The following is a 72,089-nucleotide window of genomic DNA, read 5'->3' as shown; positions in this document are numbered from 1 at the left end:
CTTTTGACCAGCTGGAAGAAGAAATATTGAGAAAGTGGTTTGATGGTGGTTTTATGAAAATGATTCTGCAAGGGTATATAGCTCAGTTGTGACTACAGTTCTGTTTAATAAAGTAAACTTTTAACCGAACTGCAACCTAAATTCTGGAACTTTGATCAATCTTGACTCTTCAAGAATTCTATAAATTAGAACTTCAAATGACTCATGTCAAGATATCCATTAGGATAAGAGGACCCGCTCAGTTTGTATGTTTCCCTCTCTCTATGGGGCTCAATGCTTGGATTTAGAATAATCATAAATCAATAAAAAGTTATTTCCAAAAAAATCCTTAATGAACTGTTATCTCTTAAATATTTAGTAAATTAATACTATTTATTTTTTAAAAGATCTGTCTCTGTAGACATTAAAAGTGTTACACAAAATGTGGACTGAAGATGTCCTCTTTTAATATAAATTTAAATAACTTTTTACATATGTCATATAGTATATACTTTCCAAATTGCGCTAGTTTGTATTTTCCTAATTTTTCTTATTGGTTAAAGTGTGCCCTTTCAATAATTACATGCATGCATTATTTTCTAATTATTACATGGAGTACTATATATGCTTTTCAGACTGCCACAAAGATTTGCTATTCTGATCTTGTGGTAACCAGACAGCTGTATTCCTTCTGATGGGGGTGTAGGAAGAACCACTTGTTTACTTTCAAGTTAAGAATTTACTGCATTTAAGTCATTCTCAAAATGACTGTTGAAACTAAAATGAATTAATTGAATTTATTTTATATTCTTGGTTGTAATAAAATGTAATTCACTTTGAAAAAAAATATTTCCATAAACGTAGTATTAATTTTTTTTGATATCAAAGATATCATATTAGAATTAGAATGGCACAGTATAAAAACTGTGTGATTCTTAGCTTTCTTTGTCCCATTTCCATCTCCCTTTTTAATTGAAGAAGGTGAAGGAGGTATCAAAATATTTTGGAGAGACTGTTTCCCCGAGCCAAGATCCATCAAGCAGGCTGTGCTTTGAGCTTGGCAAAATAACAATCCTTTGCACTCTTGATTATCTCACTCTCTGGCAAAGTATATGACTTTGATCAGCACTACGTGTTCATTGAGAAAGCTGCCCTTATTTCCCAGGGACCTGAGAGCCAGAAGCAGGTGATCTACCACATCTCTTAACATGCCCACAATCCTTGTTTCTTGTAACTGTTAATTAAAGTGGACCAGATACTGCACTCATGTTCCTTACACTAACTCTGGTTCGGCATCCTGCTGTAATACCTTCACTTTGGACCCCGTAGCCAGGAAGGCCTGCATTGTCCAGCCTGAGCCTGCCATGAGAAGTGCTCTTCAAGACCTAAAAATGACTATGTCATGGTCTTGCCAGCTGATGCACAAAAAACCCTGCCTTTGACCCAGCATGGTAAGCCCTCCTCCTCAGAAAGACTTGAGCTTGCAAATGCTTTCCTTACTTTCAGATTAATTAAACTTTTATTGGATCTTTGATTCTCCTGTCTCTACCTGCTCTATTTGCTTCTGGCTACCCACAGGTTAGAGGCCGGTTCCAGTCCAGTTGACATTAATTGGTATCAGAATTGGGACTGAACACGGAACAGGGCCAAATTGACTTGCTGGTATCAATGGGAGTGAACTAGGTGACTCCCTGCCTTCTCATCTGTGAGTCCACTGGCCTTTCCTAATCAAATCCTCTGAGTTTACCATTGATTGAGCTTGCCTGTCTTTGTGAGGAAAACCTTAGGGCCCTTCCTTTAACCTAGTTCTGGTAAATACATCCTATGCACATCTCCATTCTCTCCTGTAATTTGCTGCTATGTGCCTTTTTTTTTTTTTTTCCCTTTTCCTGCACACCTCAGTGCTGTGTGCTTACCCTAACCAACTGTTCCTGCCTGTTCTGTTTGAGTTCTCACCTACTTCTGTTCCAGCTTGACCTAACCTTCACTCTAACCTCCTTTCAGGCTCAGAAAATGTTCGATTAGCTCTGCAAATGCACCACTTCTGTAATTTGGTCCCTCTGAATGCCTCTACTTTGTGTGTGCCTTTGATTTTTTTTTTTTGCACATCGTAGGCATTGCATGCTCTAAGTCTACTAGGTAAAAGTAGATTTGCATGCTTTATTATTTGTATTTTTTGTCATCTTTTTCTGTGTGTGCGTCTTTATAAAATGCAGTGTCTGTGTCATGTTTGAGTTGTGAGCTAAGTTCTGTGAACTTGAAAGTTTTAAAAAGGACTTAGTCAGAAAAACTTTTCAGGCCTGTAGCTAGATATTATGTTAGAACACTAGAAAAGATTGATAACTTTTATAGCTGGAACAGTTGTCCCAGTAATCAAGACTAGCTATACTTTAGGTTTTCTATGGGAGGATTAGGTCATAAGAAAAGAGGAAGAAACTAGAAGATACTATTTTCCCTCTTGTCATTTCAGCTTTGGCTATGTTGGAATTACAGGGGGAAAAAATCAGATAAACCAAGTTTGTGGAACTGCTAAAAACATCTTAGCATACTTGGAAAGTTTGGAGATTAATCATGAAGGAATTTGAAAATTAATCATTTTAAGATTGCAGGAAAGAACTCCTGAGACTTTGGGAGTAATTTTAGGAACTCATTTCCTTCTGAAACATCTTAGTAAGTTTTGGGGTACCACTCTGCAGAATTTGTTTCAAGGAAAAATAAGGATTTAATTTTATATGAGTTTTAGAAAGTTTTTAAAAAAGAAATTGGCAAGATTGATAGTTTCATTGTTCTAGGCAAGGAAGGCAGCTAACTTGGCAGTAACCTAAAAGTTAAGAGTTCAGGAAAAAATGAAAAAAAAAAAAACCAAGTCTTTTTTTGGCAGTGGCAAGGAACTGAAAATTGAGTGGATGCCCACCATTTGGGGAATGGATGAATAAATTATGGTATATGAAGGTAAGAAAATATTATTATTCTATAAGAAATGATAAGTAGACTGATTTCAGAAAAGCCTGGAAAGACCTACATGAACTGATGCTGAGTGAAATGAGCAGAGCCAGGAGAACATTGTACAGAGTAACAACAAGATTATGTGATGATCAATTGGGATGGACTTAGCTCTTAACAATATAGTGATTCAAGGCAATTCCAATAGACTTGGGATAGAAAGTGCTGTCTGCATCCAGGAAGAGAACTAAGGAGACTGAATGTGAATCAAATCATAGTATTTTCACTTTTTTGTTTGTTTGTTTTCCTCATGGTTTTTTCCCCCTTTTCGTCTAATTTTTCTTATACAACATGACAAACATGAAACTATATTTAAAAGAATTGTATATATTTAACCTATAACAGATTGCTTGCTGTCTTGGGGAGGGGGGAAGTAACAGAGGGAGGGAGAAAAATTTAGAACACAAAGTGTTACAAAAATGAATATTGAAAGCTATCTTTCCATGTATTTAGAAAAATAAAATACTACTTAAAATAGGTAAATGATTTATACTTTATAGTAACCTCTTGTTAACTCTTCCTTGCCTTATCAATGTTTACTCTGTTTTGTTAGTGATCCTCACTCACTGGTCTCTAAACAAATTAAGCTGATATTTGTAATTGTCAACATTTTGACAGTGGGTTCCTCCTTGAGACCATAACCAGTGTAAAAAGGTGAAACTAATCCCCAAATACCTTTTGCACCATTAGAAAAGTAAATCAACAAGAAATGCAACTAAAAGTTTTTTTTAATTTTAAGAAATCTAATCATTGGAAAACAAAATACAAAATAAAATGCATAATAAAAGCTAGAGTAGATGCTAAATAAGGGAAAACACTCCAGAAAATATGGAGGAATTCTCCTCACACCTTGATCACACAGTATGATGTGACTCCAGGGAGGGATGGCAGAAGAGGGAGACATTTAGTAAACCCTTCTGCCTTCTCTACTCCACTCCCCCTGAGTCATGAGTATATCTCAGTTGTGGATTTTGCTAACAAGATCATTATAGCCCTTTTCTCTCTGTGAACCACTCATTTTAGATCAGATTAAGGAAAAAAATGCTGGAGAATTGTAGGGAAACTTGAATTCTGTTCCACCCTGCTGGTAAAGGGGCATCCCTTTTGTGTCCCTGGGCATCCTTCAACTCATTACCTCCCAGGCAATCCTGGGAGCATCATCTAAGTGCAGTACATCCTGCTCACCCTGTCTCAGCAGCTGACAGTGGCCTCAGCCCCAGCAGTGCCTGAAACAGGTTTTTTTTTTTGGGGGGGGTAGTGGTGGTCAAACTCAATAGCCAGTATTCACTTTGCCCTGCCACCAGGAACTAACACCAACCGGAGGGTCCTGCACCAGTCACCTAGCCCCTAGACAATACCTTTTGCTGTATCTCCTAAAACTCAGTATCTCAAGAAGACCTAGGCTTTGGAAGGTTCAATCCAGCTGCTGTCTGAGAGGAACCAGGTGCTCCAGGCAGTGTCCTGCGTGGTAGTACAAGTTGCGAGAGCTAGCTAGCCTCTGCCTTTGGTAAGCCCAGCCTTCTCTGTTCCAGTTGCAGAAATGTATTAGCTGTGTACAATCTTAGGTACGCAATTTTATCTGTTTGACTCAGTTTCCCAATTTGTAAAAGAAAAATAATAATGGTACCCACAGCCCAGGGCTGTTATAGTGATATCAAAATGATAGAATGATTGTAAAGGGGTTAACACAGTGACTGGCATTTGCTGAGTGTTAAATTATTTCTTTAATTGAACTTGATTGTTCCATAACTGATTACTCTAAAGTGGTTTTAAAATGCCGAAGTTATTTTTATATGTGATAATTTAGAAATGCAATTGATGTCATCTGAAATTTATTGTTTGTTATTATTGTATTTCTAAATTGTATTGTATTTCTAAATCTATATTGTAGAGACCATTGTAAACCAGAAATGCTGTTAGACAAACAGTTCTCCTTTAATCCAGATGTTGTTACACATGAATTTGGCTTTTAGAAGGATGTGATTAAAAAAAACCCTGGATATTTGAACACCAAATATTTAATGAAGTATATTTGGTTGTAAAACAAGTACTATTACTGCTACAATTACTAGTGCTACTCCTACTGCTACTACTTTTTATAGTAAATTTTTTATAGCAAATTTTCATTTAAGAATCTTGGCTGTTATGAAAGTATAGAAGGTGGTTTAACGATATATACTTAAAGATGCAATATTAATACTGCATGTTTGAAGCTCCAATTGCAGTTTTAATTTATAAATAAAGGTTTAATACTGTGTGAATTGTTAGGGAAACATCAGGAAAGATATTCAAACCCTGAGTTGTGGGTAGTGAAATTTTGCTATTTAGGGCAAAAATTCCTGGGACTATAATTTACTATTGTTTTGAACTTTGCTTTCAGGGATATTTGTTGGAATTATCATGGAGCCAATAGTAGAAAATGGCATCTCTTGTAGTCTAGCAACTGTTAAATATGCATGTCTGTGCTGGGAAAAGTTTTATGGATAACCTTGGACACGGCCTATGTAGGATCTTCCTGACTCTATTTTCCCATTGTATTATTTTTTTTCTGAAAAAGAAAATTTTCCACCTGGCTAATCCTGAACCTTGCTCTGTGATTATATAATTGGCTGTCAGATATAAAACATGTCTGGAATGGAGCTAATGGAGTTTTCCCTTCTGTTATGATATATGACACTGTTATAACTATGTCTCTCCCTTTTTTCTTTTATAGCAAATTTCTATAATCAAGAAATTTTGTAAGTACAACACTAAATCTGTTAAATAATGGATTGATATTGGAACATCGCCAGGTTACTAAAATAGGATACAAGTATGAATATCTTATAATTTTAACTTGTATTTGTGGTCAATTTATAATATAGGGATGATATCTTTGTAAAAGGGGGTTGATTAGATGAGATAATAAGGCAAAGATGTATTATAAAAGTTTTTTAATTAAATGGGATAGTAAATTTTGAGAAAAGCAAGAAAATTAGACTATTTTCTTTAAGAACTATATATAGATGTACATGATTGGCTTCCAAAATTTATCTATCTCGAAAATTCAAATACTGAGTATGTTTTAGTAATAAATTCTCAAAATTGGGTTAAGATTAATTGGATCTTATTGATAATAGTAAAGAAAGTGAAATCATTTTCTCATTATTGAAGTATCTGACATAATTATAAAAGGTAGAAGAATTCATTTTATGGTTGGACCCTCATAAATTTTAAAACAGCAAATGGTATATAAATTGAAATTCTCTGAAGTTTAAAAATAGAAGAACCAAATTTAAGTGACTATATTAAATTAAATTAAGTAAAAGATATTTAGGGTCCAGATGATATATGAAACATCTGAGACTCAAAATGTGATCTTTAAATGGATCTTGAAAATGGATTACTAGGATACAAGGAGACTTGGTGTTAATTAATATTGGTGATAACTGTATTATTGCTTTGGTATTTTGTTCAAAGATATTTATGTTTGAGTTGTCTTGGTTACATGTCACCTTGGTGACAAGTAAATCTCTTCAGAACACTGTGCAGCTTCTATGTAGTTACCTGGCTTAATGTAATTATGTCGTATGTGGAAATTGTGTGAATAACTTTATTGCATTATATAAATCTAGTCCTGAATGTCTGGGAAACTGGACCATCTCCATGTATATAACCAAAAGCTGATGCACAGAGTTTTCTCACAATTTTACATTTCAAACAACTCGTATGTTTAGTCTAAAAACTGACCCTATACTGATCAATCATTTTTAATAGCCCCTACCAGGTCCTACTCCTACAAGTTGCCCTATATTCTTACCTCTCTCTCCACTCTTTTCTGCTTGCAAGCAAACAATAGCTACCAATGATACCTGGGATACATTTACCCGATAGGTCAATTCAATCCCTGTGGGTTTGATACCTTGGGCAACATCTCATTCTGGTCCAACTATTGTGGCAATTTGACTTATATCTGACTTGCCTTTATTGATTATAAAGGTAGGGATTCTTTCATACCCCTTTCTTTTGACTAAAAGGGAGAAATGTCAAAATATTTTGGAGACACCCTGTTTCTCAGATATAAGACCCAGTAAGCAGACTGTACCCTGAACTTGGCATAATAACAATCCTTTTCCCTTGGATGGTCTCATTCTCTGGCAGTGTATATGACTTTGACCAGCACTAGAAGTTCATTGGAAAGTTTCCCATATTTCCCAAGGACCTGAGAGCCAGAAGCAGGTGATCTACCATATCTCTTGACATGCTTTCAATCCTGGTTTCTTGTAGCTGTTAATTAAACTGGACTAGATAATGCACTCTTGTTCTTGTCATATTCACTCTGGTTGTGCATCCTACTGTGAGACAATCAACTTCTGTTCATATAGGACCCAGCATTGTCCATGCCTGAGCCTGCCATGAGAAGTGCTCTTCAAGACCTAAGAATGTTATGTCATGGACTAGCCCACTTATGGATATAAAGCACTGCCTTTGACCTTGTATAGCAATTATTTTTCTCACTTTGAAATTAATTAAACTTTTATTTGATCCCTTACTCTCATATCTCTAACCTGCTCTGTTTGGTTCCAGTCTAGAGGTCTGTTCTGGTATAGTTGACAGAGGCTACACAGGGCTGAGGGCTATTTTATACTTTTTCATTTTTTCATGGGGGTGCTGTGGCTAAATAATTCATTATATGTAGCCAATTTACTGGTGGTCAGGTCCTATAGATTTAGCTAAGCTTGTCCTCAGAAAGCAAATATAACATTTTCTTTTTTTTCTTGTTAATAATTTTTTTATTTTTAAAATATATGCAAAGATAGTTTTCAACATTTACTCTTGCAAAACCTTTGTGTTCCATATTTTTCTCTCTCTCTTTTCCCCACCTTCTCCTGTAGATGGCAAGCAATCCAATATAGATTAAACATGTGCAACTCTTCTATACCTATTTCCACATTTATTATGCTGCACAAGAAGAATCAGATCATAAAGGAAAAAAAAAGGAGAAAGAAAACAAAATGCAAGCAACTAACAACAAAAAAAGATGAAAATTCAGTCCCTATAATTCTCTCTCTGGATGCAGATGGTTTTCTCCATCACAAGACTATTGGAATTGATATGCTATAGCTTCTACCAAGATATAGCAGTGGTTTTGGGGATTCTCTGACCTGGGGGGGGGGTCTAACAATGTCAGTAGTCCTAAATCTTCTAGTTTTGGAATCTGTGTCAGTAAATCCTCACATCCATTCTCTTACTACTCTTTAGATAGCTTCTGGCCTCAGAAAACTCCCACAGATCAAACTCCTGAGACAATAGTGAATAAGACCACTCCTCAATTTATTGCTGACTGGTAATATTGTCAATAATAATCTGGTCAAGAGAACCAAATTCTGGAGACTACTCCCTAGCCCTACTTTTGAGCCATAGAATTAGCATATCTATGGTAGAAGCTGGATAAAAGTTTCTCCTTGCTTTTGTTTATCTGCTGAATTCTCTTACAATTCAGTCTACTTTGTAATGGTGTTACTATTACTATTGCAATAAAACTTTGCCCCTTGACTTTAACAACTCCCCACATCCCCTCCAACATTTGTCTTTGTCTTTTCCTGTCATTTTAGCCAATCTGAGAGGTGTAGTGGTACTTCAGAATTGTCTTAATTTGCATTTTTCTGATCAATAGTGGTTTAGAGCCAAATACAATATTTTCTCAGGATCAGATGTGTAGCCTTTTCACCATGGCAGAACTTTGCTCTGGTTGCATGGCCTTTAAGACTCCCTCACCACTTCTATACCTACAATAAAACATCATCTGTGTGGAAGACTGATATCTATTACTGTCAGCAATCTCATAAAAATAAGGCCAAAATGGAGTCAGGGCTTTATTGCTTGGACTTGCCATATACTGGGTGATAGTAAATAAACTAGTACTCTTCTTTGTGCTTTAGCATCTCTCCTCCCATACAATACTAGACATCCCTTAATGAGATGGTAAATCATGCTGATGAGTTAAGCTATCCTCCCACAGAGTAGGGTAGAGTAGAGAAAAGAGATCTAGACTTAGAAATTAGAGAATCCTCACTCTTCCAACTTCTAGCTGTGTAGCCTTGAGCAAGTCACTTGCCTCGATAGCTTTCAGCTTCATTGTGTTTAAAATTAGGGTGTTGTAATAAAGTTCTTTCCAGTTCTACATCTATGATCCTACTAACTGCAATTCCACCCAACCTTTTCACCAGTGGAAGTGTGCTTCATTATTCATTATTCTTAGTGGGCAAGGTTCCTTGGATAGACACCTATGTGGGCATAGTGGATAGCGAGCTGGGCCTGGAGGCAGGAAGACTCATCTTCCTGAGTTCAAATCTGGCCCCAGACACTTACTAGCTGTGTGGGTACCATCCGGACTAGCTCTCAGGAAGATCTTGGTGCCAGCCTGAGTCCTTGGTCTTAGAAGAGGAATGATGAGACAGGGACCCATGTAGATAGTCAAATATTGAGTCTGTTTATTTCAAGTTTTCTCAGCCTTAAAAACCTTAGTACAATTACATCACCACAGCACACTGACCATGTGCCAACTTTGGTACAATTGCATCACTTCAGCACACTGAACAAGTGCTAACTATAAGCATCTTGCTATTATTATGTAAATGCCTCTTTATTGCAAGTATCTCTGCTTCAAGTAGAACACAGGTTGTCATGCCCCCCAACTTCTCAGGAAGGCTGAGATACCCCCAAGGGGAAAAGAAAGTCGAACCAGATATTGTCACTGTCTGTGGCCCTCTACATGTGTGACTTTGGAAAAATCACTTAACCCTGTTTGCCTCAGTTTCTCATCTGTAAAATGAGCTGAAGAATGAAATATCAAAGTGCTCCATTATCTCTGCCCAGAAAAATAAGATCATGAAGAATTGGACACAATTGAACAACAAAACACAGAGACAGCTAGCTAGAAGCTACAAACTATCAATTTAGAATGCTCAAATTATATAGCTTTTCTCTGTTCTCCCAGGCTCATTGTTTCTATGTAGGGATAAAATATTCCAATATTGTTAATAATTCATAATTCCCTTGATTAATTCACAGAGGTTTATGGACCCTCTATCCCCTACAGGCACACATTTAATCCCACTTTCCTCATTGCAACATCAAGGAGTTTGGCCAATCTATTTGGGCTAGAATCGATTTCCTATAGTATAGCTTTATTATCTAAAAAGTGAAAGTAGCCCCAGTTGCTTTTGATTGAGTCTGAATTTTCAACTGTCTCTACTATTTGCTCTATTGTATCTCTTAGTTCTTTCAGAGCCGAGGGAAACAGTTTCATGCAAAGGCCTTTCTAAAGAATCATTATCAAGAAATTCATTTTGAAAGTCATAGGAGAAGGGGATCGTCTTGCTACCTTGCTCTGTCTTGCTGCTTATATAGAAATAGCACTGATCTAGTTGGCCATCAAGAAAATTTGTTGTTCAACAAGAGATAGTACCTAAGTCTGGCCTTGAAGGATAATAAATATTTCCACAAACAATACTGAAGGGTAGATTTCATTCTAGGAATCAGGAACTGAGCAAATAAAGAAACTGAGATTGGAAAGAGCAGGAAGAAATTGGGGAAAAGTGAGTAGTTCTTTTTGGTTATAAAATAAGTATAGAAAATAATGTAAAATAAGGCTGGAAAAGTAAACTAATTTGAAGTGTTAAATGCCAGTCTTTTATTTATACTTTACATTATAGGTAATGAAGAGCCACTGAAATTTTCTAAGTTGGGTAAAGAAAGGGATGACCAAAATGATACATTGGAAACTTATCTGAGGAGGATGAAAAATAAGATTGAAGCAGAGAGAGAAAGAACTAAGCTGTTTTTCAGACAAGAATTGCTGAGGTCCTGTACTAGACAATGGGAATGAGGATAGATGGGATAAGATATTAGGAAGAAGAATCAATAAGGTTTAGCAATTGATTGGATGATTGGGGTTAATGCTTTGTTGTGCTGGAAAATATGTGTGCCAAACTAAGTAAAGTAGTAATCAACAGCTTTCCTGGAGAATTGTCTTAACTTTCTGCTTTCAGGAAATTTGTGGATCTTTCCCAGACGTTTCTTCCCTGAATCTTTTGAAGAAGAGGAAATGCTTTATGCCAATTTTAACCATTTTGGACAAACCCAGGGGATCATCATACAAGCTAAATGGATGGGGAGACTGGTTCCCTATTTCCTCTCAAATTGAAGCCAAGATTAATTACGGTGTTCACCTGTTCTTAGAATGAGTTAGGTAATGGAGACTAACTGTGTGCTCTCTGAAGCAGCCCTAATCTCCCCATTCTCAGGGAGGACCCTTGATCAGTCTGGTTCACTCTCAGCAGGCCAAAGCAATAGATAGCCACAGGAAGCAAGTGCTTAGTTTACAATCGTGTTAATTTTGCTTTTTGTTTGTCTCAAACTGTTGGAGATTAATGAGCAAAAATGTTGTTTAAATTTTCGACCCATAGACTTCTAATCACCTGGCAGTATCCTTACTGACAGTTTTCTTACTTGTATTTCCTGTGTCACATATGCAAGCCTTGTTTCAGAGTGTGACTTGGGTAATGACCATGATTGTGCTATTAAGACCTTCTATTTGGAAGGCTCTGTTAATATGTGAGCATTTATCACATGTTTTATGAGAGGATTGAATTGTTGAATTCATGCTTGATATTTTTAATCAAGTACTACGTTTCTTGAGCATTTTCTGTTGCATGCAACATGCCCCCTGAGGAAAGGCTGCTAGGGACTGGGATGGGCAACTTCTGGCTGCCCCAAAGCAACTACTTTTATTTGTACCACAAGACACCTTCTATCTCTTGCAGCCAGCCCAATTTCCCAACTGATTTGTGAACCTCTGCAAAGAAGAGCAGCTTTCTCTTTAACTTCAGGCCTTCCATCTCCAGTTCTACCTGTACTTTGAGTAGAGAAATGATATCTTCCACTCAGAGATGATAGCCAATAACTCAGAACTTAAAACTCCATTTCATACTTCCTACTATCTAATTCTTTATTCCTGTCCCTCAATCCTCCTACTCTAAAGTTTCATCCCATCCCAATCTGGCTCTTCCATTGTGTGCTCTTGAATGCCTGTTCCATAAGTCAACAAACTTCGTTTTATGTTAAATCTTTTCCTTTCCCACTCTTTCTATCTACTAGCTCTTACTGAAACCTGGCTTCCCCATACAAAATGTTGTGCCACAGTTCTCTTTTAATTGTTTTGCCTCAGTTTCCCTAAATTGTCCTGCCTCAGTTTCCCTAGTTGTTTTGCCTAAATTGTTTTGCCTCAGTTTCCCTAATTGGTCCTGTCTCAGTTTCCCCAATTGTTCTGCCTCAATCCCCTTAGTTGCAAACCCCCGCTCTGGTTCATGACGACTGATAGAACTCAGGGCTATTTACTCTAAAGTTATAAATTGTCAATGTGTAAACGCAAAAAGGGAGAGTCAGATTTTCTGTCTCTAGTCAGACACTTTCTTACCTCCCTTTTAGTAAGAATTTATGATTCTATCCCCCAATCTGTCAGAACCAGATTAATGGTTCCTGCCTGGAGATTCTTGCTCATCAGAGTTTGGACTCCACTCCCCTGCCTTTGTTTAGCTACTGTGTATAAATATGCCATGGAGAACTCACATTCAATGCTGGATGCTGGATTCTTGGAGACCATAGTCTCATTCAGCCTTGGGACCAAACCATGGATCCATTTGGTCCCTGTAAATCTCTCCCTTTTAAATAAAATATTAAAAACTCTCTAATCTCTATCTTGCCTCAGTTTCTCCAGCATTACAAACACCCCTCTACCTTCTAACCAGCCCTTCCCAACGATATAGCCTCCTAGATAGCCTTTTTAGTACTAACTTCATCATCAATCATTCTCCTTGCTTCAACAGTTGAGGATGAGAACATCAAAATACTCCTTGCACCCCATTGCTGCTTCTTGCTTCTCCCCCTTCCTCTATCATTCAGTAACCTTTCTCCTTTTGAGGATTATGCTGTTCATATTTACCACAAAATCGAAATGCTGGGAACTATTATCTATAGTTTCCTAGGTCAATTTCCTTTCTTCGTCAATGAGTTTGATACCTGGTTTACAATTTTTCTCTCCTCAACTCTTATCCTCCTACTAGGGAACTTCAACATATATACTGATTCCCCCTCAAATGCCACAAAGTTCCTCAGCTTACCTCCTATGAGCTATTCCTTCACTCTACCTTAGTCACATACAAATACTCTTTTTTTTTTTTTACATTAAGAACAGAAATAACTTTAATTGTATTTTAATGCCAATATTAAAGCAGTGAGTGCTGTACAGGATTACTTATTTTATTTTTTTTTTAAGTTTAAATCCTTGATTGTCTCCTTCAAAATAGCCTGGTTAGTTTTCTTTTTTTCTTTCTTTCTTTTTTTTTTCATAATTATAACTTTTTATTGACAGAATCCATGCCTGGATACTTTTTTACAACATTATCCCTTGCACTCGCTTCTGTTCCGACTTTTCCCCTCCCTCCCTCCATCCCCTCCCTTAGATGGCAAGCAGTCCTATACATGTTAAATATGTCACAGTATAATTTAGATACAATATATGTGTGCAGAACTGAACAGTTCTCTTGTTGTACAGGAAGAACTGGATTCAGAAGATAGAAATAACCCGGGAAGAAAAACAAAAATGCAAACAGTTTACATTCATTTCCCTGTGTTCTTTCTTTGGGTGTAGCTGCTTCTGTCCATCATTGATCAATTGAAACTGAGTTAGATCTTCTCTTTGTCGAAGAAATCCACTTCCATCAGAATACATTCTTATACAATATTGTTGTTGAGGTATATAATGATCTCCTGGTTCTGCTCATTTCACTTAGCATCAGTTCATGTCTCTCCAAGCCTCTCTGTATTCATCCTGCTAGTCATTTCATACAAATACTCTTGATCTTGTTATCACCCCCAAATGTACCAGTTTTATGTTCAAGAATCCTAAAAATCTCTTATCTGATGATAATCTATTAGTTTTTAACCTTCCCCTGCCTTCCTTTACAAAACCCTACTTTATTCACACCATAATCTCCAATTCCTTGATCCCTCAATTCTCTCCCAAGCCATCTCTCCTGCACTAACCATTCTCTCCTCTTCCATATTGACTTCTTTGTAAAACAAATGAACTCTATACTATCCTACTCTCTTGAGTCCCTAACTCTCTTATTACATTAGTGATTACACCCAGCAAAACCTCAGCCTTGGATCACTCCTACTGTGCATTATTATCTTTGCTCCAATATCCATATTGCTGAACAAAGCTGGATAAAATCACAATACTGTTATGAATGGGTCTACTACAAATTCATGTTACATAAACTCAACTGGGCCCTCACTGCTTCTAGGCAATCTTTCTAAACTTCCTTCATCAACATAATATCTTACTTTCCACAGAGCCTTTTCCAAACTTTTTCTTTCAAATCTTTCTCAAACTTCCCATGTCTCCCATCTCTACTCTCTTAGCTGAGAACCTTTCTTAATATTTTAGAGAACAAGAAATGAAAATCATTCACTGTGAGCTCCCTCTTCATCTCCTATCACTCAGAGGCTCCCTGAGTGTAATTCTCCTCCCTCACCCTTATCTCACATGATGAAGTGCCTTACTTCTAATGGGACCAAGTGATCCCAATTCCATTCCATCTCCTTCAACAGATTAATCTCTCTGTAATCCCCATTCTTTCACTTATTTTTCAGCCTCTCCCTTCCTACTGGTTCATTTTCTACACTCTACAAACATGCCCATATCCCCTCTATCCTGAAAAAAATCTCCCCACATTTTTTCATTCCTGCTGTCATCTCATATCTCTTTTGTTCTTTGTAGCCAAACTTTATGTCTCTTCTTAACCCCTTACAATCTGACTTTTGACCTTAACATTCCACTGAAACTGCTCTTTCCAAAGTTACTAATAATCTCCTATGGCCAAATCCGATATTTTTGTTTTTGATTTTGTTTTTTTTCTCAGTCCTCATTCTTGGCTTTTCTGCAGGCTTTGACATTGTTGATCATTTTTTCCTCATTGATTTTCTTCTCTCTGGGTTGTCATAACACCACTTCTTTTTGGTCTTCATCCTACTTCTCTGGTCACTCCTTCCCTGGTTCCTTTGCTGGATCATTTTTCAGAACATGCTTCCTAACCATATATGTCCCTCAAGGTTCTGTCACAGGCCCTCTTATCTCCTTTCTTTACCATTACTTCACTGGGTAATCTCATCAGTTTCCATGTATTTAATTACCATCTTTATGCTGATAATTCTACTCTAATCTATCTTCCATTCAACCATTAAAGTGATTTTCTTAAAACTGATCTGTCTGATCATATAACATATTCTATAGATTTCAGGAGCTTCCTGTTGCCTTCAAGATCAAGTACAATATATTCTGTTTGACATTTGAAGACCTTCATAATGGACCTCTTTCCTATCTTTCCAGTCTCTTTACATTTTACTCCCCAATATGTACTCTTTTATCCAGTAACACTGGCCTCCTTACAACACATTACAGCTCTTGATTTGGACATTCTCTCTATCTGTCCCCCATACTTGGAATGCTCTTCTCCTCCAACTTCAGACCTTCCTGGTTTTCTTTAAGTCTCAACTAAAATCCTATCTTCTACGGGAAGCCTTTTCCAACCTCTCACTTCCAGTGCTTATCCTGTACATTGGCTTACTTTGTACATATATTAGATTATAAACTCCTTAAAGGCATCAATTGTCTTTTGCCTCATTTTGTATTCCCACTACTTAGCATAGTGACTGGCACATAGTAACTGCTTAATAAATGTTTATTGATTGATTGAAATCCAATCAATAAAGTTGTTTTTTATAAGTTTAACCTGCAAATTGTATGAATCATTCAAGGACTTTCCCTGCCTGGTTTCCAGCCAACAACACGCACTAGTTGGGTACTCAAGTGTTTTGAGGATGATGAATTTCCTGGCTATTTTTGGCCACATTGTATGACTCAGAACTGCAGGGAAATTTGGGGATGATGAAGCAATGTTCTTATTAAGCAGAAAAGACCAATGGGCCATTAACAGGGAGTAATCTACTTTGAAGGACCTCCTTCTATTCCACACTGCAGAATACAAAAAATACTCTTTAAGCTTCTTTGTGGGGTAATATGGTCAAAAGCTAGTAACCCATCCCTCACCTTGGTCATATAGTTATTATTCCTAATCAGCTAAGTGAACAGAAGCTTAGACCTTTAACTCTCTTTTTTGTTTTGTATTTCCTTCTTGAGTAACAGTGATTAAGCATCAACATATCCAGGTTTGGAGGCAACATTAAATAGTTCTAATTTAAGTCTGCTGTCCAGTCAGGTCAGGGATTGGGCTCTTCCTAAGCTGGTAGTCTTATTTAATAGTTCACAAACTTCCCCTGCAAATGGTCAGCTCCACCTGGGAGACCCAACAGATCTGGACTTCTAGAATTCACAAAGGTCCCCACAAATGCAAAGGGCTTAGTTATCTCCTAGATAAACCTCGATATGTAACAAGTACTCTGTGGGTTCATTATTTCAAACCAGGTGGGTAACATTTCCCTCTCAGTAGTACTTTTTGCATGTTTGTAAGGGCTGAACTCCGTGGCCAATCTCCTGTTACACAGGAAGAAATGATCAGATTCTCCAGAACTGGCCAGTCCTTTGGGATGATGTCCTTGAGTGAAGAGGAATAGGGAGCAACATCCCAAACCCTTTGGTCTAATTGCAGCTTTTATTCTTAGAACCACAGATTATTCTTGGCACTCAGGAATAATACAGCATAGTTATTATAATTGAGAAACTTCTTTGAAGCCATTAAATAAAAGTGATATTGCAGTATAAAAGCAATATAATTAAAAAGTATAACTAGACTGAAAAGGAAGTAGGGAGAGAGGAATAAGAGGTCTGGATAATCAATAAATGGGGCAATCAGATCTACTGGTAATTGGGTGTTGGCTATAAAGAACATCATTTGTGATGGCTGTTTATTGAAAGTGAAACTAGGTGATAATTGTTTTTGTCTATGTTTATGACTTTATGACTTATAGAGGTAGTATATTATAATGAACAGAGAAATACCTAGGAGGCAAATAATTATTTGGAATAGGACTTCCCTTTCTATTATTAGTTCTTGTATTTTGTTATTATTATATAGAAATACAGTTGGGTTTTTTTTGAGGATTTATTTTGTTAAAGCCATTGTTAAAGCTATTGTTTTAATTAGTATCTTTGCTGATCCCTTAGGATTTTCCTAAGAGACCATACCATTATCAAATAGGGATAGTTTTATCTCCTCTTTAATGATATTTATGCCTTTAATTTCTTTTTCTTGTTTTATTGCTGATGTTAGTATTTTCAGGATTATATCAAATAATGATAGGAAAAGTGGGTATTTTTGCTGTACTTCAAAAATTATTGGAAAAGATTCTAGTGTATTCCCATTGCATATGATGCTTGCTTTTGATTTTAGATAGATACTTTTCATGACATTAAAAAAGGTCCCTGATCAGAGGGATACTCATTAATTAGGGAATGGTTAAACAAGCTGTGGAAATATGTTAATGATGGAATATTATTGTGTTATAAGAAATGATAAATAGAGTGATTTCAGGAAAAAAAAAACATGGAAAGACTTAAATGAATTGATACAAAGTGAAATGTGCAGAACCAGAAGAATGTTGGACACAGTAACAGCAATAATGTCTGATTAAGAATTGTGAATGACTTAGCTATTTTCAGCAATATGACATCTAAGACAATCCTAAAGAACTAAAGAAGAAATATTCTATCTGCCTCCAGAAAAAGAATTGATACTGTTTGAATACAGAGTGAAGCATGTGATTTTTTTTTTACTTTCTTTTATTCAAGTCTTCTTGTACAAAATGATTAATATGGCAATGTTTTATATGATTGCACATATATAAGCTATATCTGAGTGTTTGTTGTCTCAGGCATGAGGGAGGGAAGTTGAGTGAGGGATAAAATTTAGTGTTCAAAGCTTTTAAAAATTTTATTTTAAAATTGTTTTAATATGTAACTGAGGAAAATAAACTGGATGAAAAGAATTTTTTAAATGTTCCTTATATGCCTATACTATTTTTTGTTTATTGTTGTTTTTAGTGTAAATTTTTTATCTTATTTTTATTTTATGAAATATTTTGTGAAAGGCATCCATGTGATATGGAGATCACATAGTTTTGGATATTTTGCTTTAATGTGATTAATTATATTTATTGTTTGACTAATGTTGAACCATCTTAGTATCTATGGTATACAACTTAGACATAATGAATAATTTCTTAGATAAATTTCTATAATTTGATAGAATTTTATTTAAAATTTTTAAATCAATATTCATTGTTATTGGTCTAAAGTACTCTGTTTTATCTTTTCCAGATTTAAATATTAGGACTATATTTGTTTTCTAAAAAGATTCTGGTAGAGTGCTTTCATTTTTTGAGAACAATTTATGTAATGTGAGTATTAATAATTCTCTAAAATTTTGATAGAATTCTCTAATACATCCATCTTGATAAGGTGTTTTCCTTCCTCTTTGGTAGTTACTTTACGGCTAGTTCTACTTCATTTTCTGAGACTGGGTTAAGATCTCTATTGATGTTCTAAACAAGTTTAGTATTTTACATTTTAAAAGTATACTTTTATTTCTTTAGTGTTTTCAGTTTTATTAGCATATAGCTTCATAAGAGGTTCTAATTGTTCTTTTGCTATTAGTTTGATTTTCTGCTCCCTTTTAATCAACTTGACAAAAGAGTTCATAATTTTGTTAGCCTTTTCAAAGAACTAGCTTTTAATTTTAGTTGTCATTTCTATAGTAGCTTTTGTTTCCAGTATATATCTATTTCTCCTTTAATTTTAATGTCTTTTGTACTTATTTTTCTTTTCATTTGTTTTTCTAATATTAAAAATACATGGTCAGTTCATTAATTCTTTCTTGATTTTCCTTCCTGTGGACTGCTTTAGCTGCATCCCAGAAATTTTGATATGTTGTTTTATCATTGAAATTTTTTTCTCACATAATTAGTAGTTGTTTTTATGAATTGTTTTTTTGACTCACTCATTATTTGGGATTTTATTGTTATGCTTCCATTTGAGTCTTTTGTCTCTGGTCCCTGACCTTATTACTCTTTTTATTGGTTTATGACTTGTAAAGGCTGCATTTACTTTGTAACTTTAAAAAAATTGCTTATAAGATATGCTTAACGCATGGTCAATTTTTGTAAAAATTGTATATGAAACTTAACTGAAAAATATATATATGTCCCCAGTTCCATTTAGAGGGTACCATACATCTTTTAGCTCTAGTTTGTCTAGCAATTTATTTAGTTTTATAATTTCCCTTTTGTTTCTCTTTCTGTTAGACTTGTCTATAACTGAATGATGGACCTTTAAGTCACCTGTTACTATTGTGCTATATTTTTTGTATTCTTGTGTTTCAATTAGTGTTTCTTTTATGAATTTAGATGTTATGGCATTTGGAGAATATAATTTTAATATTGATATTAATTTGTTTTCTATTGTTCCTTTTGGCATAATGTAATTTGCTTGTTTTTCCCTTTTTATATTTAGAATGGTTGCTTTTGTTTTAATAGCATGATTGCAAATTTTTTTCCTTTTTTAAAATCTACTTGGTCATAGTATTACTCAGTCCTTTATTTTTATTCTCTATTTTTGTGTTTTTTTAAATATGTTTCTTAAAAGCAACAGATTATTTTCTGCGGTATTATTTTCTCATTCATTCTGTCATTCTCTTTTTCCTGTTTTATTGGATTGTTTAAACAAAATGATGAGAGTTAGGTTTAAATTTTCCTTTATTTGTCTCAGATACCCTCCCAAAATTATTATTTTTCTTCTCTTCTGTTATGAATATAGTAGTATGTCTTTTCAGTTATTTTAGCTTAACCTTTTTTGGGGGCAACCCTATTCCTACTAGTTTTCTTCCCTTCACACACAACCACTCCTCGCTGTCCCATGTTCCTATTTGTTACTACTCCTTTTCATGGTTTTAGAATTTTACTTATTAGTTATTTTCCCTTGTTTTCATCTAATTATTTATTTCTCCTCTTTTTCTCATCTCAGTTAAATAGAATTATTCTTTTCCCCTTCCATTTTTGTTCATTAATTTTAAAATTTTCATTTTCTGTGCTTTTGTTGTGCCACAGCTCTCTTTTAATTGTCCTGACTCAGTTTCCCTAATTTTTCTGCCTCAGTTTCCCTAATTGGTCCTGCCTTGGTTATCTTAATTGTTCTGCCTCAATCCCTTTAATTGCAACCCACCCCCTCTGGTTCATGAAAACTGATATAACTCAGGGCTATTTGCTCTAAGGTTATAAATTGTCACTGTGTAAATTCAGAAAGGGGAACTCCAGACATTAAGTCCGACATTTTCTTAACTCCTAGTTTGTTAGAATTTATGGTTCTACCCTCCAACCTGTCAGAACTGGATTTATGGTTCCTGCCTGGAGATTCCTGATCACCAGAGTTTGGGCTCCACTCCACTGCCTTTGTTTAGCTATTGTATATAAATATGTCATTGAGAACTCACATTGGCTGCTGGATGCTTTGGATATCAACCCTGGGGGCATCATGCCCCCAGAACAATCTCTCCCTCTCAGAAATACAAATAAAATATTAAAAACTCTCTAATCTCTTTCTTGCCTCAGTTTCTCCTATAAATTTAGAAAATTTCTTAATGTTCTTTCTGTTGTTATTTTGTTATTTTTGTCTTTGGATGCTGGATTTATTTATTCTTCTTATACTTCTGCTATCTGGGGTATTTGAAAAAGAAATAATCCCTTCAGGTCTGTTTTTTTCTCTAAAAGTCTTTAAATGGTTCTTCATTATTTGTTTTATTGCTAGCACATTTTTAATAGATCTGAGAAGTTTTGAAGATCAGAAAAAATGTCTAGTTCTCTATTTTTTTGGTCATACTATCTAACATATTTTAAAGACCACTGTAATAGAGTAGACATACAATTTACAACAGCAAATAAACAAGACAGCCTTGTATTTGACAAATGTAAAGACTTAAGTTTTTGGGATAAGAATATATTATTTGATAGAAATTGTTGGGAAAACTGGAAAGCAGTATGGCAGAAAATGAAGAGAGATCAATATTTTATTACATTTACCAAGATAAAGTCAAAATGTATACATAACCTTGATATAAAGAGAGATTTTACAAGGAATATAGAAGAATATGGAACATAATACTAATTAGGCTTGTGTCTTATATACACTTAAAAGTGTATTTAAGAATGAACAAAAGAAAGAAAGCAAAATTAGGCATAAAATGGATAATTTTGATTATACTAAATGAAAAAGGTTTTGTACAAATAAAACAAATGTAGCAAGATCAGAAAGGAAATAGAAAATTGGGGGAACCCCTTATAGATAGTTTATCAGCTAAAGAGATTATATAAAAATATATATAAAGGACTTTGTCAAATCTATAAGAATGTGGTCATTCTCCAGTTGAATGATTAAAGGACACGAACAGGCAGTTTTCCAATGAGTAAATCGAAACAATTTATAGACACATGAAAAAATACTCTAAATCATTATTGATTAGATAAATGCACATTAAAACAATCTTGAAATATCATTCTACACCTACCAAATTGCTTAAAATGATTGAAGGGGAAAGGAATAAGTGAAAGATTGGGACGCTATTCTTTGTTAGTGGAATTATGAACTGATCTAACCATTTGGAAGAGCAGTCTGGAATTATCCTCAAAGAATTATTAAACTACCTCTATCCTCTGACCCAGAAATATCACTTAGCTCTATTTCCAAGATGATTAGGGAAAAAGGAAAAGAGTCTATGTGTTCTGAAATGTTGATAGCAGCTCTTTGTGAAGGCAAAGAACTGAAAAATTGCAGAGATGCTCATCAAATGGGAAAGGGATGAACAAGTTGTCATATTTGATAGTAATAGAATATTACTGTGCTATAAGAAATGATGAGTTCAATGATCTTAGAAAAACATGGAAATATTTGCATGAAATAATGAAGAGTGAAAAGAGCCAAACTAAGAAAAACATTGTACATAGTAACAGCAATATTATTTTAAGAATGACTTTGAGTGAATAAATTATTTTGACTATTATAAATACCCAAATTAACTATCAAAGAAATATGAAGAAAAACTATAGGCATCCAGTAAAAGAACTATAAAAAATGTATAGAATATACATATATACGTACAATAGCATATATACTTATTTGTGTTTAACGGTAGCCATCTCTAAGCCTGGATGGGGGGAAGCTAGGAAAAAAGAAGAAAGAAAAGAGATTTACATGATAATTTTGTTGTACATTTAAAAAGAATAGAAAGTTGTACTTGGTAGAGTAACAGTTGTATGTACAATCATCTTTTTCATTGTTCTGTGTTAAGAAAATGCTTGTTTTATTCCATAAACATTAATTAAATAAAAATTTAAAACTAAATAAAAAATTAAAAAATATTAATTACTAATGTAAAAAAAGACTACTGAGGGTGACATTCAGTGAAAGAATGACCAGTAGTCCTATACACCTAGCATTCTGATGAAGAAACATATTTATAGTTCTGAAAGGAATAAGTTTTACAATGGTAAAACTTCTTTACATTTCCTTTATAAAGTGTGAATAATATAAGGTTTTATATCCTAGACAAGGTACAAATTCTGTTATTTTAAAATTTGAAAAGCGCAAAACCTTCACACTTCTTTGTATATTATCCTTTCCTTACATCTGCAATCTTATCAAGTAGGTGGAGAGAGAGGGAGAAAAACTCAAAAGATCATGAAAACCATAATCATCTTCCTCTTCTCTACTCCCAAGTACAAGAGTAGACATCTTGGGCAAGCTTCTCCTTTAGAATTGTAAGTCAAGAGTTTCTCCCTGAACCTTCTCTGAACCTCTTGAAATCTGCTCTTCTAAAGTCTGGAGTAGGTGTAAGAGTATAAAGTATTTCCTCTATCACAAAGTCTGAGAAGGCATGGTTACTTCCTTGTAAATTTAGTGAAATTCTTGTCTTTTAAAATTATATTCTGTCATGCTCTTCCAGAAATATTGAAATTATATCCATAGGCATGTGCTTCTTGTATTTTTTAAAATTTATATTATTTTTTCTATTATTATAATATTTCTATTATTTTTTAAATTTATCAAGTATTTATTTTTTACTTTTCACCTCTCTCCTCTAACCATCACTGCAGGGTGGGGAAGGGAAATCCTTTAAAATATACATAATCAGGCAAAACATATTTTTATATCAGCTATTTCCAAAAATGTGTTTCTGAAAATTTAGACTATTGCTTCTTGTCAAGAGGTGGAATAGCAATCTTCATCATTGTCTTTATCATTAGTCCTCTGAAATCACGGTTGATAATCTATATTGATCAGAGCTCTTAAGCTTTCAAGATTGTTTATTTTTACAGTATTGAAGTTATAGTATAAATTGGTTCTGCTCACTTCACTTTGTATAAGTCTTCCCAGTTCTCTCTGAAACCATCATCTATTATGGATGGAAGATAAGTACAGGTACCTCCCGGACCACCTATCCTACCTCCAGCTCTTGTAGCCAGCATCTGAGGAAGCAACTCTAGCGAAGAAGGGGTATATCATCCCCATTAACTTTCAACCAACTGCTACACATAGGACAAACAAGGGAGAGATGAAGGAAAGATGTGTCAGGCAAGTCAGACCACTATCTCCCCTCAGATCCTAGTGGAGACAGCCCAGGACACTAAACTCAGGAGCTCTAGATATAATAGTGCTTCCAGTTCAGTGGGCTTAGCCATGATCCTGGGAAGCAGCCCCTATGCATATATAACCTGACAACTGCAGGTGCTGCAGCCACAGGAAAGGAAGTTCTTGACGCCAAAGTTCCTGGAATAGTCAAATGATTCAGCATTAGAAATTGTTATGTATATGTACTGTTTTCCCTGTTGAAATACGAGCTCCTTGAGAGCAGAGACTTCTGATTTTTCCATTTGTATCTCTTTTATTTAGCAGAATGCTTTGCACATAGTAAGTGCTTAATTATTTAATTTAATTTAATTATTTATATTTAAACATTAAATAAAATTATTTATTTCTTATAGGAATACTTCTTTTATACATATTCTAAGAGTCTGAAGAGTGTGTGAACTTCCAACTTTGGCAATAGGGGATTTTGGTACATTGTGCCCAAATTTAAAACTCTTATTAGAAAACAGGAATCTAAACTCATTAAAGGATTAACATTAGTATTGATCACATTGGGAAAATTTTTTTAGCAAAAGATAAATTCTCATTCATCAAAATTGGATGTAGCATGATCAGGTTATTTTCCATGAGGACTTTATCTCTAATGGCATCTAAGAAGAACTCAACAAACTGGCAGGGAAGTCAGATACAGAAGGCAGATCAACAAGGTTAAGGTTCATGGAAAGAAGAAGAAACATAATTGATATACCCATTGGATGGTGAGTTTCTCCTCTTGTTCTGGTGGTAAGATGGGCTGTTGTGGGCATCTTGTGTGTAATGTTCGGGCTAGTTTTCTGGAGGTCCTCTGGAAGGACCTTGGTCTCAGCAAGATAGTCACCATGAGGATGGACAAGAATAGAGTCCAAAGTCTTTATTTTCTCTTACACAGTTTGTGTCTGCCATAGTCTGACCCAGTCTCAGTCTGACCCAGTCTCCTCCAGCAGTCTCACAGTCTGCCAGTCTCAACTAGTCTTCCCCTTAGTCTGACTTTGTCCCCAGTTTAAATACCCTGTTACAATTACATCATTACAGTATACTGAATATGTGTGAACTAGAGAACCATCACATTAACACCTTGTTTCAAGGACACTTCTCCAGAGTTCTGGCTCTCTACAATTGCAGGAGTACATATCCTTAGTGTGTCTATTTTCTCTTGACTTGGGATGAATTGCTATAATTTTGTGGGATTCTCATAATTTCCATTTTGGCAATCAGCTTCTTGTTGATGGAACTCAGAACCAGGAAAATAATTCCTTATGTTATGTGCTTCACATTTTGAAGAATGAAGAACACAGGGATAATTTCTGTTTCTTTTGATGGTAACCAAGCACAAAATGTCTCTCCTCGTCTGTCCTTCCAACATCCAACGAGGTTCCAGGTCCTATTGATCTCACACAGCCATCACTTTCTTTCACCTCACCCTGTTTTACCTTAGTTTAGCCCTTTATCACTTTTCACCTGGATCACTGAAAGGACCATTGAAATTTCCTTTTCACTGGCCACTAGTCTCTAATGTTTGCCCCTTTCTAATCCATCCTTTACACAGAAGGTAGTCTTTCTAATCGATACTCTGACCATATCACTCTACTAATTAAAAAAACTTCTAGTATACCTTTATTGCCTTGATTACAAAATATAAACTCCCCTGCCTGTCATTTAAGATCCTATATCTTCCTGAGTTCATATCCAGCCTCAGACACTTACTAGTTGTGGGACCCTCAGTAAGTCACTTAATCCTGATTGTCACACTTTTTCATCTGTCCAATGACCTGGGAAAGGAAATGGCAAATCACTCCAGTGTCTTTGCCAAGAAAACCCCAAGAGGAGTCCCAACGAATCAGACATGACTAAAGTGACTGAAAAATAATAAAGACAACAAATACCACTGCCACCACCACCATCATTCTGCCTTCAAACTACCTTTTTTTTTTTTGTTTCCATCTCCATAACAAGATTTTTTATTTTTTATTTATTTATTTTAATTTTAATATCTTTTTATTGATAGAACGCATGCCAGGGTAATTTTTTACAGCATTATCCCTTGCATTCATTTCTGTTCTGATTTTTCCCCTCCCTCCCTCCACCCCTTCCTCCAAATGGCAAGAGTCCTTTACATGTTGAATAGGTTACAGTATATCCTGGATACAATATATTTGTGCAGAACCGAACAGTTTTCTTGTTGTACAGGGAGAATTGAATTCAGAAGGTATAAATAAGCCGGGAAGAAAAACAAAAATGCAAGCAGTTTATATTCATTTCCCAGTGTTCTTTCTCTGGGTGTAGCTGCTTCTGTCCATCTTTGATCAATTAAGGCTCTCTTTATCGAAGAGATCCACTTCCATCAGAATACATCCTCAAACAGTATCGTTGTTGAGGTATATAATGATCTCCTGGTTCTGCTCATTTCACTAAGCATCAGTTCATGTAAGTCTCGCCAGTCCTCTCTGTATTCATCCTGCTGGTCATTTCTTACAGAACAATAATATTCCATAACATTCATATACCACAATTTACTCAACCATTCTCCAATTGATGGACATCCTTTCATTTTCCAGCTTCTAGCCACTACAAACAGGGCTGCCACAAACATTTTGGCACATACAGGTCCCTTTCCTTTCTTTAGTATCTCTTTGGGGTATAAGCCCAGTAGAAACACTGCTGGATCAAAGGGTATGCACAGTCAAACTACCTTTTTACATTTCCTTTCTTTATATTCTCAATGTTCTAACCAAACTGGATTTCCTGATGCTGCCCAGACTCTACCACCTGTCCCACTTTCATATAGCCGCACAGACTATCTTCCATGATATTTTCTTTCAGAATCCTTTTCTTCCAAGGCTTCACTTGGGTGCTATTTTGTCCATGAAGCCTTTCCTGACTTCTCAGGTGAAAGTTTTCCCTTATTTCTTTAATTTTTGCTAGGGTACATTATTTGTATCTCTCCTTTGTCTGCATCATAGTCAATCTTGTATTATGTTTATTATAAAAAGGACTGTCATGTTTCTCCTTTGCTTTCTTAATTCCTAATACTGTGAATATGTCTTGAACTGAATAAATTTATTAGATGCCCACGTGCAAGGCTTTATGCTGGATAGTGGGCATGTTAAAAACAAAGATACAATTCTTGTCTTCAAGGACTTTATAATCTAATGGAAGAGAAGAAACAAGCACAAAAATAATTATAAGACAAGTTAGGAAGGTAATTGCTTGTTGTTGAGTCACTTTTTATTCATGTCTCCATTTGGAGCTTCTTGGCAAAGATAATGGAGTGTTTTGTCATTTTCTTCTCCAGGTCATTTTTATAGAGAAGAAAACTGAGGCAAACTGAGGCTTACACAGCTAGTAAGTGTCTGAGATGGGATTTGAACTCATGAAGATGAATCTTCCTGATCCTAAGTCCAGTGCTCCATTTGTTGTGTCATCCAGCTGTTTTGATAAATGCTTAGGATACAGTAAAAATACTAGTATGGAAGTATCTTTTCAAGGGAGAGAGTGTCATTTTCAGTTGAGGGACTCATGGAAGCTTCATGAAAGAATTAACAGTATAGGATGCTGTTATTGTTTGGCTCAAAGGGAGGCAGAATAGACATCTCTAGTCTCTTGTGCCTCCGTTGTTTTCCAAGAGAGATTTTGATTCAGGAAAGGAATCAGGAGGTTGGGGCAACCGCCTACCTCTCTGCTTTCCTGAGAGACAGGGTGTAGAGTAAAAGTATATTTATTTACTCCCTTAAATTTTTTTTTCTCTAGGAGTTGTGATCAGGTTTAAATTAACTTTTGATCACATTGACACTATTATTGGACAGTCAAGATTTATATCAAAACTTGACCCCTTTCTGACCAAGTTGCTGTTCCACAAGGAACATGTGTATTGAAAAGAGAAGAAATCCATTTACTCAAATTGCAGCAAAAAAGAAATCAGAGAAGGTGAACACAGAAGGACATATACCAGACAATTCAGAATGAAGTCTCTACTGTAGCTAGCTGGGAATAGGGACATAATAGATCACTGCTTGCTCCTCCAATAGCCTCTCAGCCTTCACTTTCAGAATCCTAAAATAAGATTGGTCTTTTTCATCCTTCCTCTCAAACCTGAAAACCAGAAGAAAACTTGAAGCTGGAGAAGATCCCAAAACAATTCCTAAATGCTTGAACTTTCCCAATTTCTTGCTAACTCCTATTTCACCTCTCACACAGGGCAGAGCATTCATCTCTGCCAATAAGGAGTCTCATTCACAGGGCTTTAGAATAGGGGTTATATTCCATTTTACCAGGAAAAAAAAAGTGTGGGAAGGAAAGTACTGTGAAATATGACTAAAAGATGGCCTGGAAAGAGGTTTTAAAAGGCCCAAAATGCCAGGCTAGAGTTAATTCTTTATGCAGTAAGCAAATAAGAACCATTAAAGAGTTTTAGGCACTCTAGTGCCTAGTAGTGACAGAAATGAATAAATGAATTCTGGCCTTAGGATAGTTTTATTGTGGTTCAAAAGTATCTCCAAAAGTTTGGGAGTCACAGACGAGTGTTGTGAGGTATCTGAAAGAATTTGCAGGCTTGGACCTATCTCCTAATCAAGGGCAAAGTTTATTGTAATTGTAACACCAATTGAAGCGTGTTAATTCCAAAAGAATTTAGCAAAGAACCAGGAGACAAACTTATCCAGTTCTTCCTGTTACTGATATGCTAATTTTATGGCTCAGGAGTAGAATTGAGCATTGATCTCAGGAATTTAATTATCACTGACCAACAGATTATGTATCTGACCATCACCTATGTTGTAGGACTATCTATCCTAAAGGCCAAAAGACCTTAGAATCATGGACAGACAGATTGTTAGAACAATAGCACTCTAAGGTAAGGGGATTTTAGGATTATTGCTGTATTTTCCCTAGAAGCTGTACCCTCTTGGGGAAAAAAAGTTAATTGTCTGAAAGTTTTTTTTTAAATGATAGCAAAAAGGGGAAAAATCTAGCTCACAAACCTCAAGATATCTTGTGAAGTTTCAGTCATCAAAATTTATATTCCTTTGGGCAGCCACAGGTAAGGGTATGATTTCTCCTATGGACAGAAGGAAGGGACAGTGAGGAAAACAAGGAGGGAGAAGAGGAAGAGAAAAGGAGAGGAAGGAGCAGCATGGCCAGTCAGGTCCCCAGTGGGAAGGCTACTATTCTGCAAAGACTGCTTGTCCTTCGTTCATGAAGAGGACAACTGACATCAGGAAGGTGAGGTCTTGACTTGCAAGTGCCTTAGATTTAAGTGAGGCAGGGCTGTGCAAAGTCACCAGCCTCACTGGCTCTTCCAGCGCTCTAAACCCAAATTACTCTAGCTCTCACAGAATGGCCAGAAATAGCTCCCAATCCAAGTTTGACTTGGTATTTGTGTTTAGATGACTCAGCAAATAGAAAATTGTTTTTATTCTGGCCTGAAACCCTGAGGGTCTTTCCCTTTCAGATTGTTTTTTTTTTCCCTAGACAAAAGAGGCCATTTTTGACCTCATTTCTTACCTAGCCTTAATCATTGAATGGGTGTTGCCTCAGTACAAATTGAGACCTGGGAAAGATCTTAAATTAAAAAGGTCAAGGTCTTCCAGTGCTTCTGGAGTTATCTCCAATTGTCCTGATCTATATTTTGTCACTGGACCCAGATGGCTCTGGAAGAAAGAACAAACTGGTGACTTTGCATAGCCCTCCCTCATCTAAATGCAATTCACTTGCAAGTCAAGATATCACCTTCCTGCAGTCATTTTTTTTTTTTTTGAGAACAAAGGACAAACAACAACAGCATAATAACATTCCATTATAATAGTATTCTATAATTTGTTTAGCTATCCCCAAATTGATGGTTACTCTCTCTTACAATCCAGTTTTTTATCATGACAAAAAAAAAAAATTACTTTAAGTATTTTTGTATATATAGCACCTTTTCTCTTTGGAGTATAAGCTTAGTAGAGATATTTTAGAGTCAAAGGATGTTTGCAAGCATAGTTTCAAATTGTTTTCCAGGATTGCTTTACCAATTCATAGTTGCATGAACAGTGTCTTTTTTGTCAACTTTTCCAATTGAAAGAGCAAAAATTAATTTTTTTAAAAACGAATTTTGCACCAAACATTCTTCTAAGTACTGTGGATAAAAATGGAAAAGTAATATACTCTCTGTTCTGAAGGAACTTACATTATCATTGAGAAAGACTACATGTTTTCTTTCATAACATGATTAATATAACAATATGATTTTCATGATTTTATATGGATAATCTATATCAAGTTGCTTATTGTCCCAGGGAGTGAGGAGAGAAGGGAGGAAAGAAGAGAATTTGAAATTCCAAATTTAAAAAAATGAATGTTTAAAATTGTTTTTAACATGTAATTGGGAAAATAAAATAATATTGAAAAAAGAAAAATTATGTGTATACGTGTGTGTGTGTGTGTGTGTGTTTAGATGTAGGACAAAAAAAGAATCCTTGGGGTGTGACAAAGCAGAAGATATGTCTCAGTAATCTGTATCTTGATGAGTAGATATTAGTTAATTACTCCATGTTCATTCAAGAGGTATGAGTGGCAATTCTCTTGGAATTTAGACTGCCTCAATGGTGTTACAATTACAATAAACTTTGCCCCTTGGCTATGTTTGGGGCAATTACACCTACCCAAACTGACTACTCAGGAGTCACTCCAAACGATTTACAGAAAGAATTTATTAGAATATCAAGAAGCGGGTGGTCCTGGCCTATGGGCCCGAAAGGACAGCAAAGATACCCACAGGAGGAGAGTCATTCACTTGAAGATCCTTACAACTTTTATACATTTCAGACAAAGAACCCCCAAAATCCCACCCTTTACAGGCTGTGATTGGTTACATAAACCTTTATCCCCTTATTTGGTCAGTGGAATGCAGTGAAAAAGGTGATATATAGCTTCGGCCACTTAATTCCTTCTTTGGACATGGAATGCAGTCCAGGTCTTATCTAAAGTCATGTGACTGGGGCCTATAGGTCTGATCTACTTTAGTTAACAGTCTCTGATCAATATGTGCTTAATCTGTAAGTTCTTCACCTTTCTACACAGCTAAGAAATGGGTTCAAGCCTGAAAATTCTTTTGAAACACTTCATGACACCAACCTTTTGGGGTCCTCTTCCCAACCTCAACATTTGGTGGCCTGATTCAGGGAGAGTTTGGCCTCCCTTGGCTTGATTCCCTCCTTATAAAGGTAAGCCCCCCCATTTTTTCCACAATTTTATGATAGGGTCACCCCAAACCACTGAAAGAAGGCTTGTCTGGGTCGTCCTGAGCTCCACACTCAGCAAGATTTCTTTGATGGGGGATGCCCAGATTGGGAAATTCTTACAATTTTTGGCAAAGTTCTTAGGCAATCTTTGCCACCTTTTCACCTTCTCTGGGATGCCAGAGGAGATGAAGTGTCATATGATAGCTTTTGGCAAAATTCTATGGCTTTTGGCAAAGATGGGGCAGTCCTCTTTCATGTCATTTTGTCTGTGACTGTGTCTCTGTATAGAATGTCTGTGTGGTGTTTGCTCTCTGAACTAGATTTTGTTACCTAGAAAGAATTAAAATGCAAACAGTAAGAAAAAAACCTCTATGCTGTAGTTAGAATGCTGGGAAAATTTCTTTAAAAGTTTAACTTTTTCCTGTGGACTTCAGTTCTGACTAGCAATCAATCCCATACAGGTTCAACATGTAATTCGTCTAAACATATTTTCACGTTTATTATGTATAGAGGGATGCAGATAGTGGGGGAACTCTGGGTAAGGTATAAGACCCTTTAGCCCAGAGGAAACCCGCTGGTTTAGCTCCCCATTTCTCTTAGTGTTCATACCTTTTCCTGAGAAGTCAGGGAAGGCATTACCACCTGTGTTCTACTTGAAACAAGGATACTTACAGCAAGGTGTTTACTCAGTATGATTGATGAGATAACGGTTCTCTAGTTCACATACTTAGTATCATGATGTAATGGTTCTACAGTTGGCACATGCTCAGTGTGCTATAGTGATGTAATTGTACTAAGGTATTTAAGGGCTGAGAGGACTGGAGACAGAGGGAGAGTGAGTGAGAGTGTATCCAAGCTCAACCTCAGACTACAAACTCCAGACTCTATCCCTGACCATCCTTGTGGTGACTCTCCTGCTAAGACCAAAACCTGTCCAGAGATCCTCCAGAAAGCTAGCCCAGACATTACAATCGTGCTACACAAGAAAAATCAGATCAAAAGGGGAAAAAATAAGAAAAACAAACAAACAACAAAAAAAGGTGAAAATACTGTTTTGTGACCCACATTCAGTCTTCATAGTCTTCTCTCTAAATACCTCTTTCTGGCACAAGTCTATTACAATTGACTTGAATCTCCTCATTATTAAAAAGAATCAAGTACATCAAAACTGATCATCACATAATCTTGTTGCTGTATACAATGTTTTCTTGGTTCTAGTCACCTCACTTAGCACATGAAAAAACATGTAAATTTTTTCAGGCTTTTCTGAAATCAGACTGCTCATCATTTCCTATAGAACAATACTTTGCCTGGAAAAATTCTGGTGTTATCAAGAGAAATATGAAAGTTTGGAAAAATGGGAGGTTTTAGGGAAACATAAGCTCCATTTTTGACATGTGGGATGAAGTGACAGTGAGACATCAAATGGAATCATCTAAGACTCAAGTGGAGATTTGTTATTAAAGTTCAAAACAGTGGCAAGGATGAAGACCTATTTTTGATAGTAATATGAAAAGGATTGGCAGTTGAAGCCAAGACTAGATTGCAGAAGAAAAGAGTAAAGGAAGAAGAGGAGAGAGTTAAAGCTAGCTTTTTGGAGGATATTCACAGCTTGGTTATGGTGAATATACTTCACTCAAAACCAGTGGTTTTTCCAACCTTGTCGGTTGAGAAGAAAGTGAGAACCCAACAGACTTTTAGGGTTAGCTCAGGTTAGTTCAGGTGCTTGTTCCTCAGTTCATTTCCATAAAGCAAAGTATATGGAAACAGCCCGAAGAATAACTCCTGTAGCAACTTCCTCACAGGACTGTCGTGTTGTTCAAATGAGAGAATATAAAGGACTTTACAAATTTCACAATGATATCAGTGCAAATTATCATCATCATTAGTTATAGTAAAATCACAACATACTGAAGGTAGGAGGGACTTCAGAGACCTTCTAGTCTGAATCTCATTTATAGAGGATGAAGTTGAAACCCAGGGAGGTGAGATATCTTATCCAGGGTCACATAAGTTAATTAAGACCTGAGCTGAGAGTAGAACTCCAAATCCAAAGCTCTTTCCTCTTTGCAATGCTCCATTTGCATATACTTTATTACTTCAAAGAGGAAAAATACTCTGGGACTTTGTCCTTGGATAATTAAGCTGAAAGCAGACATACTACAAGGTGTTGTGTTTGTCTTTTAGTATTTGGTCTGCATTGAAGTCTTGGAAATGATGAAACTTTCCACATAAACTTTTATGCTTTCAGTTTTAAACTTTAATGAATCATTATAAAGGATAAACTCTCTCAAGCCCCATACAGGGACTATGAGAATTTCATTCATGTTAAGTCTTCTTTCATTTCTATCTCTCCAGGTTTATTTTGGACTTTATGACTATTATTATTTTATGAGTTTGTCTATTCAAACTAAGAAATCACATTAAAATAAGAAGGGAGAGAAGATTTAAAAATCACTATATTATTATAGTTATTTTATGTTTCTCTATGGAGAGAGAAAAATATATGAACCTCCCAACCCCCTGCCTTTTGCCCCTTCATCCCCAGGTCCCTTGACACTTAAAAGGAAGGCAACAAAAAAAATACAATATTTTGAAGAGGTGGGAGAAAATATTTTAAAATGTTCAAACGAAAGGCATCTTGTTTGGTCCTAGATCTTACCTAGCAGCTCTACTCTTCTGACTGGCAGTTCTATTTCTATTCAGGCACAGTCGCACATCTGGTCTTCAGCATTCAAGTCTGACACTAATACCCCTGATGCAGCATCTTTTATCATGTCTAGTGGTTGTCTTTGTTAGAAATTCATTAGATTCGTGCTGAGATTGGATATAATTCTGTCCGCTGCTTTATGTGAAACCTTATGGGCAAGGATGTATACTGATGATTATTGAAATTTTGCAAGTTTTATGTAAAACTGTTTTTTTCCTCTCTATGCCAGCCACCAGCCTATTAAAGCTTTGTTGAATCAGAGCTGTTTTGGCAAATTTTAAATGATATCATCATTTCTAAAGTGAGCTCCAGTTTAATTCCTATGCCTTAAGGCTTCTTCATTAACTTAATAGCTTTTGTTCATCTATATACATATATAATTATGTATATATACAATATGTGTGTGTTTATGTAAATATATATGTACATATGCATATAAACACACATATAAAGATTACTTCATAGTATGTATGAAATGTAAATATGTATAAAGAAATCTTTAATATATTTCATATGTATGTATGTACATGTATATATGTATATGTATGTGTGAATGTTGCCTTTTTGACTATTGGGTAAATATCAACACTTTTTCACATTAAAAATTATAAGCAAATAATCGTACTCTCACAATAACTCTCCTGAAAAATATGCTTTCTTGTAATGGGCTGAGGCTTGAGTTGATGCACTGAGGTCCCAAGCACATGAGGCTAAATAGTAATTGGACTATACTCTATTAATATATAAGCTTGGAGAAAGAATGGCCCCCACCCACTCTTTGTGCAAGTCCTGATGTGTTGTATAGGAAATGACGATTTTGGTGGGTGGAGGCAGGGGAGTGGAAAAGGAAGGGGAGGAGAGGCTTTTGGGATTGCCATTGCCACGGTGGGCTCGGCTCGCGTCGCTCTCTCTTAGCTGGCTTCCTGTCGCAACTGCCTATATTTGCTATCGCAATCTTTCTTGCCTATATTTGCTATTGCAATCTTTATTCACCTCTTCACTTCAATAAATATTGAAGATTTTTCCCTTAACCTGAATTCCTGACTCCGGCTGATTTTAAATACGCGGTCATTACACTTTCTATCCTAAGATTACTGATCCCAATTCCCAAATGAAAGAGAGGGAAGAAGAAGTTGTGATGCAAATAAATTTAGGACCAGGAGAAGGACAAATGCTATCTGGTTCCTGCTCATGTATACTATTTTCCCAAGGGACAGCACCTAGGACATAGGCTTATGGGTAGGACTTTGTGAGTAACCTTCCCTACCAGAGATCTATTCATGTGTTGTAAGTTAATAAAAAGACCAGATTGTACAATTGGCAATGTCTTATACTAGCTTAGTTGATGTTTTGAACTGGACGTAGATGGAGTGGACAGTAGAGATACTAAGGAAGAAAGAAGTCAAGCTTTACTTACTCTATTAGTCATTATAGTATCTTGTGAATGGAAGATAGTCTAATATACCTGGGAATTGTTTACACGAAAGGGTAGGAGAAGAGATTTTTTGACTGGTCAAATTGAGAACAAAAATCGATGATTTTTTAATTGTTGTTGGGAGGTATGTATCAATCAATAAATACTTATTAAAACCTACAATGTTTTAGTCACTGTGTGCTAAGCCATATAGGTACAAAAAAGGCAAAAAATGGTCCTTTTGTTCATGTAGCTTACAGTCTAATGGGGATGTGACATGCAAATAGATATATACAAAGCAAGCTATATACAGGATTTTCCTATATAAATAGGAAATAATTAACAGAGGGAAGGAAGTAGAATTAGGAGGGGATGGAAATATTTCTGATATATGTCATTTTAGATTTTCCAATGAAAATTCTTGTGACTCAAAGGAAATTATGAGATATCCAGAGAAAATGCTCAGAGCTAAGAGATAGAGTGTTTTGTTTATTGAACAGCCAGGAGGCTAGTGTCTTTGGATTAAAAAAAAAATTTGTAGGGGAATAAAGTGTGGTTGTTGTTGTTGCAACTAATGATACCATAGGGCTGTATCTTGACTTACCCATGAATTGTATTTAAGTGAAGCAGAGCTGCTCAAAGTGATCAGCTTTACTCTTTGTTTGAGGGGCACCAAAATCCAGTAAAAAGACAAAGATCAAGATGACCAGTGATGGTCTGGGACAGTGGATGTCTTGTGTCTTTCATGTCTGACCAAGCTCTAAGACCTCAACAGTTCCTGTTTTTGCTGCCTTCTTGGCTATTGGAACAAATTGTCTCACCTAGCTAGTCTCCTGGGAGACATCTTTTTTTTTTTTTTTTAAATAACTTTTTATTGATAGAATCCATGCCAGGGTAATTTTTTACAGCATTATCCCTTGTATTCACTTCTGTTCTGATTTTTCCCCTCCCTCCCTCCACCCCCTCCCCCAGATGGCAAGCAGTCCTTTACATGTTGAATAGGTTACAGTATATCCTAGATACAACATATGTGTGCAGAACCAAACAGTTTTCTTGTTGCACAGAGCCTGGGAGACGTCTTTACATGCTTGAGACAGATATCCTCCTTACTCAGTGACTGGCTTGAGCCTTGTCAGTTAGCTTCATTTGTTGTGATATTTTTAGTGGGCTAAGGGGACTAGAAATATCGGAGGGGTCTGACTTGTAAAGGGCTTATGCCTAATGAAGCAAAGAATGTGGACCCTGGATAGAGGCTGATTGTTAGGCTGTTTTCGTCTAGTCTTTTTGTTCTTGCATGCTAATTAGAAAGCATCCTTGGAATGAGGGGGAGATTTGTTAACCAAAACTCATTCCATCCTTTCCCTACCTCCATCTCCTGTGGAGCTTTTTTTTGGAGAGAATGCATCACCACAAAAAAAGACTCAATATAAAACATTTAAGAGGAGTCCAGAAAGGAATGTGTAACTTCAAGTTGGATAGTTGTCTAGGATCAAGGACCTTGTGAGCTCTCTCTAGAAAAAAATTTGTCAATAAAAAAAGAGGCTTAATGTTGTTTGGGGGGAGGGGAGGGTTCCTAGCCATTGCAGGTTGCTTGGCTAAGGTAGCTCATAGCCATAAGAAAGCCACTAAAACAACATTGGTTTTCCCTTTTGAGAAAGAAACTTTCTAGCTCTAGAAACTATATTGCAAGTTTTTTGAGGGCAGGACCACTGTTCTTATATATTTTACCTTTTATTACAATGTGCTAGGCACATTGGAAGTACTTAATAAATGCTTATTGACTGACTAGCTACTCTACTCTAGTCTATGATAGCAAAGAAGAGCTTGGCAGATAAGAATTCTGTATTTTAGAAGATTGAAAACACTCAGTAAAGCTTTGTTAATCTGTTCCTGTGAGCATGAAGAAGCAGCAATAATCTGAGCTGATCTGGTTACTCAATTGACAGTTACTGTTGAGATTTGTGCTGTAGATTGAAGTTCAGAGTGCTTCTTCCCATCTCCTCCCCCTTTTTCTAACCTTCAAGGAGGATACCTAGGAAACAGAGATGACTCTAGAGAGCCAACATGAACATTGAGATTTCTGCTAATCCTCTTGAAGATGATAAAATGAAAGAAACTAATTCTTTGAACACCCAAAATGTGAAAGCAGTCTTCTGATATTTCTATTGCCACTGATAAAACAGAGACAGACCCATGAAAGGGTCAATCCTTAAGAATTGAAGGATTATGTTAGCTAAGGGAAAGGGATATTATCCATGTATGTCAAGGGAAACTGGGGCAAAGTAAGAGATTTTCATCCTTTTCACTTTCTGTAGTTAGTAAAGTTAATGACTCCTATGATAGAATTTTCCTGCAGTAGTTTTTATTTTCATTTGCTTATTTATTTCTCAATTTTACTTAATAGTATTTTATTTTTTCAATTACATATAAACATAGTTTCCAAGTTTTATTTTTGTAAGATTTTGGAGTTTCAAAATATTCTCGTTTACTTCTCTCCCCTTTCCCCAAGACAGCAAACAATCTATATAAGTTACACATGTACAATCATGTTAAACATGTTTTCACATTAATCATGTGAAATAAGACCCAGAACAAAAAGGAAAAACCACAAGAAAGAAAAAAACTAAAAAAACAGTGAAAATAGTATGCATCTGTCCTACAGTAGTTTTTAGCAAGAAAGTGTGAAGTTTTCTCCAGAGTTGTTTATTATTGAGCATCAATAGCATGCAGAACTAACCTAGAAGATTCTGAAGAGCAGTATTTGTTTTATCCTGACTGATTGGTTTCCCTTTTTAATGTTCTGAGAGTTCTGGGTGTCCTCTTTTGCTGATTTTAGACTGGATTCAAATTCTTAACATAGTTTCTTTCTTCAGCCTGATAATTGCCTTGTTCTTTTCAGGAGTACGTATGTGAGAATTGTGCTGCTCCTATTTACTGTGCCATCTTGACCAGAAATCTTTATAGATCATTTCCATTTTTTGGACTTATCTTTCTTGGATTTTCATACTCAAACGTCCTAGGGATGATTTTACTTAGATCTCTAATCAACCTTTTCTGTACATTGCTTTTAGCTTTCTGTGATTCTTATAATCTTTCTTTATCCTTCTCTATATGATTTTACAAATAAAATTATACTTTAAATTGGTGGTTCCTGTGGCTGATATCTCTTTTCACTTGTCAAGTAAATTTGCTTACTAGAGTACTTTTCAGGATCATTTAGTCTCCTTGTTATGGCAATCTTTTCATATTAGTTAAATTTCCATTTGAAATGATTACAATTTGTGTCTTATGTTAACATCTCATTTTCAACATCATTAATTTGTTTGAATATATTTCTTTTGTCCATAACCCATTTCATCATTAATAATTTATTTGAATAGAACAGGGTTGAGCTATTTCAACTTTATGCCATATATTTTTCATATTTTTATTCTTTCTTATAGTTTTGTCTTAACTTATAGGTAATTTGTTGCACAAAGACAACTGATTTCATTTTGACTTTCATATTAGTCTGTTAAAATAAAAAAAATAGTACTTTAATTTCTTATCTCTTAAAATTTAGTTGATTTCCTTGTTTATGGTATTATCTGTTCAGTATCTTTTGATTCTTAAAGAATAAATTTTGTCTATAGCGTGTCTAAAACATGTCTTTCCCACAAACTTTCCTCGTGGTCCAATTTCTGACTACTAGTATAGCATATATACAATCTACCCATTTTGTCAATCCCTGCAGCTGTCAATCTGGGTATCATCCTCTTCTTCTTACTTGAACTCATCCTACATATAAAATCTGTGGTCAATTCTTGTTTTCAATTTCATAATACTTCTCATATATGTCTTATTCTTTCCATTCACATGGTTATCATCCTTGTAAAAGCCCATATCTATTTTTTGATAGAAATTATAATATATAATAATATTATAGTAACTTTAAAATTTTTTTATTGATGTTTTCTTTTTTTTTCATTATCACATTATCCCATGTATCCCTTTCTCTCCCTTTTTTGTACCATCCTATAGTATTTTTTTAGAGAAGAAAAAAAGTCAGTACAACTAATTGATACATTGACAAATTCTATTTGTAACTCCTGTGAACTTCCCAGCTCTGTGAAAAGATAGTTTTGAGGATGTTTTCTCATATATATTCATTTGTATCCTACTTGATCTTTATACTTTTGTTATATCTACTTTTGATTTTTTGGTGTGGTGTTCTTTCCATTTACATTATTGTATTTCACTCTGTATCAGTTCATTTAGCTTTTCTCATGATTCTCTGTATTTATCATGTGCATCATTTCTTATAACACAGTATTTATTCCATTACCATTTACCACAGTTTGGACATCTGCTTTATTTCCTATTCTTAGTTATCAAAAAAGAATTGTTATAAATATCTTGAAATCTATGGGGACTTCTTTTCTTGTTAATAGATTCCTTTAAATATAAGCTCAGTTATGGAGTCTCTGGTTCAAGAAACAGAAGCATTTTAATCACGTTATTTGCATTATTCCAAATTGCTTTCAAAAAATGGTTGTACCATTTCACAACTCCACAACTCGGCAATGTGCCGATCTATCTATCTTTTCTTCAATCCTTCCAACATCGACTGTTGTTATTTTTTGGTGGTTTTATTATTATTTTTTTCCAACTTGCAGATTGTGAGGTGAAACTTTTGTTTTAATTTGCATTTCTCTTTAGTCATTTGAAGCATTTTTATGTACTTGTGAATATTTTGTAATTCTATTTATTTTCTATTTTGTTAATGTGTGGTTGTAAGGGTGGGATTTTTTCAGAGCAACAATTTAGCTAAAAATCAGAAATCTTGGAATGTTGTATCATCATTATCACTTCATATTTACATAACTATTCCTTGCTCCTATAATGTATTCTTTGACGCACTCATTATTTATGATTTCATTGTTAAGTCTCCATTTGGGTCTATATCTTTTGCTAGTGGCCTTTGAATCAATTTCTATTCTTATAGCATTTTGATCTGTATAGGATGTATTAGCTACTTCTGCCTTTTTTACATCTATTTGCACATCAATGCCCTCGTATGTGGGCAATTTTTATAAAAATTCCATGTGAGTTAGAGAGATATGGATATTCTTTTGTTGTTCTATTTAGAAGATGCTGTAACCTTTTAATTCTAGTTTCTCCAGAAACTTATTCAGTTCTATATTTTTCCTTTTGTTTATCTTTATGTTAAATTTATCCAAAATAGATTGAGGTCTCCTGTCACTTTGTCTTCTTGTAGCTTATTTCCCTTATTAATTTGGATGCTAAGGTATTTAGAGCATATAAGTTTATTATCAATATTAGTATTATTATCAATAGAATTCTATGATTCTTTTTTTAGCACAATATAGTTTCTTTGCTTATCTTAAAATTTTTTAAAGAGTTTGGTTCTTAACACTTACTTAACTTAACTCTTAAGTTAACGTAACTTAACAAGAGTTAAGAGTTAAGAGTTCTACATGTTTTGTTTGATTAATATGATGACAACTATTTTTTTCAGATTCACTTGATACATAATTTTTTTATCCCCTCAATTTTATTTTGTGTGTCTTCATTTTAAAAATATATTTCTCATAAGCCACAGATTGTAAAGTTTTGTTTTCTTATCTAATCTGCCACCCTTTTTCATTTTATTGGATTGTTTAATTCTTTCCCATTTAAAGTTGTAAGAGTTAGATTTGTATTTTCCTTTATCTCTAAAATTAGGTTTTTTTCAAGTTTTCTATGGAAACACAATATTATATTCCTTCAGTTCCTTTAAAAATCTTTCTTTAACATGCTCCCGTTCCCACTGGTTCTCTTCCTCTCAACTATGATTCTATCTTTTCATTTGTTACTCCTTTCCTTTAAAAATTTTGTTCTTTTCTCCTGTTTATATTTGGCTATATCTTTCTTCCTCACCTTTTTATTCTCCTCTCAGCAGGTAGATTACCCCTTCTTCTCCTTTCCTTCAACCTGTTAGGTTCACTTTATTTTATTTTATTGCACCCAATCAAAATATTTCTTTCACTCTGTTTATTAACCAATTAAAGTTGCTTTATATCTGATGCACAGATTTTGTTTTGGGGAGGCTTGAGAGATCATGGGGATTGGAGAAAATATCTAGTAAGTCACTTCATTGATTATTTGACCCCCAAATCCTAAAGTAACCTTCTGATTGGTCTCCCTGGTCATTCATCACTTTTTGAAAGAAACTCCCAAATGAAAACCAGGAACATCATGGCCAAAATCTAGAGCTTCCATGTTAAGGAGAAAACACAAAAGTAGCCAGAAAGAAATAATTGAAATAAGAAGAACTATAGTTAGAATCACATGTGATTTAGTGGCTATCATTATGAAGGAAATGAAAACTTGGAATATGCTATTCCAGATGGCAATGGACATAGACTTAAAACTAAGAGTAATATCTATCAGAAATGAGTATACTATTATAAGGGGTAAACGTATCTTTATTGAAATAAATAACTTCTAAGAATTCCTCATGAAAAAAATCTGTTCTACATGGTAACTTTGAAGTTCAAACAGAAGAGTTAAAAGAAACATAAAAAAATAAATAAAATGTGACTAGAAGTCACAGAACAGGGTCAGACTCTAAACAATATTTTGTTTTTATTTTATTGCTATATAAATCAATCCTTACAGACAGTAATTTGAAAATCAATGAAATATAAAGCCTTTTCAAATGATTTTCAATTAATGTACATTTCAAAAAAAACTCTCACATTTTATTTAAAGAAATTTGCATCAGAAAAAAATCAGATTGATTTTCTAATACTGAACATTTCATCTTCAAATGTTGAGAAAGCTTTTTTGGCTTTATGCATTTATTTGGCAGTGCATCTCCATAAATGATCCATTGCTATCTTGGCAACCTTTTTTTTTTTATTAAATCCAAAACCAAAACTAATTTATAAACAATCAGTATTTTGTCCCTGACCAGAGCTTTAACATTTTAATCTGGGGCAAAAACAATTGAGTGGGTTTGGGGATGGTAGAGATTTGTTTAAGATTACTTAAGAGACCTAGGGATGGCTGAGCTGGCAGAGGAACCTACTCCCTTTAATTTCAAATTGTACTTTCTATATTACATTGCTTCAGAATGGCTAACTCAAGATGAAGCTAACCAATGAGAGGGATGTCTACCTTACCCAGTGGAAGGAGAATGGGAGATGAAAACAATTTATTCCAATGGCCATGCAGATGGCAGGTGCTGTGAAGTGCTTAAAACTTGGTCAGACATCAAAGATGCCAAGGTCATCCACAGCATTCTGGCCATCACCAGGCTTGTTGACTTTTGTCTTGCCTCTGGACTTGATGACTCTGGACAAGAGAGTGAGGCTGAAGACTTTATGCAAATTTGCCTCTCTTAAACCCAGTTCAGTCACAAGTCAAGACTTCACCACTGATGTCACTGGTTTTCTTCCAAATGAAAGACAAGCAACAACACTACCTTGTTTTCAGAGAAAAGAAGCAATGTGCTTCTGGTGGAACAACTAAATATAGCAGAGTCAAATGTGGGCACTAATTTTAAGAGAGTTCAGAAAGGTGAAGGGAGGGAGCACAGGATTCAGAGTAAAATGATCTGTGTTTGAAACCCGACTGACTTTGGGCAAATCCTTTAATTTCTCCTTATTTTCCTCTCAGTTATTAAAGTGAGATTGTTGGATTAAAATATGAGGTTCCTTCCAGTTTTACATCTTCGATTCTAAATATTAGAAGAACTGCCACAAGACATAGGGATTATGCTCATTTACTTGGTCTTAGTGGACTGAACTAGAAGCACTATATGGTAGAAGTTGCAAAGCAGAAGATTGAGGCTTGATGTAAGGAAAAACTTTCTAATCATTGAAGCTATTCAGATTGGAACGGACTGCTTTTGGAAGTTGTGTGTTGTCTCCTCCTCCCTTGGAGACCTTCAAGCATAGGTTTTAAACTTACTGGGAGAACTGATTTTCAGCATGGATTGAACACGGCATTGTGGGAAAACCATTGGTCCACTATTTAGAGGACCTGAGTTTAACAGCCACCTCCAGCATGTATACAAGGTACTTGTGCAAGGGCTTATCTCTAAAATGAGAGGATTGAACTAGTCCTGAGACCCTCTTCAGCATTACAGCTAAGATCCTATGATTTCCCTGGAAGTCAGCACTGTGGACAAGGCTCTTAAAACCCCATGCATAGTAGAGCTCTAGACACAACAAAACTTGATTTTTATTCTTAGATTAACAATCAAAATTCTTCTTTCTTTTTATTTAAAGCATAACTGAAACTGGGACAGCTAGATGGTGCAGTGGATAGAGAGCAGAACCAAAGTTCAAATACAGCCTCAGACACTTCATACTTTCAACTGTGTGATCCTGGGATCAGCATTAAAAAAACAAAACAAAAACTGAACAATTACATTCACTTTCTATATGAAAAAAACAAAGTTGTCTTCTTTTTCATTCATTTTGATATCACTATAGTTTATGTGTATGTTATGGAAGTTAGGTGATATGGTGGATAGAGCATTGGACTTGGAACTAGGAAGAACTGAGTTCAAATTTGGCCTCAGACATTTACCAGCTCATAAGTTACTTAATTGACTTCTATCTGCCTCATTTTCCATCTCTAAAATGAGGATAATAGCACCTACTTTTAAGATTGTTGTGAGAATGAGTTAATACTTATAAGGTGCTTTATAAATCTTAAAATGCTATGCAAATGCTAACTGTAAAGAGTAGGAACTATGGAGAAGTATACATGAAACAAGGTGTTAACTCAGAGGAATTAATGAGACAATGGTTCTCTAGTTTACATATACTTAGTACTTAATATGGTGGTGTAATAGTTCTCTAGTTCACACATATTCAGTATGCTGTAATGATGTAATTGTATTAGAGTATTTAAACTGGGGATAGGCAATCAGACAGAAGTCAGACTGTCAGACTGTCAGACTACTAGAGGAAACTGGGTTAAACTATGACAGACACAGACTGTGTAAGAGACAATAAAGACTTTGGACTCTATTCTTGTCCATCCTCCTGGTGTCTATCCTGCTGAGACCAAGGCCCAGCTGGAGGATCTCCAGAAAACTAGCCTGGACATTACACTAACTATTCTTCTTTGTTAGAATCCTAGTGTTAACTCAATGGAATTCTATACTTATTGGTTCACACATTAGAGCAAATCTTTACAAGGTGTTAAGTCACTAATATTAATAGAAACAATGCTTAAGTTAACACCTTTGAGAGTTCACACATTATTTCACACATTAGTTCACATGTTTAGGGAGATTTCAGGGTTCAGTATGAGATATCCAAATTCATACCTCCCATAATCTCACTCTCAGAGGAGGAGTCAACCTTTGAGTTTACACCTCTAAAAGAGCATAAAAACAACTGAGCTCAATCAGGAGAGTTCAGTTGAAAAGATTGAGAGGGGAGCGTCAGTTGGAGATTGAGAAGCCACGAGTCGGAGTTGAGCTAGAGGCAGAAGCTGGAAGAGCTAAAAGACAAGCTGCAAGAGCTCTTGGAACCAAGGAGTGAGAGAGGCCTTTAAGAAAGCTAACTGGACCCAAGGAAAGAGACAAGACTTGGAAGGAGAAAATAAACGTTTGGATTTTATCAGCTGGCTGCCATTTGAGGTGATTATTACTTTGAACTAAAACTAAGGCTGCCTCCAGAAACTTCCCCAAGAAACCTGCTCCCAGAGAACCATCATATATTATAAAAAAAAGAAGAGAACACTACATTCTTCTTAATTAACATGTAGAGTAAAAAATATATTGAATAACTAAAACTAGACTACAATAATTAAAATAACTATGTGGTATCAATAAAAGCTGAACACCTTCTGCCATGTGATGGTGAATAATTGATTTGTAAACAGGTATGAAATTCCTGACTGGGAAGTTAGCACCAATAATCCCTTTGATGGTGGTTACTGTGATTTTCCACCCAAGGGAAAAAAAATGTCTTTGGATCTGTTAGTATTGATTTCATTGAATTAGGGCATAATTCACTTTGTCTATCTAGGTTGCAGGGATTCTTAACTTTTTTTGCATCATAGAATCCTTTGTCAATCTGGTAAGGCCTATGGTCCCCTTCTCATTATAATGTCTTAAAATTAAAAAATAACACACATAGAATTATAAAGGAAAGCACTCATATTGGTATATAATTATCTAAGTATCTAAAAACAACAAATTTAAGAACCCCTCATCTAAAATTTATGGGATTTGTAAGTTTATGAGTTTCAAGAAACAAGGACATTTGACAACAAAAGTTTTGCATATTGGTAAAAACTTGTTCTGTGGCAGTAGAAGACCACAGCAATAAGAAAAGAGCTTGAAGCTTTATCTTCTCCCTTCCCCCATTCTTTTTATTTTGTCATCACAATAAGATGTGGTTTATTGCTTGAACCAGAGTGTAAAGTATTTAATATAAGAGATCAGCAGAAGCAGTTACAGCTCTCTCACTGATATCCCTTCTTTCTTATATCTTCTCCTCCCAAATTGGCCATTAGCAGTGAGCTAACACAAGAATATTAGATAATCCATTTCCAGTTACATCTTGGGACTTCTATAATAGGTTCTTCAAAGCTCTTCAGAAACATTAATCCCCTTAATGCCTGTGGAAAGAGGCTAACATGTTAGCACCCTCCTTCAACAAATGGAAAAGATGGGATAACTCTTAAGACAGAGAGATTTAGTAATTCCACTTAAGCCACAAGGGTCAAGTATAAGTAAAATGGAATGAAAATTAATATGTCCTGTCTTTCCATTTTAGATTCAGATCATTAACTAATACCTATCTCTCTGCACATAAGATTGGATAATTAAGAACAAGATGTATCATTTAAAAAGAATGTTAATATCGGAATAAAATCTCAAACAATTTGCTATCAATCAACCAACAAATATTTCTTAAGAAAATGCAATTTGTAGGCCTGATTTCCAAACTTTGAATTTTTGACTATCAAATGCATATGTTCATCTCTTTCTGGGAGCCAATTTAGGTGATCCAGTTTGAATGTTGACTCTATATCTTAGTTGTCAAGATCCAGTATTTTATCTGCCTTCTTTATTTTTAAAGAGATCTTTCTTATAGAATCAAAAACTCCTAACACCCTTTCTGAATCTTTTTTTCCTCATATCTTCATTCTAATTCTATACAGGGTCTAGAATCCGATTGCATGTAAAGGCAATACAAAAAAATTCAATCTCCACTGGTCTTTTATAGTCTTGTTGAATTATTCTTAAAATATTACATGTAACATTTCAGATACTGTCATGAGGATTCATCCTGAAGATAGTATCAGATTATAGTATGTACAGCATGACATACTCTATTTGGCAAATGCCATTCTTTCTATGCTTCCTGTCACCCTTCCATGATAAAAAATAAATAAACAAAAAACAGAATTCTGGTCTGAACGTAATAGAATTAGGCTCTCTGGTGTTACTTTGGAAGACTAAATTATATAAACCAAAGGATAGAAATTGTAAAGAGGTCAATTTGATTTTAGACATTTATTAGCTGTGTGATCTTCAGCAAGTCACTTAACTCAGATTGACTCAAAAAAAAGAGGTCAATTAGGGTGGGGTATAAAGAATAATTTTCTATTATCCTTGTGGTATTCTCATAAAATGTTGTTTCATTAATAAACAAACATTTATCAGGTGTCTATTATGTGCCAAGCACTGTGCTGTGTTGGGGATACAAAGAATTATAAATGACAATTTCTGCTCTCAAAGATCTCACAGTTTAATGGGTAAAAATATTTAAACAACTGTATAAAAAAAAAAAGATATACATAAAGTAAATTGGAAATAACCAATAGAGAGAATATGCTAGAATTAAGAGGGATTGGGAAAAGCTTTTTGGAGAAAGTAGGATCTTAAATGGGAACAGGAGGCAAAGATGAAGAGGGAGAACATTCCAGACATGGGAGACAGTAAGTGAAAATGTCTGGAGTCAGGAGATGGATTGTTTGACTGGAAAGGTGATTGGGGGAGGGGGCTAGGTTTGAAGAGCTTTGAATATTAGACAGAGGATTTTATATTTGATACTGGAGGTAAAGGGGAACTATTATACTTTACAAAGATTACTTTGACAGCTGAGTGGAGGATAAATTGGTGTGGGCAGAGATTTATGGCAGGCAATCCAATCAGCAGGCTATTGCAATGGTCCAAGTATGAGGTGATGAGGGTCTGCACTAGCATGGTGACTGTCTCAGAGGAGAGAAAGGGACACAGGTGATGAATGTTACCAAGGTAAAATTGACAGACCTTGGCAACAGATAGGATATGGCAGATGAGAGAGGATATGTGTAGGATTCAGGATGATACCCGGGTTGTGAGAATGATGGTGCCGTTGGCAGTAATGGGGAAGTTTGGAAAAGAGAGGGTTTTTAGCAGGGATGGTAATGGCAATGATGACTTCAGCTTTGGATTTGTTGAGTTTACAATCTTAGATATCTAATAAATAGATTTTTTTAAATCAACAGAAGTTAGTAGTAGCTAAGTAGATCTGAGAATCAACTACACAAAGATGACAATTGAATCCATTGAACCCGATAAGATCACCAAGTAGTATAAAGAGAAAAGAGAAAGAGACCCAAGACTGAGTCTATCTCATTGCATATTGTACACAGTATTCTAATTTTTGGGGTATGTTTTCTTCTGATAGGTCCCATGTTTTCAAATCTAGAAGCAGGTAATTTCTGACTCCCTGGCCATGGGTTTAGTTATTATTTTTCAGAGTTTTTTTTTTTTTTTAAGGTGGACTGTGGATGGGGGTGCGGTGTAGAAAAGGTGTGATTTCTTTTTCTAGGACCAACCCCAAGTAAAATGAGAAGATAGGTAGAGTTTATCTTTTACTGTCCCAAGCTTTTCCTTTTACCCGATCCCCAGGTGGTTGGTGTTATTTGAGCTATTTGTATACACCTATACAATGTAAGCCTAACATAGATTCTGAACTATTATATGAAACCTCCATTCAAATTAGTAGTTTGGGTCCTTACAAAGTGCCTGTCTACTTTTTCTCTTCGGGGTTTAGGATTAAATCTTAGATGATATAGGAGTATATTTCTTTTTATATCTCTCTATTTTTGTTATACATTCAATTTTTTTACATATTTCCATAGGCATCATATTGAAGAGAAAAATTAGTATAAAAGGGAAAACTAAAAACAGCAGAAAAAGAGGTGAAAACAGTATGCTTTGATCTGGATCCAAAGTTTATTGGAATTGTCTTGGATCACTGAATTGCTGAGAAGAGCCAAGTCTATTATTGTTGATCATCGCACAATCTTGCTGTTGCTATGTACAATGTTTTCTTGGTTCTGCTTGCTTCACTCATGCTGAGTTCATATAAATATTTCCAGGCGATTCTAAAATCAACCTGTTCATCATTTCTTATAAAACAATAATATTCTATTTCTTTCATATACCATAACTTATTTAGCCATTCCCCACTTGATGGGTATTCACTCATCTTCTATTCTTTGCTACCACAAAAATTGCTGCTACAAACATTTTTATACATATTGGTCCTTTTCTCTCTTTTATGATTTCTTCGAAATACAGACCCAAGGCCACTGATGGATCAAAGGATATGCACAGTTTTATAAAGGAATGTCCTTCTAATTCTGTTGCTTGTGAGTCTCCATCATTATCCTCTTCCATTGATTATCAGTTGATATCAATTAGCTAGGCACCATTAATTAGGTTTTAGAAATGTTTAAATAAGTATGTAGTAAATAGGAGAAGTAATTCTCACCAGTTAGGGATAAACTCACAAATATGTACATAATCCAAGGTAATAGAGAACATATGGAAAAAAGGATAACATAACCCCTGATTGTTGGAAACCTTTTTCTTCTCTTTGTCAAGTCTTGCAAGAATCTTCTTAGGTTTGTTGTAGCTTTCTTAGAAGCTCCCTGACCTTTTCTTGGGATATCTAGTTTGTCTTTGATATCTCTCTTTTCTTAGCCTCTGGTGTTCTAGGGCACTTTTCCTATCATAAATGGGAAGTCTCAAATCTTTTGACCTTTCAAAATTCACAAGGTCTTCTTTTGGTCAGTGTGGGAAGGAGAAAGCAGAAAGTTTTCCCCTATCTTCCATTCCCAAGTAATTCTATTTCAGAAACTTGGTTAAAGTAGTCTCTAATATTGGGCTGGACTGACACTGGAATATTGGCTTTTCAAACATGCTTGCTAATTTATCCAAACACCATGGGACAAATTAGATCTGGATTTCTTAAACCAGCCCCGATAATACTTCCTGTGTAGCATAATTTCATTTCAACAAATGCTAGAAGTATTTTGCTATCTCTAAATTGATTAAGAATTTTTTCAACTAAATTAATGTCTTTCACTTATTAATTGCTTTTCTAGAAGTAGTTTTGTCTGATAGAGGTATCAGAGTTATAACATCTTGTTGTTACTTTAGTTGGGGTATAGGTGATTGATTGATTAAATTGATCCCTTCAGATTGAATGAGGTAATGTATATAAATCCCAATCTTGCCCCAAGTATTTTTGTTGGTCCTTTTAAAAATAGGACTTTTTTCCAGCCATTCTGGAGAACAATCTGGAATTATGCCCCAAAAGTTATCAAACTGTGCATACTCTTTGATCCAGCAGTATTTCTATTGGGCTTATACCCCAAAGAGATACTAAAAAAGGGAAAGGGACCTGTATGTGCCAAAATGTTTGCAGCAGCCCTGTTTGTAGTGGCTAGAAACTGGAAATTGAATGGATGCCCATCAATTGGAGAATGGCTGAGTAAATTGTGGTATATGAATGTTATGGAATATTATTGCTCTGTAAGGAATGACCAGCAGGATGAATACAGAGAGGCCTGGAGAGACTTACATGAACTGATGCTAAATGAGATGAGCAGAACCAGGAGATCATTATACACTTCGACAACGATATTGTATGAGGATGTATTCTGATGGAAGTGGATTTCTATGACAAAGAGACCTAACTGAGTTTCAATGGATAAATGATGGACAGAAACAGCTACACCCAAAGAAGGAACACTGGGAAATAAATGTGAACTATTTGCATTTTTGATTTTCTTTCCGAGTTATTTTTACCTTCTGAATCCAATTCTCCCTGTGCAACAGGAGAACTGTTCGGTTCTGCAAATATGTATTGTATCTAGGATATACTGCAACATATTTAACATATATAGGACTGCTTGCCATCTTGGGGGGGGGGTGGAGGGAGGGAGGGGAAAAAACGAAACATAAGCGAGTGCAAGGGATAATGTTGTAAAAAAATTATCCTGGCATGGATTCTGTCAATACAAAGTTATTATTAAATAAAATAAAATTTAAAAACAAATAAATAAATATATAATGGATGCACCAAAAAAAAAAAATAGGACCTTTTAAACTTTTTCCACTCATGACCTCTTTTTACCTGAGAAATTTTTATGTGATCCAGGGTATATAGGTATATAAAATAGATATACAAATCAAGCATTTACTGATAATAAATCATGATTTCATGACTCCCACATTCAGTTGCAAGATCCCATATGAAGTTGGCAACCCACAGTTTGAGAAGCAAGGGCTCTAAAGGACATTGTGGGATTCTGCATGCTGGATCCTGAAAGGCAAATGTGACTACTCACTGGCTGAGAGGTCTCTAACTACATGATACTGTGTATGGTGTTTGTTAGAGAAAATGTCTTTGGAGAGGGCAGGAGTAACATCTTAATGAGATGGGGAAAGAATAAAAGCAAGGAACTGTTTTTTGGGGGGAGCTTTTTATTTAGAAGTTATATGCATGGGTAATTTTATAGCATTCACAATTGCCAAACCTTTTGTTCCAATTTTTCCCCTCCTTCCCCTCCCCCCCTCTCCCAGATCGCAGGTTGACCAATACATGTTAAATATATTAAAGTATAAATTAAATACAAAATAAGTATACATGTCCAAACAGTTATTTTAAAGCAAGGAACTTTTAAACAGCCAACAGTAGTCCCTAGAGCCACAGACATGGGAGGAAAGCCAACATTCCAACATGACCCTTGAGTTTAAGCATCTACAACCCTAGATACCACTAAGAGAAGACTTTTTTTGGTGAGATTATTTTCTCTTTGATTAAGCTAAGATTTTGTTTTATCCTAGTGTTGAAGACCTCATTTATTCTTGTGTATTTTATCATTTAAATCAATCTGTATAACTTTGCTAATTTTTCTTTTACTGCCTGCTTAGATAATTATATTTGCTAGATATCTGTGATTGTCATTTGTGTAATAAACATTTGATGAGAGAGAGCTCAGTGGGCAAAGAGTGAGTAAACTATTGGCCTCTCTGTCTGGGGTAAGACTACATTCCAACCAAAGTGACCAGAAAATGCTTTTCTTCTGAATCCTCAAAAGAATATCATAATCCTAAACAGGAAATACCTGATAAGTATTTCATATAGAAATATATATATATATATTCAATACCCTTCTTCATAGACTGGAAAGAGAATTACAGAGAGCTCAGCTATCATGTACTTCCTATTCTACCTAAAGTTGCAAATTACAGTTTCCCGTTGAAATATGGAATGGGGCTTTCCAGATCCCAAATCTTACTTATTTCAATATATCTTTGGAATATAGTCTACCCCTGATCCCAATGATTGATTTCTAAACTTTATTACAATGGGGTTCCCCATCTTTGATCACCTCCTGATACTATTACTCCATCTTCCAAAGTAGCATTGCTTTCCTATGTTTCTTGGTTCATCTATTGCATGATTACATGATATCCATATGCCAGATTCACCCTTTGTGCTGTTATCCAAAGTTTCAACTATTATATGAGACAAGCAAACTATATTATTTTAAGCTAGTTATTATTTTTTTGTGAAGGAAGATAGTATTACTTAGATTTATAGCCATACTATAGCTAACTACAGTACCTTTTTTGGGGGGAGGAGGGCAAATTTATTGAATGAATATCATACTCTCATTCACTTAAAATATTGAATAGTTATCAAAACTGGAATAAGCTGGTTCAGCTTTTAGTCCAATAGAGATTAATTGGCTATCTATCAGGGATTCTGTTGAAAAGATTCCTGATTGAGGAGAAGATTGGACTAAATGACCTCAAAGGTCGCTAGTTCTGGAAATTCTGTTTATAATCTTGGTGTATTTGGTCACAATACGCCCTCTAGTGACTTTTCCATGGAAATAACCAACATCCATGTACAATATTTTGGTAGCTGTAATTCAGCTAAGTCAAAATATTAGGCACTTGGGAATCCAGAATAGAATTTTAAAATTTGGTTACAAATGATGTTTGCATATAATTCCTCAGGTCACCTTGAAATTTACAGTTTGTGGTGCATTGGTCATTCTAATGAAAAGTAAAAAAAAAAAACAAAAACAAAAACAGAGGCTATTATATCAGGCTGACTGGGAAAAATATCTTACTGAAATGGTAGATAGTGTTTGAGATATTATAGAAGAAAGAAGACATATGTATTATCCCCATTTTATAAAGTAAGATGAACAAACCATAAAGTTTTTTTCAATTGGCCATTCACTTTACAATACATATGTCTAAGAATGAGGTTCAGTAAGAATAATTTCATTCTTCAGAAGCTCCTGATACAGAAACTAAGGAATAAATAATTATTATTATGGTCCAGAAACTTTTCTTCAATACCAGTGACATAATAGAAATTGGAAGGAATGGAAGCTAAAGTCTAGAAATTATGAAACTAGTTTCTTTTCTGTTTGGATCTGTACTTGACACTCAGAAACAATATGTTGTTAACAGTTAAATTTGGGATGTACAAATATTAGATTTACAAATATCAAATGTTTGTACATTGACGTATACTGAGAGTAAGTTCCAGTTTGATCCAGTCTTACCTGAAAGGCATAGGCTTGAAAAATAAAGTACTTCCCAAGACTAGGAGGAGGTCATTACAGTTTTTGCTCAGGAAGCCAAAATTTAGAGACATTGACTTATACTAACAATGGGCAGAAACAATTGGAATTTAGCTTCTACTTCATTTCTCCATGTTTTCTTACCTCATGTGAGCCCCTTCCCTTCTGGAACTAGCCCTAGTTCTTACAAAGCGGCAGCCTCCTTAGCAATCTTATTGGTGCATCCTTAAGTTCTCCATTTATGGGGTCTTAGGTTCCAGGGTCTCATCTCTTTCCAGGAAGTGTTCTAAGTCCTTTCATTCCAGTGGACTCTGTGAAAAAAAATCAGCAGCCTCTCTCTGTCAGCTTTTCTTTGTTGTCTTTACATTTGCCTTAATAAACTTTATGTGGGAATATCTTTTGTGCTGCTTGTTGGATCATTAGCATTGATAGTTCAGACTCTGCTACATGGTTACCAAAAGAAAAACCTGGGTGATTTTATCTACCTGAGTAACCATCACTCTATCCACATTGTTGCCCTCTTCATTATTTAATCGATACTTGCTTCAATTGCTGTTGTCAAAAGCTACACCACCTAGTGGTGAGTCGTATGGTGACAAATATCTCTGAATTTTGTCTTTTCCCTCAACCAATTACTAGATCTATGCTCAAAATCTTCTCAGCTTAATAGGACTTGCTGAAACTTTGATCGGCTGACAAAGATATTAAGAATCCAGAGCCTCCTCCATGCCACAGTGAGGTATTGATTTAGAACTTTAATTGATTTTTAAAAATTATCATTATCAGTATAAAAGAATTTGGGTGCTTTGGAAGCAGTGTGGTGTATTGACAAGAATGCTGGATTTGGAGGGAAGAAGGTCTGGGTTCAAATCCCGCTTCTGACACTTATTAGCTTTTTGGCAAGGTCATTTTGTCTTTTTGAGTCTTAGTCCCCTTGTCTGTATATTGGGAATAGTAAGGGGTATAGTACATACCCCAAAGGATTGAAAAAATCAAATGAGATAATATAAGCAAAGTGTTTTGTAAACTTTTAAGTGCTATGTAATAACTATTATTATTATTATAAATCAGTTAATCAATAACTCAATAACTCAGAAAAGAAAAGAATGGATTAGTGGCTTTGATGGATATAATCGAATTAATTTTTAAAAACATTCAGTATATCTTTCAATGTGGGTAGAGTAGCCTTCACTATACAACTGAGATGCTTACATATGACTTTTGTTTTTTCCTGAGGCAATTGGGGTTAAGTGACTTGCCCAGAGTCACACAGCTAGGAATTGCTAAGTGTCTGGGAACAGATTTGAACTCAGGTCCTCCTGACTTCAGAGCTGGTGCCACCTAGTTGCCCCTACATGTGACTTTTAAACATTGTTTTCTGCGTTCTTTTTTTTTTTTTTTAATTCAGTTAGAATTTTTTTTCCTTGTAGTTTAGCATTTAATTTTTCAGAAGTTCCTGCCATAGATACTAAGGAATAAATCATTCTTATTATGGTCCAGGAACTCCTCTTCTTCAAGACCAGGGACATTAAAGAAACTGGCAGGAATGGAAGTCAAAGTCTAGAAGTTATGAAACTAATTTCTTTTCTGTTTGTATCTAAATTGGACACTCAGAAACAATATGTAGTTAAGAGTTAACTTTGGGAGAAAGCTTTACAAATATCAGATGTGGAGCATTTCCCCCTCCCTGGAGGAACTCATGTTTAATTGATGAAAGCTAGAATTGTTTGTCTCTCCTGGACAGTTCCTTCACTCTACAAAGGTAAATCTGGGATAGCTGTACATTTTCCTGATTTTTAAAAATTTAAACTTTTGCATGTTGCCTCATCATTTAAATATATTTAGTAAGTACTATGAATTACCATTTAAGGAATGTTTTAAGATTATGTTCTCTACTGTGAAGTTTTTGGAATTTTTATTGTAGCATGAGGCCAGGAATAGGTACAAGATAGAAGATATACATTAGCACTTTGCTCATGTGCATGTAGGGACTGATAAGGGAGAATTCCTGATTGTTTGTGATAAAATAAAGGCTGTCCTATATCTGATATATATTATTACCTTGAATGCTTGTAGAGGGTCTAAAGACTCTTTCACTCATATCTTGGAAAGATCTAAAGCCATAATTTTAGATACTAAGCTATAGTTTGTATTCATAATTGTTTACTTCCTTCCTTTATGATTAAACTCCTTGAAAAGACCATTTATAATAAATGTCTCTATTTTTCTCCTATTCCCTCTCTTCTTATATCCTTAACCTGGCTTCTGACCTCATCATTCCACCAATACTGCTCTTTCCAGTTATCAATGATCTCTTAATTGAAAAATCCAATGGTGATTTTTCATTTCACATTTTCCTCCATCTCTCTATAGCCTATGACACTGTTGATCTCCCTCTCCTCTTTAAGGAGATTTATTCCTTTTTTTTCTAGGCTTTCAGGACACCATTCTCTCTTGGTTCTTTCTCTTACCTCTCTTCTCCTCTATCTCCTTTGTTGGATCTTCATCCAGATCATTTTTTAACATAGGTATTCCACAAGTTCTGTCCTGGGCCTTTTTTCTTTTCTCCTTCTATACTACACTAGGGGAACTCATCAGCTCCTATGGATTTAATTATCACCTCTATCTTAACTCTTCTTAAATTTACCTATCTTCTTAACCTTAAAGGTCTACTGACCTTTAATCTCACATCTCTAATTGCCTTTCAGACAGATCAAAGCAAATGTCCAGTAGACTTCTTAAACTTAACATATCTAAAATCAAATTCATTTCCTCCCTTAGACCTTCCCCACAATCTTACCTATTACTATAAAAATCAACAATATCCTCCTATTCCTTTAGGCTTGTAATATAGGGATGATCAACTATGATAGACTTAGCTCTTCTCAACTAAGCAGTGATTCAAGGCAATTCCAATGGATTTGGAATGGAAAATGTCATCTTTAGTCAGAGAGAAAACTTTGGAGACTGAATGTGGATTGAAGCATAGTTTTTTCATCTTTTTCTGTTTATTTTTTATTTGCTTTTCCTTCCTCATGGTTTTTTTTTCCCTTTTGATCTGATTTTTCTTGCACAACATGGCAAATATAGAAACATGTTTAACAGTACATAATATAACCTATATCAGATTTCTCTTCTGTGAAATTGCTACCATTCTAGTGCTGATCCTTATCACCCATACATGGACTATTACAATAACCTACTTGTGGGTATGCCTATCTCAAGTTTCTCTCCTCTCCAAATCATCCTCCATTCAACTCAAATTTATTTTCTTAAAAATGAAAGTCTGATCATGTCATACAATACCCATTCCACTCCCACTTACTCAAGAAGCTCCTTTGGTTCCTCATCACCTCCAGGATCAAATATAAAATCCTGTTTGGTGTTTAAAGCCCTTCGTGATCTAGACCCATTCTACCTTTCTAGTTTTCTTATACCTTGGTCCCCGACACCTACTTTTTGATCCAGCGTCATTAGTTCAGCTGTTCCACAAATAAGACACTTCTCTCCATTCTGAGTATTCATCACCTCATCTCTGTCTGTCAACTTCCCTAGTGTCCTGTAGGTACCAATTAAAATCACACATAGGAAAGCACTTCCCAATCTCTCTTAATTCTAATGCCTTTATTTCTCTCTCTCAATCTCTTTCTCTAGCTCTCTGTCTATCTAATCTATGTATCTATCTCCTCTTTTTACTCCACATATAACTTGTTTGTAAGTATTTCTTTGTTGTTTCCTCCATTAAACTATGAGCAAGTGCTATGAAGGCAGGAACGGTCTTTGCCTCTTTTTGTATCCCTCTAGGTTTTGCACACAGTGCTTGGCATATAGTAGACACTTAAAAAAAGTTTAATGATTAACTGATTTACTTTTCCCCTATAAAAGCAAGTTACTTAGGGGCAGCTAAGTGACACAGTGAATAGAGAACCAGTCCTGAAGTCAGGAGGACCTGAGTTCAAATTTGATCTCAGACACTTAACACTTCCTAGCTGCGTGACCCTGGGCAAGTCACTTAACCCCAATTGCCTTAGGGGGAAAAAAAGCAAGTGACTTTTACTGAGATTGAGACAATCTCCAAGTAAAAGTCCCATGTGCTGCATTGAAAAATAAGCCCAGAGCTATTTTCAAGACAGCACTAGAATTCCTAACCATGGATTTTCTTTGAGAATGAGCTTACTATAACTAATCCCATTTCAAATTTGCCCTGGCATGCTCCAGTATTCTGAGCTCCCTCCCTACAATGGCTCTTTTATTTCTTAAGAATTTAATTGAGACAATTTGAAAATTATTTAAATCAAACAAATGGCTCCAGAGTACAGGTTCTGGAGCACATTTTGAAAGCTCCTCATCTGAGTGTTGCCTCTCAAGTAGAGAAACTACCAGTCTTAGCTTTAGGATTGGCCATCTGAGGGAAATTCATTTATGCAGCCATTATATTGAAGCTTGGTAAGTTTGATTTTTCCTGATTTGCATAATTTGTTCTACCAGATGATCATAGATATATTTATGAGCAGCAAACTGGATCTCTTGTTCCTTTTCTTTACTCCCAACCTTAACTGAAGAAAAACAAAGAATACTAATAGTTGACATTTCCATAGTCCTCTAAGATTGACAAAACTTTTCCTGCAAAGACCCTGTGTAAGACAAATAATATAGATGAAAACACCTAATATAGATGAGAGCTTCTTATACTTTTTCTCCATAAGACCCCTTTTTATCTGGAAAATTTTTACATGACCTTGGGCATATAGGTATATAAAATAGGCATACAAATCAAATATTTACTGATAATAAATCAAGAAATTGTGACCCTCCACATTCAGTTATGAGACCCCAATATGGTGTCATAAATGATAGTTTAAGAAATTGTAATATAGTTCAGGGTAATGAGACTTAGAAAGATTATGTGACTTGCCCCACAGAGAAAGCAAATATGGGATCCTACTCTAATAGGATTCAAACCTATGCCTTCTCAATCTAAGACCAAAGTTCTTTTCATTATACTACCTCCTTATCCCATTATTTATTGGCAGTTGGTGTTACAATCTAGAGAATGATGGACCTAATCTTAGGAAAACCTATATTCAAATCCTTCCTCAAAGATTAAATAACTGTATAACCCTGGATAGGTCACTTAACTGCTAATTGCTTTATTTTCCTCATTTGTAAAATGGAAATAACAATAACACCTACCTCCCAGGAATTTTATGAAAACAAAATGAGATATTTGCAAAGTGCAAAGCACTTTGCCTTAAAGTATTATATGAATGCTAATTGTTGTTGTTGTTGCTAGACGAGCTCTGAGGTCAATTGTTTCCCAGTCATCTTCTGGGTTCTGAGGGTAGCATTGTGTCAAGTTATTTTCTGGTGGAAAGATTGGGGAATGAGCCTTTTAGAACCTGCTTGATGGGCAAGGGTGATAAGAGGGAACTATATTATTGGTTTCTATTTCTTTTCCCTCCCCATTTCCTTCCATCCCATCTCTCCTCTGAATATTATTCCCTGGGAGAAGGAAGAACCAAAGAGGAACATATCTCATCTGGTTATAATTAAGCCATTTATTAAGTAATTACTGTGAGTTTTAAAACTTGGCTTGGATATGGGGCCAGAATAGCCCCATTTTGGAGTGCAGTATTTGTGCAAACCTCCCTTGAAACTCCAAGCTCAAGCTGTTCCATCTCATTTCTCTTATACTTCATATTTGTGAGCAGCTCCTAGGTCCCAGAAATGAACAATTTCACAGAATTACAGAATTTAAACATTGAAAGGGACTTGGGGCCATCTATTCCAATCTATACACGAGAGGAATCTCTCTTATGCTGTGTCCAACAAATGGTCATCCAGCCTCTGCTCAAAGATCTTCAAGGAAAAGTATCCATCACTTCCCTAGACAGCTTATTCCATGTTTGGACAGCTCTAATTGCTAGGAAATCTTTCCTGACATTGAGCTTATATTTGCCTTTTAGCAGTTTTTACTCAGGTTTTGTAAGAGGATGAAGCTTCATCAGGGAAACCTTTGGAAAATTTAGTGCTGAAATAATTAGGGATAGGGAGGAAATTGAATCAGAAAACTTCACCCCAATTAAAATTTAAGATTCAATCCAGTGAACTAGTTATTCAAGATCTATTTGGATCCTCATCTTGTTACCCAGTGTGTTGGTTAACTACTCTGAGTCTAGCCATCTGACTAGTCCTGAACCCATCTGATTTTATTACTTAATCCATCTCCTTCTATTTTCTCCATGAGAATAGTAGAAGTTACTTTATAAAAACCTTGGCTAAAATCTAAGGACACTAAATAAATAGCAAAGGGGCAGCTGAATGGCATAGTGATAGATACCTGGATTCAGAAAGAATTTCAGAGTTCAAATCTGTCCTGAGATACTTACTCTGTGATTCTGGGCAAGCCACTTAATCAAGGTTGCCTCAGTTGCTCATGGAGAAGGAAATGGCAAATCTTTGTAGTATATCTGCCAAAAAAAACCCTAAAAGGGGTCATGAAGAGTAGAATATGACTGAAACAATGCGACAACAATAACCTCTACTAATTTAGAAATATCATCAAAAAAGTAAATGAAGTTCATTTGGCCTGACTTGTTCATGATGAAGCCATGCTGGCTCCTTGTAATCTGTGCTTCCTTTTTAAGGTGTTTGTCAACCATCTCATTAATAATCTATTTTAGAATTTTCTCAAGATTCAAAATCAGGCACATTGGCCCATCATTTATCAGCTTTGCTCTCTTTGTTTTTTGGGAAATTGTAACATTTACACTTCTCAAATCTTATGGTATTGCTGCCATTTTCTGTGATCTCCCAAATATCCCTTTCAATGACTAAGCAATCATACCTGCCATTTCTTTCAAGACCCCAAAATGTGATTCATTCAATTTGCTGACTACCAAATGGGCATTCTTAAACTACAAGTTCTCATAGTTGTTTTTCTTGGGTATTGTATCTCATGTTTTTAATCTAAACATATGCTGTAATCCCATCATAATTCATATGAGATTGGCTCATAGTCCCATTCCCATAGGATTTCAATCTCTCAACTTTATGAGACCCCAATATTATACATTAACACATGAGAGACACTGTCTCACAGTGGATAAAGGGATAGAATAGGAGTCTGGAAGAACTGAATCAAAATCCTAGCTTAGATACTCATGCTATGACTCCTAAGCAAATCATTTAATGTCTTTAAGCCTTAGAATCTTCATATATAATTATAGTTAACCATTCTATGGTGCTTGAAGAATTGCAAAGTGCTTTAAGTATATTTTCTTATTTGATCTTCCCAACTGCTCTGATGCTTTAAAAAAAAAAAGTATTTTTAGAGGGGAAATTGAATTTGAGGTTAAGTGACTAGTCCAGGGTTACATAGTTAAGTGAGTGACTGAGGTGGGATTTGAACTTACTCCAAAGCCAGCACTCTATCCATTATAGTATCGAGAGGTAAAATAGGAATCATAAAAATACTTGCTGCAAAAGCTGATGTGAGAATCAATGAGATGTCTTCAAGCCCTTTATAAATGAGAGTTCCTATTATGTAGATTAAACAGTCTCTTTACTGAAATGAAAATTAAATTGTCTAAATTGGCTTTAAAAGTCTTGAGGGAAGAGTTATCTGCTGTTCCTTGAAAGGTAAGAAATGTCAGTTCTCTTAAAATCTCCTGTGACTAATATTTCTCAGGTACAGTCAAAGGCCATACTGGTAAGGGATCCCTCCTTTCAAGTATTTTGACCTCAAATATAAAGGCAGCAAAGCAGTCTCAGTTCACCACAACTGCATCCATTATTTGTGAACCTGTAATTGTACCAGCATAATACCTTTTATCCTTTCCAGCCCGTACTGTTGACTTATCTCTACAGAACTTTCTCTACTATGTCCTGGAAGTTCATATCATATCTGGACCAGAACTTTGAGCCTTCAGTTATGTACTGGTAGCAATATTTTTCTGTTTTAACTGCAGAGATTATAACTAGGGGCAATGGATGGAAGCATTATATAAGTAATTATGTATTATACATGTATATATTTATGTATATTCCAATATGTAAGTGTATACACATGCACACGGCATTAAAATATTCCAATGGTTCTGTGGTCTTACCAATGCAGATATTCCCTTCAATAATGTATATACAAACATACATATGTAAATTCTATACATACATACACATATTTAAATATTTTAGTGGATTACTGTGAGATATGAGACCTTGTGTTTCCATAAAAATAGGCAAGAGAAATCACCTGTGAAGAGTTTCTTCTTGTAGATATTATATCTTGAATTTATACTTAAAATCAGACTAAACTAATTGAGGGTTGTGAAGACAGGAAAGTTTGTAACCTAGCTACAGTAAGCGTGTTTAATTGCTTTATGAATATTAATTTCTCCTCAGGAGGAGCTTAGGCTCATTTTCATGATTTTGTGATGTATATGGTGGGAGGGAGAATATATCTAGGGGTAAGTATGTAGAAGGCATACCAGAAGGTGTACCTCCTGGAGTATCTGACAAATGGGGAAACAGGGGAAGGACCTTGTGGCCAGGAATAGGGATATAGTGCTTGATCCTCCTCTCTCCTACTGCCTGTTCTGTAATAGGACAAACCTGCTTCTGCAGATGTGTAATGTAACAGATTTTTAACCTTAGTCCTTTCTGAATCCAAGAGGTTTATATTTCTCACATTACCAATATTCCCAGTAACCAACCCTTTGAAGTGACTTAAACACACATATATGTATGTATGTGTATACATACACTTACGCATATGTGTTCAGCACATACACACACATTACCTGTACAAGCATTAAGTGACTTGCACATACACATCATGTATACATATATGTCTATATGCCTATATATACATTTACATATATCACACACATATGGATAAATGTAAATAAGTTACCTTCATCCGAGGCATTTTTTTTTCCTGAGAAAAAGTAATTGTTCAACAAGATTATGTGATAATCAACTGTGACAGACTTGGCTCTTTTCAACATTGAGATGATTCAAGACAATTCCAATAGACTTATGATGGAAGAGACACCTGTAACTAGAGGGAGAACTATGGGGACTGAATGTGGATCAAAGCACAGTATTTTCACTTTTTGCTGTTGTTATTGGTTTGTTTGCTTGTTTTTTTTTTTTTTCATTTTTTGATCTGATTTTTCTTGTGTAGCTTGTATGGAAATATGTTTAGAAGAATTGCACATGTTTAATTTATATTGGATTGCTTTCTGTCTATGGGAGGAGGTGAAAAGAGGGAGGGAGAAAAATTTGGAACACAAAGTTTTGCAAAGAGGAATGTTGAAAACTATCTTTGCATGTATTTGCATTTGTCTGGGGTATAGGATTACCTGAAGATTCTTACAGAAGAAAGTTTGACTTAGAGTTCTGAGATAGCACTTGTTTACTTACACATGGGAAGCTATCTAGTTAATATTAGAATAAAATAACTTTAACCAAGTGCCTGAAAGAGAATTGTTTGGGAGGTGGAAAATAGGGGAAAACTTCAGTCTCTCCTCCTCCTCTCTCAATGATCGGAAGAAGACCTTGTGAATTATGAAAAATCAAAAGATTTGAGACTTCCCATCTATAATGGGCAAAATGCCCTAGAACACAGAGGCTAAGAAAAAAGGAAAGATACATCAGATAACCTAGAAGATTCAAGAAAGGGTAAGGGGGTCTCTAAGAAAGCTATATCAAACCCAGAGAGATTCCTGCAAAATTGACAAAGGGAAAAAAAGATCTCCAGCAATCAGGAGTTATTACCATTTTTCCATGTGTATTCACTTAACTTGGATTATGTACAGTCTCCTTCAGTGATTTTCCAATGAAAACTTGAAGGGTCTTCGGATATCTAGGACATCAGAACTGTTCTGTGATGATGAGACATGGTAATAGCCAGAAAATCAGAATTTGGTTACTAATCAAAAAAGCAAGGGGAAAGCTAGGTGGTACAGAGGATAAAGCACCAGAAGATTCCTCTTCCTGAGTTCAAATTCAACCTCAAACACTTACTAGCCATGTGATCCTGGACAAATCACTTTACTCTGATTACCTCAGTTTTCTCATCTCTAAAATGAACTGGAGAGGGAAATGGCAAACTACTCCAGTGTCTTTGCCAAGAAAACCCCAAATGAGGCCATGAAAATTTGGAAATGACTGAAACGACAAAACAAGAACTACAGTGGTTTGTTGCCAAGAAGACTACTTAGTGAGAAGACTGAGTACTCTTTACCCCCACTTACTGCTGAGAAAATGAAGAGAATATACTTTGCTCTCTACTTACTACTAAGAAAAATAAATAGAGAAAATATCTTCTCTCTATTGTGATTTTTTGGATGATAAGAATAGAACAACAAAGCGAAAACAGAATATACTTCTCTTCATTGTCTCCTATGGTTCCTGAGAAGTTCAGAAGGAAAAGAATAATCCTACAAAGGAATATGATTGAAGAAACTTTTGCCAACTTGTGGAATAATGTCATTGCTTTTTCTTAAAAAGAGTCTAAACCTACTTTAACTGGAGGAATAAGCTAAGCTTAAAGCTGGAATTGATGGATACTACAGGTGCTTTTAAGTTTTATTGAGCTGAGGAACAACTTAGAAGCAGAAAGTGAGAGAAGGAGCCTAAAGGACCTACTAGGCTGGCTGGGACAGTATACCTAGTGAGACATTAGTCAAACACAATATGGGATGACCTCAACATGGTAGTAGAAGCATCTGTTCAACTCAGAAGCCACATTTATCAAGGTACTTTTACAGGCAGTTAGTTCCCAGTCTAGAAAGATGACACAGAAATCTTTGTTTCTATAGTTGTGAATTATCTTAAAGATATGTATTCCCTATAAATATGTTTTAGTATTCTGGAATTTTAGGTATGTGCTCATTTTCCCCATGAACACTATGTACATTTTGATGGGAGAGTTCAACTAAACCTTATATGTTATGTTATGTAAATATTATATATTTGCTTTGCATTTTCAGTATGTTTTGGTTAATATAGAATAATAGTAGCTGATTTGTTCATGGGAAATAGTAATAATAACAAGCATTTACATAACATTTTAAGGTCTGCAAAGTACTTTACAATTTTTTTATTTGATCCCTGTAAAATTGGTGCCATTATTTAACCTCCTTTTACAGATGAGAAAATGGAAATTGAAAGAGATTAAGTGACTTGCCCAGGATCACATAGGTAATATAAGTATTTGAGGAAGGATTTGAATTGAAGTCTTCATGACTTCATGATCATCATTCTATGTGCCACCTAACGCCTAATGGGGGCTCAGGAGATATGATGTTGATAGATATAACTACTCATAAAGGTTATCTCTGGAACTTTGGGTGTTTAAGAAATAGTTATAAAGCTTCCCCTCTGGGGAATCAGGTCACCTTGTCAAAGTGGATGCAGATGAAGTATATAAGCCAGTTGCAGTCCAGGGGAAAAAAGAGAAAGAGATAGAGAAACAGAGAAAGAGAAAGGGAAGAAGAAAAAAAGAGTGAGCCTATAAATCTTGTACAAATACTTGAAATAGGTAATTGAAGAGTAAGTTTATTATTAATTACCAATGACTATTAATTATTAACATTAAATATTAATGCTCAAAATGGTAAATTATCAACTATTAATTATTTTAAATATATACAATTATTAATTAGTCTTATGTCTCATGCAATAGATTAATATATAAAATTAACTTTTAAGGCTAATTTCAAATATTAATTAATGTATACTATTACTATAATAATAATAGACTGGATGACATAGTAGCAAGAGTGTCTTGTTTCTGCCACGTACTATGTAACCTTGGAAAAATTACTTTAATCTCTTGGAACCCCTTCTTACTCCTCCCAACTTGAAACTTTCTCAGACACAGGTGCTCTGAACTGAGGAGCTCTCTATATTGATGAAAAGATAGTTCTTATTTTTAAAAGGTCATATAAAGGAAATCATAATAATAACAATAATAATAAATTCATATCTATATAGCTCCTTCAAGTTTTCAGAGTATTTTCCTCACACTATTCCTTTGAGTTAGGATGTTCAGGTATTAGTGCAGTCCATATAAACTTTAAAATCCCAACTTCCACTCTCAAGAAGATTCCCAGAATTCATTTGGCTTTATTTCCCACTTTAGGTTCTAGGATTACCTCTGAGGAGTCAGGAGATAATTTTTTAAATGCCTTTTAGTTTGAGCCCTCTCTGATGTGCTTTACCCCACCCCCATTATAAATTGAGAATCAATTTAGCCAGCGAGCCAGCTTTACATAGCTTTTAAAAAGATATATTTACTGAAGTGTTTTGGTAAGAACAGATGGTACAAAACACCTCTCTCTCTCCAAGGTCTGTGACACACTTCTCCACAGGCACATACTGTGTCAAGGGGAAATTGGGCTCAGGTTTGGAAAGCACATATGGCAAAGGGACAGCTCATAGCTCTTAATTGCTGGAAGTCCTTTTCTTTCCCATTTGGGGTACACAAAGAATTCCTCTTACATGTATATGTGTATGTATGTATATATGTATTAGTTGTCAATTTTTTTACTGGGTTCCTTGTGGAGTGATGAATCCAATGTGTCCTTGAATCCTAATGCTGACACTGTCACTAGCTACTGTTGTCCTGGGATGATGATGTTAAAATGAAGATAAGAATATAGGAAGCCAAAAGCCCTCCAGACCCTTTGGAACTCATAAAGTACTCCTCTGGCAGAGGGGAAAGGCAAGGAAAGAGAGATCTGTTCAAGGTCAAAAGTAAGACATGCTGGAAAGCCACACTTGTAATAATTTCTGGAAATCAATCCATATCCAATTGGCTTGATAAGTTTATAGACAATCATTGAGATGTTACCAAATTTCCTCCACCTATCAAATAAAACTCTTGTGAAATTTCATTACAGTCTATCCCCTGAAAGATCTTTTATGTGCTTATTTTAAAACCTATGAATGATTGATTAATATGTGTTCTCACTTAAGGGATCATGGCCAAGATCAGGTGAAGTGGTTTTCACCTTATGACACTACCAGTTTTCCTGTTTTATAGATTAGGTCTCTAGGCCTTGAAAGTATAAGTGCTTTTTTTGTAAGGGTGGGAGGCAAGATTCGAACTTGATTAGGATTCTCGATTACAACTCCAGCATCATTAAATTGAGGTATAGAATGTGTTATGTTGTTGGCCCTTAGTTTTTGAATATGAGCTTAGGGTAAGACATCACAGGGTAATGTCTTGACCTGCACAGGAATTGGATTTAAATAAGGCAGAGTGAAGGTATCATGGCTAAAATCAAGTGAAGTGGTTTCCTTTCTATGATAACACTAGTTTTCCTATTTTATGGATTAGATCTTTAGGCACTAAAAGTTTGTAATTTTTCTGTAGCCACCCAGATAGTAAAGATGAGTGGCCGAAAAAACACTTGCTGGCCAGCCTCGAAGTGAGCTTTTCTGATTCTTGAACAATAGACATGCATTCCTTTGTAAGGTCCAAAAACAGAGCCTTTTTAGTTTGATAGCTTAGGGTTTGAATTCCATTTGTATTACATTCAAAAAGTTAAGATCCATCCACGTACCCAATACTGCTACCATTAAATATCCTTTGTTAAATTAGCAAATTAATTTGAGTGATTCAATCTTCTTGGTTGCTCTCATAGGGCTTCCTTAACTTTTTGACTCTTGAATCATGTTGGAATTTCTTGGACTTTAGCTTTACTTAAATCAGTATGGTTGATATAATTCTGATCCAAATAGAAATACAAACAAGTGGACTGCCAATCGCTAGATCCTTGAGGAAAAATGGCTGCTAGGACACTTTAAGAACCTTTTTGATACCAAGAGATTACTAAGAGTCTTAGAGATAAGCTCTGTGAACCTTAAAAAGATTGGTTAGTTTGAGCTGCCTTGTAGAAAAACAGACTTCTTTTTGATAAATGGATTTCCATTGTGTCTATAGGAAAAAAAATAAAACACATACCCATAAAACCCACAACTAAAATGCCTAACCTTTGCTTAAGAATGCAAACAGACTTTTCCTGAGTTCACAGTAAATCCCTGAGCTGCTAGGAAATGCTGAAAGCAGTGAATATTTAAAGAAAAGATCTCTTCAGGAACTGGCTGCCAATAAAATATTCTTTAAGTCAAAGAGTAATCTTATCCCTAAGCTTCTTAATAATGAAATTCCTGATCAGGTCAGCTGAACTGCTCAGATTTTAGAGTTAGGAAAAGGCCAAAGCTTACTGATCTTCTAGTGAAATGTTCTTGTTCATCTTTCTAAAAAAAAGTTTGTGTTTTTTTTTTTTTTCCTTCAGAATTGATCAGGCACTTTTAATGTTTTTAAAACAAACAAACAAAAGACCCTAAAAGTTCTTTAACCATCTCATTCCATCATATTATATATAAAAATATATCTGGTTCTTAATGAAGAGACAAAGACTTCCCATATTAGTAACTATATTAAGAGAGAGGGATTATTCTTTTAAGAACAATTATGTGATGAGGCTAGGGTTGGGTAGCAAAAACAGAGAAAAGAGACATGTTTTTCATATTATTATTATTATATTAACAACTTAGAAACTCTTGAGTTTCTGTCTAAATAGTCCAGAAGAAAAAGTCGATGCCAGGGACTGGAGTCAATATTCATTTTGGATGTTCACTGATTGGAAATACATCTAATTCTCTTATTGTACTATTTCAGAATATATATTCATTTATAGGAAGATTGAAACCATTAAAATACTATAGGCTTTTTAAAGGCATGACATAGGGTTGTGTGGACAACTATTTTTTATTAGTAATACCACATAAAATGAAATGTATATTCATTCTATTCCATTTGCATTTTTAGTTGACAAACTAAGAATTACTATTGGTATACTTTTAAAATTCCACAATTTTTAAATAAAAATGTTTTTATTGTTGCCTTTTATTTTCTACAGTAGTCATTTCTTCTATACTGTCCCTATATCAGTCCCTCATTTATGACAAAGAAAAATAGTCGAATAACAGTTGTATCTTATATACATAGCACATATGACATTCTGAATCCTTAACTCTCTATTAACAAAAGGGAAAGGTGTTGCATTATTGATTTTTAATGCCTCCTTGAAGCCAAGTAATACTATAAACAGAGCACTGGGCTTGGAGTCAGACCTAAGTTCAAATGTGACCTCAGATAATTATTAGCTGTGTGACCCTGAGTAAGTAATCTGTCTGCCTCAGTTTCTTCATCTGTAAAATAGAAATTATAATAATAATAGTACTTACCTCCCAGGGTTGTAGTGAGGATAAAATGATACATTGTTTGTAAAGTGCTTAGCATAGTGCCTAGCACATAACAGTTGTTTAATAAATCCTCCCTCCCTTCATTTTTCCCTTCCTTTTCCCCCCTCCCTCCTTCCTTCCCTCCTTCCTTACTTCCTTCCCTCCCTCCCTCCTTCCTTCCCTTCTTCCCTTTCTCCTTCCTTCCTTCCTTCTTTCCTTCCCTCTTTTGTCTTCCAATTCATCATTACTTTAGGTTTAAGGGTACATTTGAGGGTAGTTTACTTCAGATTTGAGGAATATGTATTCAGAGTTATAGAAGTATTCCAAGTTAACCCCTAAGGGATTTAGCTTTTTTTTTTTTTTTAATAGACAATTTAGGTTTTTAGGTACAAAGTCTGATAATTTGGGTTCTTCATTAATTGACTTGTCAAGAGAAGAGAAACAGATGGAGGTGGTTTAGAACAATTGAAAATGTATGACTCAAGAAATTCTTTTTAAAGGTAAAAAAAAAAAACCCAAAACATGTTTTGATGAGAAAATGAGTTTTACTGAATTAATATAACACAAGTTTCAATATTTGCATAAGATTCTCTTCATTGATGAAAAAAAAAAGGGATCACTCAATGCTCCATGTCTCTATTGAAGGGCAGACTTGGTAGAGTTGATGTTTTTAGCAAGAACTTAGAAGATAATCCTTCTGTTTTTAAGCTTCTAGAAAACACATATTTCTAGATTCTTTTTGGGGAAGGCTTTTTAGAGGGAGAGAAAGATTTTGGGGGATGGTGACATGTTCAAAGTGTTGACTACATGTTAGCTTCTTCCTAAAAACTTTATCTCCAGGAGCATGGAGCTTTTACCATTACCATTACCATTACTAATTCCCCATACCAGTGAATTTAATGCAAATTCCCAGGGTTGAATTCTAGGTTACACAAATTTAAAATGGGTAGGACTAGAGAAAAGGAAAAAGAGGCAGACTAGCATGGAAAGACAGTATATTGGGCATGGAATTAACAGACCTGAATTCAAATCTCATCTGTAACATTTACTGACCTGAGAGTACCAAATCCCTTTTTAGCCTTTTTTTTTTTTTTTTAACCAAGTCTGTATGTGAAAGGCCAGGAAGATGCAAGAAGCAATAAACTTGCATCCTAATTAGCACAATCACTTGTCCTGACATCATGAGAGTGCTGTCTTGACCTACTCATAGATTGGACTTAAATGAGGCAGAGTGCTAAAAACTACTCTTCCAAAATAATTGAAGTCCAGTGGTAAGATTTGCAAAAATCAAGGTGACTGACAATAACCTTGGATACAGTAGGTGATCTTAGCCTTTCTAAATTAAGGTCTTTCCTAGGTCTCAGTTTGTCTCTTTCCTCATGGTAAATCCTGGGGAAATAGATATTACATAGATATTAACCATAAGACAAAGGCTATGTAGATGTAGCCAATCTGTCAGGTGTGTAGTGGTATCTCAGAGTTGTTTTAATTTGCATTTCTCTGAGCAATAGGGAGCCAAGATGAATTCGGATAGATAACCTCACTCCTAGAGTAGGAAATTCAAAGAAAAAAACCTGAGCCTGAAGGTATCAGCTAGAAATTACCTAGAAATACCTCTATTCTTTGTTCTGAAATTCACAATTTGGAATTATGCTTTTTTTTTAAAGTGACCTAAATATTCATATTCTTTGACATAGACATCTCAATGCAAATACCAAGATAGTCAAAGACAGAAAAAGTCCCGAATAAATCTAAATATTCATCTCTTCCAGTGGTAACTAAAGAACTAGAAACAAAGTGTGATCCACTGGGAAATGTTTATATAAATGGGTACATGGATGTAGTGAAATATTATTACACTGTTAGAAACCATGAATTCAGAGAAGTGTAGAAAACATTATATGAATTGATACAAAGTAAGAAGAACCAAGTAAATAATATGTATAATTATTATAAGAATGTAAATGGAGAGAACAAAAAAGAATGATGATCAAACTTGTCAAATGAGAAAAGTTGAGAAGATGAATGATTTCAATGCAAAGGCAGAAGAAGAAATGCATATATTATTAGGCATAGTTGGTATGATTGTTAATTTTGCTAAGCCGCCTTTTTTCCTTTGCTTTAAAGGATGATGTCAAGGGATGGTAGGGCAGGGGACAAGGATATTTTCAGAAAGGAGATGATCATACCATTTGGGAATCAAAACACTCTCCTGCTTAAGAATCTTCTATAATACCCTGTAGCCTGCAAGAAAAAGTTGAAACTCCTTGGTGTAACATTCAAGACCCACTATACTCTAGTGTAAAGAGGAAGGGTTCCCCCTCCCAACTCATTGTATCTCATCACTGATTAGGAGTTGTCTTAATAATGTATTAGCATCCTAAGATTCTTCTATGAAATGTGAATACCTTTTTCTGATTGAACCAGGCAAGGCAACCACTGCTTAGGCTGAAAATTGATCATGTCCCAGAGACTTTTAAATAGTTTAGCTTAGAGTTATTGAGATTCACATAAACTAAGGCAGGAAGCAACAGTTTTTTTCACCTCTTTGGTGGGAAGGAGGGGATCTTTCTCTACTTTTGATTGCCATAAGTAGCTCTTTTTGCTATTGCTAGATATTCTATTTCTTGTAGCTACTTACTAGCCACCTCAAGTTATGTCTCTATATCCATGTCTACCTGGAAGTGTATCTCTGCTTCTTTCTGGGTATGCATTAAGGGCAGGAATTATTCTCTCCTTTTTTCTGATCCTGGGCAGTCTAGAACTCTTGAACTAAGCCTCTAACTGCTGAATAGGGCTCAAGTCTATTTTTTTCTTTTTTATTACTCTTTTAAAAGACTCTTTCCTAAAAAAAAATTTAAAAACACAATAAAAAATTCTGTTTGCCTCAGTTTCCTTATCTGTAAAGATGGAGATAAAAATAACAACTATCTTATAAGGTAATTGCAAGGATCAAATGAGTTAATATATAAATTCTTTAAAAATCTTAAAGTGCTATTTAGAAACTACCTGTTATAATATTATGTACATTATCCTCTTTTCCCTTAAGGAAGCTTGCTATCATAGAACACATACAAACACCCTCACATATATGTATGTATGTGTATGTATAATTCTTGAATTTGGATTACTCAGAGGGAACCCACAAAACTGATTCTACCCAAGAAATATTCTTTCTCTGGAGAGAAGGGTAGATTCTGTATTTATTGTGCCCTGGAAATAAAAAAGCTTATACTTTCTCTACAGAGAAAACTAGGGTCCAGAAACATTGTGAACTGTTACAGACCACAGAACAAACCTTTGGTATGGGTTTCTCCAAAAATTCTTGATAATTAATTCACCGATCTATTACCATTTCCTAGACCAAGAAATTTAGCTCTTTAGAACTCTCATCCAGGGCTCTATGAATTAGGAAAGTTTTTTCTGCCCCAAGAAAGACTTTAATGGCTCCTTTTAGGGAAATGGATTTTTTTTTTTCCTTTCCTCTTCTCCCCATCATCCTTCCCATCCAACTCCTTGAATTCTAGAAGAAAGACCCAAAGTAAAGAAGCTACACAGATCTGTTGACTCCCTTTTATGGGTCAGTAGAGAATGTGGTTCTGTCCAATAGAGTTCATTCTTTTAAGGACTAAGCCAATGCAGACCCTTCTTGGAACTCACTCTTTGGAAGGCATTTAAAGGTGACCCTAAACTAGCTGATTCATCTCGGAGCAGCTAAATCAGGGAGACTTGCCTCATTTACAAATAATGGGGATGGGCAGGGGAGAAGCATTTATTAATCCATGTGTTAGCCACCACTTTACAAATACTATTTGATCCTTATGAGATAGGTACTATTTTTATCCACATTTTACAATT

This window comes from Antechinus flavipes, chromosome 2 (genome assembly GCF_016432865.1).
Source record: "Antechinus flavipes isolate AdamAnt ecotype Samford, QLD, Australia chromosome 2, AdamAnt_v2, whole genome shotgun sequence".
NCBI lineage: Eukaryota > Metazoa > Chordata > Mammalia > Dasyuromorphia > Dasyuridae > Antechinus > Antechinus flavipes.
Note: the sequence above shows the minus strand (reverse complement) of the source record.